Raw genomic sequence first — 51,766 nt, forward strand, 5'->3', positions numbered from 1 at the left:
CTTTTAGGCCCGAAACAATGATTTGAACGATATCCATTACATTTTCAAACCAAAAAGGTACGCACAAGAGGAGGATTAGGGGTTGCAAAACGGGCTAAGCATGTTGAGCAGGCTCGCCAAATCTGTCAAAAGTAGCAAATTGATGAAGTCAGATTTTGCAAAATGACACTACAACAAAAACGTTGAGTACTATCGAATTTATTGTTGGATTGATTTAATAAATTCGCCGCTAAAAAAATTACCGTCAGATTTACCATCGTCTTGTAGTTGTCGGTATAAACGGCGCCGAAAATTTCTTTTCGGTGAATTTTTTCCATCCGGCGTTAATTACCGAATTTTCCGTCGGTGTTATGAATGGATTGTCGAGCCTGGGGTTGATGATGACTGTCGGATTAATCCAACGGTAACTTTGGCACCATTTAAAAAAATGACGCCAAAATTGAGTTCAACTGTAAATCTGCTGATAACATTATTAATTTTTTTTGGATTAATCTCGAATTAAAACTCTGGTTAACGAAATTGTTATCAAAAATTTAAAATTAGTAGAAATCAACAAATTATTTTATTAAAAATAAATGGTATGAATGCAATAAAATGTCACAAAACAAAAATACATAAAAACCTAACAGCTAGAGATCCTAATAATCGTTGTCGTCGTCGGCGCCATTGTCGTCGTGGTCCCTCTGCTGAGACGACAGAGTAGGTGTTGCCGGCTGTGCCCCACCAACAGCGTCGCTGCCGGAACCAGTAGCGCTGCTGGAACTAGTAGCGCCACTGCCTCCAACGCACATCTGCTGGCTATACTCCTCCATCTGCTGTTGCAGCCGATCGAGCTACTCTAGCTTCTCCGTGATGTCCGAGCTGGCAGTAACGCGTGTAAGAATCTCTCGATACCTCTGCTCAGACTACTCCTATTGCTGGTGAAACTCCTATATTAGCTTTTGGACCTCCTCTCTCAGGTTGATAACTTCCAGGGATCAGTAGAACTGGTGATAGAAGCAAAGGCAAAGGAAGCCTCCAACTGGGAGGAGCAGAGGCCGTTGGTGAAGAACGAGCCCAACCCAAAGCGGCGATTCTTGTGGGGCTCGGAGGCGATCTCGCGCCAAATCCTGTCGGGATCCACGATTGAGGTCTCCGAGTCGGCTTCGTCGGCTCCACTGGGCGGCTAAGATTGCTAGGTCACGGCCTCCAACCTTTGCTGATACAAATCTTGCGTCACACACATTAGTTGTGATTAGGATAATAGTTAAATAAACGAACTTAAAACGAAATAAAATTGAAATTTATGATTAATTTAAACTCACATAATGGACCGCTGACCGGTCATCAGCAAATCTCTCTTTGTTTACCTTTAAAGTAGACAAAAATTTAAAGGTATCCGCCAGTGTAACCTCACGATCCAACGACATAAATTACAAATTCATATATGAATCAAATAGTTTTTTTTGGACTAATTTTTTAGTGCTTATAAATTTAGTGTCAAAATTGTCAAACTTACTTTTTATAATAAGTTTTAAATATTTAAAAATTATTTACTTTTATATTTTTTAAATTAAATATTAATTTTTATCTTCTTTTAATAAATTAGATACATTAGGATACAAAATTTATGATTTAAAATTTGAAATAAAAAATTAATTGATATTAATTAAAAAAATTAGTTCTCTAATTAAACTCAACAAAATTTACAGTTAAAAATTGTATTTAAGGTAGTATTTGGAAGAGAGATAGAGACTGAGACAGAAATTGAAATAATTTAGTATTGTATTTGGTGTAAATTGGGAGATAGAGATTAAAATAAGAATGAAATTCTAATTTAATTTGCACAAACGATAAAATTGAAATTAATTAATTGAAATGTGGTATTTTAGGTATAAAATATTATTAAATTTTCAGTTTCTATCTTCAAAAATTTCAATCCTCTGTATGTGTCTCTACTTTTTGGAGATATTGAAATACTGAAATTTTAGAGTTAGAGACTGAAATTTTAGTACCAATTTCTGAACCAACAAACATGATATTAAATCCCAATCTCACAATCTCTGTCCCAGTACCTCAAAACAAACGCTACCTAAGCAACTTCCATAATCGAAGTATCTAAAAGAATTGAGAAAAAAAATTAATGGTTATAAAATCAATTCGCATTATTATTACTTGTTAGGTAAACAATAATTTTTGTAAATAATGTGAACAATGTACTATAAAATTGACCCAACAGAGTAAAAAAAATACTCCACCCCTCAAATTACCTCCTAAACCTTAACATTAAAATAACCATCTGCATACTTAGTGAATTAAACATCCAGCTATTGTTAATTGTGCATGAATAAATCAAATAAAAAGAAATAGAATCCTGCTAGGGAACTAAGAGGGGTCTAACCAACAATAAGCCAACAAATATTTTTGAATTATATTCTATACTAATTAATAACATTAATTGTCATTAATTAGTAGTTATTTAATTTTTTTTAAAAGATACAAAATTAATGATTATTAATGGCATCTTCTTACTCTAATTCACCTTTTACCATTTATTACGCAACCACTAATTCCTCTCTCCAAAAAAATTTCGAAACTCCAAAAAACAAAAAGCACCAAAATATAAGATAAAGAATCATCCAAATCATAAGAAAAAAAAATATACAAGACATAGAAAAAGTAATCATCCAAAACTAATAAAAAGAATCATCTAAATCCTAAGAAACACTACAAGAAAAAGCGTTTTTTTCGATGCCAAAAATCGACGGTGTAACACCCTACCATACAGAGTCTTATGCTTAAGTCATAATTCAGAGATGGCAAGGTATTACGACCTCTAAAACCAAAATTTAGTACGTTTAGTAGTATGAATAATTGATTATAACTAGGAGCCTTTATAGAAAAATGGGTAAACAAAAACCGTAACTCGAAAGCGCAATACTCCGATCGATAACGTAATGAACAGGGATAAGCTAACGCGAGATCATATATATAAAGAGTGTCAAAAACAGGAATATCAAGACTCAAAATCCGGCTGCGAAGATAACCGGTCCGAGCGTAGCAATATATACATATAAAAAAATACGGAAAACCCCAAGGAAAATCCAAAGGGATACAAATACAGAAACCTATTCTCCAAAACCTCCTATAAGAGGAGTCATCACAGTTTGTATTATTTAATGGAGATAAAAGTGTCTATGCAAAACATATAAACCAAAACAGAGCCCCGAGAACAAATATCTTTGCTAATCCAGAAGTCCCCAGCATGCCTCAACGAGAAGCCTCACGTCCTGCATCTGAAAACCACAAAATTCGCATGGGTGAGAACCATAGGTCCCCAGCACGGTAACAACTTCCACATATATAATACATAATAATAGAGGAAAGCCGAAGGCAATCCTAGAACTTCCCCCAGATAATATCAAAGCTTATAAACAAACTAAACCGTAAGTGGCAACTGACTAAAGATTCTTACGACATAGGGTCAAAAGAGCTTCGAGTCTCAACCTGGAGCACGTGGTGGCTAGCCACTGCTTCCTCCCAGGGAAACCCTCATCTCCGATGGTGGAAGTGCAAACATTCACAATCCATTCAACAGCATATATGCAGTTATACTTAGCCATAATCATGGCTCCGCCGTAACACGGCAATAATCTAGCCATCCGGCTTACGGTTAAATCCATAACCAGCCAATTCATTAACAATTACGGCCCTTCGGCCCATGGCACAACAAGCACTTCCACCGCCATTCTCCGCATCTCACATAATCATCTTTGATCCTCATTGATCATTCATTTTTCCCTTGCTTCACTCGCAAGTTACCACAATTATCTAACTCGTCAATGACGTAGAACATTGGCCCTAATCGTTCCCCATGAGTTGAAACAAAATTTGGGGGAAGAGCTCTGTCACCCTATATTCAAATTTCTTCCCAAAGTTAATTCATATGTAACAAAACATGCTAAAAAAATTTCACATAATTTTACCTAATTATTTAGCAAAGAGAGGTATTTTAAATCTACCATTATTACCAACTGAGCAACACAAGAGAACAATAATCACGTAAATGAACTAACATTATAATGAGAAGAAAGCTTTAGCATAAATAATTGAGAAGATTCTAATTTAGTAAACAGCTCAATGAATTTAAACAAAATATCCATAGAAAAGGGACAAAGGGCAAAGCAATCACTCTCAGACATGCAGAAAATAACAAATTAAAGAACATAAAGTCAAATCAGGAATCTAATTAATTGAGATTGATACTACTGCCCAAAACTGCACATTGGCCATTATATTTCGTTACCTGCTTACTGAAAACGCGAAATCTAAAAATCAGTTCTTTTCTGCTGGGCCAGTATAGTTGGGTTGCTAAAAACCTCCTATTAGCACATAATGGTAAGATTAGAATTTAAGACTAAGACTTTTAACCAAGAAAATAACTAACTAAGTATACAAAAAAAATAGTAACAAACTAAAAGCACATTAATGAAAAATACCCAAGAGACCACGTTAGAAAACTACTACACAACATATTTTATAAATTACAATAACTTCTGAAATCTGGCCTACATATAAATGAGAAGCCAATAAAATTAAATTACAACATGAAAAATATATGAGTAAGAATTTAAAAAAATTATAGATGGCATAACATCGATATTTAATTGACATTAAAATTTTCAAAAGTTAATCTGAAATATATCGAATGAAAAAGTAAATGAGACTTCAATCGAATTGAAAATGCAGCAAAGAAAACATCTTCTCTAATGCTCAGCACCATACCTGTTTGGATCTTCTCTATTGGCATCCATGGTCATTCAGACTTATCAAATAGAGAGGCTTGGTATAAAGATTCAAGAAGAAAGAAAAGATCTTGTCTCTTACTGCAAAAGAGAGCATTATAATAAAGTAAACCCTAATAGGAGATTTCAACAAATTCAACAAAAATAACTGATAAAATTGAATCAAGAAACATAAAGAATAAACATAAAGAAGGAACAACAACCATTCATAAACAAAAGAAGAAATAGACGAACAAAAATATTGTTATTAATTCTAGTAAATTAAATTTCTACTAATCCTAATTATAATGTTGAGAACTTTCAGAAAGCTAACCACTACTACTAATAATAATTTAATGAAACAATCATGAATTATGAATTTGTTAATTAGAATATGCATTACAAACGATATGAAAAAATAGAAAATATACAAAAATTAGATCAATATTAAAATATAAAAGACCAGAATCAATATTAAAAAATTATAAATACGATTTTCTTTTTTTTACTCTTAAAAATGTTTTAAATTATCTGCTTAATATTTTTTCTTATTGCATACAATATAGTAATACCAAAATTACCGAATTTCACACGGCCAATACAACCTCACTGAAACTGAATTAAGTAACTTGCTAAAAAGAAATTAACAAAAAAAAAAACTAACTTCCTGTTATTATTCTTTGAACTTCTCTCATGTTAATAACTTACATTATAGTATGTTACCTTAAATGTAGCTTCCTAATCAAGTTGATTAACAAAATTAGCAGCTACCCACGTGTGACAACCTGCTAACAAGAAGCATAAAAAAAAAGAACTTAATAAGAATCAGATGTTGGAAATATCCAAGTATCAGAGATCAGTAGTTTTGGAAATCAAAAATTTCTTTCTTTCTTTTTAAATCGGGGAAGAACGTCTCCTTGAATGATACATGCATGCCAAAATCAAAAGAAAAAAAAAGTGAAGAGAAGATTATGTTGGGACTGCAACAGTTAGGACAAAAGCTTAACTTGTTATTCGATTATCAGAAAATTTACCTGTTCAAAGAAATGGAGACGCTGGGACCACTGGAGATGACGACAAGCTTGTATCTTGTAGGATTATTTGAGGTTTAATGATGCAAAAAGTAGGGCGGTGTCTTTCTGGGTTGAGTGAGCTGAGACCCAGAGGGAGAGGATGCACGGTGACGACGTTAGGTCTTTTTTTTGACCTTCTTTTTTTCTTCGCGTGTGTGTGTCTTGTTTGTGAACTTTGTTTTTTTATTGTGTGTGTGTGGGGGTAGGGAGGGGGTGAGAGAAAAGAGAGGCACCTTTGGTCTTTTAATCTTTCCTTGGTAACATTAAAGAAGTAAAAATACTAATAGAAGATATAAGATTACAATTAAAATAATGTAGATAATTCATTAAAAATAAATGACACTAAAAGAACGGTTATGAGAAATGAATCATTAGACAATACAATTAATTTCACAATTATTAATCAGAAAATTTTTTAATACTTATGATAGCTAAAAATAACTAAATATTGAGAAAAATATATCGTAAATATAATTTTTTCTATTCATTTCAGAACTTTTGATATCAATAAATTTTATGTGTCACAAAGTTTAACTAATTTTCATAATTTTTCCATTTTTATTTTCTATTGATAATTAGAGAAAAAAATGATGGAAAATCACAGAAAAAATGAAAGAAATAATTACTTAACGAAAATTGTAGGCAATATAAAACAGATTAACATACAAATTAACAAATATAAGTAAAAAAATAAGTAAGAATGTATTTTTTATAATAAAATATGGTTCTTCCTCTTAAATATGAAACTTGTTAAAAGAAAAGTTAATTATTGTTAATAATGTTATGAGTAAAAATTTTTTTCAGTAATAAAATCTCCCGACCAATTTTTTAAACTAATATTTCCTTTTTTCTTATATCGACCGAATAAATAACTTTTATAACATAAAAAAAATAAACTTTTTGTAGATATTAATTGTTTATATGTACTGTAGAATAAAGTTTCTAATTAACCCACAAACCAAGAAAAAAGAAGAAGAAAATTAAATATTAAATTTATCAATTATCTTCAAGTACAAAATAAAATCTAAAACTTCTATCAAATTAAGATGACATTTGAAAACTTAAAATAGCCATTTTTTCAAAAATAATTTTATAAATAAATTAAATCATGTGAGAAGTAAAATTATAATCTAGTCTAAAGAAAATATATAGTTATAATAATGGTATAGGAATTAGGAATAAAAAAAAACAAACTCCATCAAAGCATGTGATCCAAAATCATTAAGTAGAAGCTGGTTTAAAAGAAGGCTAACTTTCAAAATTATCTGAACATAAAATAGGAATGCTTTCTTTAATATCAGAAACGATAGCCAATACCCATTTCAGCATCCATAACAACGCAATCTTAAACTAACCCGAGAAATGGGTCAGAGTAAAGTTGCTCCAATCTTTTTGTATCCTAAATTAGAATTTATAACTGAAACAGTTCACGGAAAAAGTAAAACAGTTCTGGTCATGAAAGGGGAAAAAGATAATCTAAAATGTGGAGGTTCGGAAAACTGAAAAAGTAAATTTCTAATCACCTTTGAATTTGTAAGTTTTATTATTTGTGAGACCTAGTATCTTATTTCAAGGTGATTAAAGACTTACTTCATCATTTTACTTCATTGTCACTCAGCTCTATAACATGCGGTTGAGATGGTGGTGCTGGCTCGACCTGCTGTGCTACAGAGATCCTAAATCCATTCGATTCAGCTAGCTTAGACACTTCATTAGTCTTCAATGCAAAGTTTAATAGTTGTTCTGCCTTAGACACACCATCATTCTTATGTACAAAGTCTATTAATTGTTCTGGCTTAGAAACAACACCATTTTTATATGGAAAGCCTATTAGTTGCTCTGGCTGCTGTTGATGATTTTCTGCGAAGACAGACATACCACTGAATTATACAATGAATAAAGCTTAATCAATTATAATAGGCATAATTAGTTTGATATGAAATAGTTATATTCATAAGCAAATTCACATAGAGCTACAGACTCATTTATTTCATTTTCTTCTTTTGATGTCTAACCACATGAAAGCAACCTCATCTAGCCAGAAAATTAAATAGAGAGTATCATGGAACAGAACAAACCTGAAAAAATTTAAAAAATTACCCGTGGGAACAACTACTCCTATTGTTCAGTGCAGTGGAACTGACAGCACACTTGACCTCACCGAGTTTCATCAGGGTCAAAACATCACTTCTAGATGTCACCGGACTCAATGTAGCATCAGAAAGACTCAATCCATCATCATTGTAGCTCCTAATCTCTAATTTATTATCTGTTTTGTCCTCAGCAAGTAGGTCTCTAACTTGTTCATTGTAAATCCCAACCATTTGAACATAAATGTCATATGTCATAATGTCTTTCCTGTCATTACACATTTGAAACAAATAGTTAATAGGAACATAATTGATCCCCATATCCTTAGAGGTTCAACCTGATGGACCACTCTACCAAAAGAAACAAGAAAAAAAATTAGATGGATATATAATTGGTTTAAGTTTGCATATATAGTAAGTAGAGATTGCTTCTTATTTCATTGGTCTGTGTCTGCGTTAATTAATGTATGGAATAAATAATGGAATGTGTATCATACTTCTTTTATCTTACTATGGTGTATGTCTTCCCAAATCTAGTTTCACCATATGTGAAAATACAAACATTATATCCATCCATCAGGGATCTAATTAACAGGTCTGTGTCCTTAAAAATCTCATCTGTGTACAAAGTTAGAATAAATTTCAATAAGATGATGTAAAAGAGAGGGAAGGGGAGGAGAATTTCTATAATCAGCATGTGGAACTCTACCTTAGCCAGCCTTTGCACCAAAAATCCAATTGAAGTGAAAAACTTTCCTTCCATCTTTCAATGTTTTGGATGGATCTAAATTGAATACAGAACCATCCTCCCCAATGAAATCAATAAAATTCTTGGATTCAGCCTGGAATGTGGGTCTGATTCTGTAGTAAACTCGAATATTACCTATAATTTGGATCTGAAAAGTTGGACAACATTAACTTTGCTCAATAATGTATAAAGAGAAAATGGCCATTAATTAAATAAACAATTAAAAATTAAACCTTTCAGATCTTGAACCATGATAAATAATTTTCCATTCTCTTCTACTACTCTGTTATATCCAGCAGCTGTAGTTCCCATATCCTCTACTTGACTCACTGAATTCATAAACCAGTATTTCATCTCAATAATTAATAAGCATAAGACTGATTCTCAAAACACACAACTAACTCACAACCAGAAGGAAAAAAAAGCATCAGTCCAAAAGGTAAGAAAGTAACAAACGAAGCCATCCAAATTCAAACACAATGCCCTTTGGAATTTTAGAATAGTTCCAACACAAATCTCAATTGATCACATACCAGTACAAATGAAAACACCCCTTTAACAACCAAATTTATCAAGATGGTTCCCATCCTCTAGCAGTATTTGAAGTATTCTACAAAACAAATTGGGAGTGAGCTATTTACCGTGATAAGTTCCTAACAAATAAGAAATTGCAGACTGAACAACGACAATTCATAATGATATCTAATTGCTCAAGCAAGATCTAAACATAATAGGAAATGTTAACAACACTTTTTCACTTCCTCTACTGAGTAAATAGATATTTTTGTGATACCTAACCTCACCTTCATCACGATCGTCACTGCTGCCACAGTATCACATCTTGTTCGTCTTGTTCAAATGCTGCTTATGCTTCTCCTTCTGCTCCGCAAGGAAAGTAGTGAGGAACCTTGGAGCTTCACCAGTATGTGGGATGCCCTAACCTCAGCTCCATCACCACCGTCGCTATTGCCACAGTACGACATCTTCTTCCTTTTGTTCAAATACGGCTTATGCTTCTCCTTCTGCTCCGCCGGCACCACCGGAGACTTCTTCCTCTTCCGATCGGACTCTATCTTCGCCCGAATTCCAGAGAGAGTGAGAAGAGATATGTGACTGAGAAGGCTCCGAATCAGAATCGGCTTGACGAAGAAAACAGATAGTGAGGAAGAGATAATGTCTTCCCAATGGAACACCCCTGTTCCCCAATCAGATTCATTCTAACTCCATCGTGCGGTCCACATCTATTGATCTAATCCATCCAGTATCCTAGAAATTTTTAACCTTTTTTTATGAAAAAATATCTATCTTTACACTATTAAAGTAGTAAGATAGATAACTATGTTAAATATATCAATAAACTAATAGAAGCAACTAAGTATTTGATTAGGGATGACTAAATCGAAAAAAAAAATGGATGAAAAATATATTTTTACTTACGTTTTAGTGCAGTTGATAAATTTCTAATAATAAAAGTAAAATTACTAAAAAATTCATTATAATTTTTTTTGAGAAGTTCAAATTTATATTTTTAATTTTTTTTTGAAATATACATTTTCACATGATAAATAAATAAAAAATACCTTTAACCAATTTTACTTAAAAATATTTTTTATATGAGATATCTAAATATAAAATTATAACACGATTAAAAAAAATACATTTTTTAAATGATTTTGGGATTCATTATTTAAATTATTCCATACATTTTAATAACTTATAAGAAAACAAATATCATTATACACTAGATAGCCGTGGTTTCATCTCCGAGCTGGAGACCTCCCCGCATTCCAGGCCGGTTCCTATCCCAGGTGGCACCTCTCCTCCAGCGTGGCAACCCCACCTCAACACGCATGTGCTTCCCTCTGTTAATTTGATTATGGTTTCTCCTTTTTGCTAGCTGTTAAATTGTTTGTTGCATGTGGTTTGTGCATTTTATAAATTTTTAGGGTTTTCACTTCATTCTTTGGAATTTCCTGTTAATTTGATTATGGTTTCTCCTTTTGCTAGCTGTTGCCACTCTCGCCTTCCTGCCTCGATCTTCTCTGTAGGTGTTGTGATCCCGATTCTTCCATCTCCACCGTGTGACCTATCTTTCTGTCCTTTTTCTCGGTTTCTCTCTGCACGGTGTTGGTGTCACTCTGAAATCCTGATCTTCAACCCAGTTTTCTTTATCCCCATCCAGTTCGTGTTTTTGGATCCTTTCTTGGATTATCCCAGTTTTTTCCATCTGGGTACATTGTGCATCAAGGTGTCTGACTTCCATCGACATTTTCTGTCTCGAACGACCCCTCAGAACAGTATTGGTTTCATCATCGTGTTTTCTATGATTTGCTTAATTTTGTTTCAAATAAATGCTAATTTACTAATTTTTATAATGTAATGTGTTGGTAGATGAAGATGTATAAGAGGAGTTCAAATTTATATTTTTAATTTTTTTTGAAATATATATTTTCACATGATAAATAAATAAAAAATACCTTTAACCAATTTTACTTAAAAATATCTTTTTATATGAGATATCTAAATATAAAATTATAACACGATTGAAAAAAATACATTTTTTAAATGATTTTGGGGTTCATTATTTAAATTATTCCATACATTTTAATAACTTATAAGAAAACAAATATATATATACCAAACAAAGCTCAGGTCTATATATAATAACCATGCTTTATTCAAAAACACAGAGAAACATACTCACACATACAAATTTAAGCATAAGAAAGAGAACAATAAGTTTCATAAAGATCACAACTCCAAAAAATGAGTTGATAATTACATACCAAAATAGATCTGTTGACAACATACTTTACCAATTTTCCAAATACTTAACACAACTAAGCAAAATTCTAACAATTCTTTAGAGGCTTGGAATTATATTATATTATATTATATTATATATATATATATATATATATATATTGTAATGTAACAAATGATTAGCCACTATATTCATCCATCCTTTCAACAGCGTTGCCAGTATTTTCACATTGTTCAAAGGCACTCCGAAGCTCTTCCCTAATAGTGAGGCTGATGATTCCCAACTAAATTGGAACCTTGTGAGGACGAGATTCTTGCATGAAAATCATGGTTAACAGTCTACAGAGAACACAGTAAAATATAAGAAGAAGAAATGCAAAAGCCCAAAAAAAATAAATTGAGATGAGAAAGAAATCAGTTGTGATAAAAATTTGAAGACTAATAAAAGAAATATTAAACGAATAAAGAAACAAAATTTAAGCGATATACATGTATGCATATACATATTACTGTAAACATAGTTTACTAAGAGATAAAGAATCAAAGTTCATTAGCTCAAGAAATACCCAACAATTCCACTTCAGAACAGAAATCGGTGAAGCCTGACGCACAGGAGCACTTGAGCTCGACGAACATTGAATGCTTGTATTGGAGTGAAACTCAACTAAATTCTTAAATTCGAAAGCAAAATGAGGAACAAAGGGATCGAGATGAAATTTCTAAATGGAACAAGAGAGGAATAACATCAGTAACACTTAACACATCACGCATGAAAAAACACAAATCAATATAGCCAATTGAGGTTAACTTGATCAGAAACAAAGTGGGATAACTCAACATCAGATTTACATAGTAATGTTATCACCTGCTGTTGATTATCATGGATGGAGTCCTCCAAAAACCTCACAATATCAATATCATCACATATTGCACGAACAACATGAAGAGGTGTATTCAATTCATATCCAATGGGTCTAGGATCCACTATGAATACAATTTTCTTGTTCATCAACTGAGAAATCATGCTATTCGGAATAGTGTAATCATCCTTTGACTAAGGGAAAAAAAGAATAGGTACACTAGCAAAATTCACATACCTGAATCATAAACACTAAACTGAAAACAAAGACAATTAAACTAAATTAAAACCAAAATGATTACTTGGGAGGAATTTCCTTCGTCTATCAAAAATTCTGAGCAACTCTTTTTGAGTATTTGCATCACCTCATCATCCTCAAGTTTGAAAATATTGCTGCTATTTGAATGGAAAACAATAATTTTGATGCAATACATAAATAATGTAAACAAAAGCAAAATATACACTGAGAAATAGATGTGGAAGATGCAATAAAGCAAAAAGAAAACTGGTACCAAAAGCTCAGAGATAAAATAGATACCTTCTTATGGCATCAACACACTCAACTCTACACAGATAACAATAAAATAAATTCCCAACATGACAAACAGGTGCATTACACAAACAACAGTAGTACCACCACTTCTGATGTTTCAGCACATCAATAATCTCATCGATCAAGAAACAAATATGATCCTGTAGAGAAACAGTAATTGGTATATTATGATACATGTTTTATCATACTACACATGCTGAAACACAGTTCAGACGGTTGAGAACATAAACATAAATACTAACATTTCTTGATGCAGAAGAATATATTTTAGCATAAAGAATGTCAGCAAGCATCTCTTTAATGCTATGCAGTTGTATTGGAACACCAGATATGACTTGGTTGTCATAACTTCTAAGTTGTCCACACTGAGAAAAGTCTTCAAGTATTGGGCTAAAGGCCGAATCAGAATAACGTCCTTAAAATTTGGAAGCAAAACATGAATTACAAAACGAAGCCAACTTTGTAAAGTATGAGGCAAAATCATGTTGGCATGTAAAGGATAGCATGCAAAAGAACAGCCAAAGAATTAGAAACTGAGGATCAACAAACTATATCTAAAAATGATTCCTCTAATTCATTAATATCTAACATAAAGAGAGAGTACTAACCTTGATGCACTGATCAGACTGAAGTTTGTTGAAAAAACGTGCATCACTAATGACATTGATGATTTTAAATGTACCGCAATAACCGGGACTGTTAATCCGCTTTGCTTGAACTTTGAAAACAATCTCTTTTCCAATGGGTTGATGAAAAAACTGTGGACAGTATGGGTGCTCAAATTTCTGTCATAAATATTGAAAAATAATCACTAATTAATGGAGGAAATTAAAGAATAAGAAATACTTATTGATACAGTATACAGAAATAAAACTTAAGAACATTAACCATACCTTCATTTCATCTTCTAACAACAAAAACACATCAGAACAGGTTCTCCCAATAGCTTAGTGGCTGCACTGTCTAACAACACAAACATTCCACAAGAAGTACCATCTTCAACAAGTATCTTAATCTTGTAACTATAACCAAGAAAGTAAACATCAGATTAATCTATTTGTGAGTTTCACAAGAAGGTGATACGTGAAGCTTACTTATATTATTGAATTAGAACAGATGAAAGAAATTTTCTAAATCATAACTTGGATTTACCTGGTCATAAAATGCTGGACCTCTCTGCCACACAGCTGACAATGAAACACATTATCATCACCTACAATTGGATGACCACAAACACAAGAAAAGACCCACCACTCTGGATCTTCAACAATCTCTTTAATTTTTCCAACCACAAAGAATTGTCCATCTTATTAAAACAAAAAAATTTATGAATTGAATGGACAAAGCATGTCTATAATATGGAAAAATCGATTAACATGAGTACTTCTTACATAGCACTAAAACATGTTAAAAACCTAATAGTATACACCTCATTGTTTCCCTTAAGATTAACAATAGTCTGTATTAGCTTCCAGTCAAAAGATTCATCATCGATTACACATACTAAATCCCCAATCTCATTACTACTCAGTCTACTGAAATGGTGGCTTGCGATATGGTATCTATGAAAAAAATAATATTAGAGTAAAACAATTTCAGGAAAATAGCTAGAGAGAAAGAGAGAGAGAGAGAGAGAGAGAGAGAGAGAGAGAGAGCAATAGAGAGAGAGAGAGAGAGTGAGAAACTGAGCAATAGAGAGAGAGTGAGCAAGTGAGGGATGGAGAGAAAGGCAGAAATTTTCAGTTCAGTAGGACAAAATTTCAGGAGAATTGAATCGAACTAACTCATTCAGAAAATTCACAGTTTCCTGCATATCAGGGTTGATTGAAATCTGAGAAACATTGATCACATTTTGGAGACTAACTTTATCTACAAATCACAAAACACAATAAGAAGAAAGTAAGTCACAAAGAAACAATTCATTGGTAAACAAAAATATATAAACAAATCAAACTCAGACATGTGTGCAACATGGACAACTTTTCACTTCCATTGACTTTGATCTTGAAAGATTGCAAAATAAGAACTGGTGGTCTCTGATACTTTTTCAAACTATTGATGTCCATAAGAGCAGAACAGTCACCAACAAGATTACAGGGAATTTTCTTCCTGGGTAATCATTATAATAAATGAGCGACAACAATAGAATAATTCAACAATAATAAAAAAAATGAAAAACAGGCATAACATAATTTAAAAATAGAATGAAAAACAGAAAGGCAATGCATACCCATCAGCAAAAACTTCAAGGACAATAACTTTCAATATCTTTCCATTACACTCAACATCCGTTTTCCTTTTCAATCCGCACAAGACCCCAACAAAATCTGTTTAATCATATTATAGCAGAAAAGATTAAACCACGGGATACAATACCATAAGACATTTCATTGAGCTGTTATTAATCTCACTTTAAAACACCTTTATTCCGGGTCAAATTTGAAAAAGGAAAACTTACCTATTAAGTACTCATAATCAGTGCGCTTTTGAAGAATCTCGTCCATAAAGGTTAAACTTAAACCAGGATTAGGTATGACTCTATTTGCAGCTGCAACAACAGAGGTACTACACTTGAAAAGGATGCGGAATCGATGTCTTGTAACCCTAACCAATCCACCATTAGGTATCACTTTGAAGTCGGAAATAATGAATACATGTCCTTCTTTTAACTGATGAATAAAAGTTGTGATCAAATCATCCTCAACAGTTGCCTGGACCTTGTCGTGCTGGAAATTAAAAAAGAAGAAAAAAATCATATGACCATTTCTAAATATCATACCATGACATATTACATGCTAAAACTGATCACATACACAATTTTAAAATACACAATTTAGTTAAGTAAAAACTGAATTTTTGATAGCACACGCGCGCGCGCGCGCACACACACACATAGTTTTTAAAATACACATACTCACATGCTTATCCATCAACACCACATGTAAGAGTTTCTGCATATTTTCATTAACAATGCTAGCATCTTCCCAAATGGTCAAGATCTTAGCCTCAATACTCCAAGTTTCCTTCCATGGAGAGATTTTCTGAAGAGGATCAATAGTAAGACTTATCTTATCAATAAATAAATAGTAAAGATCAAAGAATGTGGATGAAAAAAATAAATTAAAGAAAAAAATATCGGCAACAGAAAACTGTGTGGGATCTGAGATTTATCTCAACAGAAAGGAATGCAAAGGAAAAAAGACAAGTAAGGAACAAATGATAGCTCTTTAAAAATCTCCACAATACTCCATCACCTCATTACTACTTATACCAGAGGAATGAACAAGTTTGTAAGGCAAAGCTTGTAGAATACGTTTCTCTTAGACTCCTTGGCTAGATTGATTGATTGATTGACATATGACATTCAATGTGTTCATAGGTAATTAAATTAGATTTACTCATACCTCTATATAATATAGATATGTCATATCAACCTATCTATGAATCTATATACATCTATCTATCTATCTATAAATCTATAAAGAAACCATACCTACTGATTGATCCTATCTTTGACTATATAATAATACTATTCCCAATAAGTATGACTGGTGAAATAGAAGACATGTCAACTTATTGCCCATCAGAAACATAGATTCCATTATTGAAACTGAAAATTGATAATCAACTTTTGAGCCCAATCATTAAATCAAGAAGAGGACAATAAGAAACCAAGAAGATTAACTCAGATAAAGAATAGCAAAAATATTTTATCCAAACCAATCAATTAAACCTACAAAATGAAACCAAATTAGCACTGAATTAGAGGATCTACAAAATTAACTAACAGATCCAAAGTACAACCATGAATAATTAATGACATCAAGCACAAAAATAACACAACAAAAATCCCTCTCCAAACTTAAAAATGAAACGAACAAAATTTTTTACTGCCGTACGGTCATGCGGATGATTGAAACGGCAGTGAGAACCATAGCCAAAGAATCCAGTTCTCAAATAGTAGATACAATAAGACTCATCAAGCCTTTGACAAACCCATCAGCAACAGAAGAAGAAGTCTCACCTTTGCAAAGGAGCAAATTTTTTTTCATTTTTGGAGAACCCATGATAAACGCTAGATTCTGCGGGAAACCCATTAATCAGTTTGGAAAATAATAACCTATGATTAATGTTAGGTAACGTCCTTCAAGCCTTGTGATAAGTATAAAAACCTGTTTTTGGGATAATTGGAAGAGACAGAAGCCCCCTGATTGATGAACAGCATCCATCGCGACTCTCATTGAATCATACAACCAACAAACAAAATCGATGACCTCAAGAGAACGGTTCCCAGCTCTGGGTACTTGGCTTTCTGATTCTGGAGAGGACGAGTGTGAGGGAGTGATCGTTGAGTTGACGAAAACAAATTCGGGTTTCAAAGTGAGAAAGAAAAAGAGAGGAAGGGACCCGTAAATGAAGAAAATGAAGAAAAGGAACAACATGACTTATGTGTTAATGGGAGTATGGCGCCCTTGAATTGACATTTTTTTGCCAAAAAAGAAAATTAAAAAAACTGATAAGATATATATCTTTTAATAACAATTAAATTTAATCTTAGGTTGAATATATTTAAAAATAGTAATGAAAACCATTTTATTAACCAGTATCTATATTTTTTTTCATTTATCATTTTTTAATACTGATTAATAATTAATTAATTATTTCATGGATTTATTTGAAACTGGTAAAATAAACGCATATTCTTTTTTTGTAATTAAAAAGGGATTTGATTAAAAACATAAAAAAAACTAAAGAGATATATATTTTTTAATAACAATTAAATTTAACCTTAGCTTAAATACATTTAAAAATCGTAATGAAAACTATTTTATTAAAAAGTATCTATATTTTTTCCACAATTATCATTTCTTTTTTAATACTGATTAATAATTGATTAATTATTGCACCAGTTTATTTGAAACTGGTAAAATAAACACATATTTTTTTTGTTGTAATTAAAAAAGGAATTTCATTAAATATATAAATATCATAGTTATATCCACATTAGAATTGAGAAGAGACTAACATTATATTACAAATCAAACAACAATTTAAAGTAGTATCTGAGCATATTAAACTAAAAAGCATGAAGATCATCCACAACAACAACTTAAAGTAGTATCTTAACATATTAAACTAAAAAGCATCTAGATTCTCCACAGCCTCATGATCGCTTCCATATTGGCTAAAAGCATCTTCAACTTCAGGCATAGAATCAACCAGAACATGAATCTGAACAAAATTGAAATCCTCTCAGTTATTGATATTTTTAAATACTAATAATTGAACAAATTATAAAAACTATGCAACAAAACCTTATGCTCATTCATCTCAGCAGCAGCCTCAAAAACATTAATAACGGAGGCATCATCCTAAATTTGTTGAACAATATACACAGATCGATTCATCTCATAACCCACAGGCCTAGCATCACATGAATACAACTTTTTTGTGCAAAAGACTTGAAATGAGTTTCAATGGAACAATTTTGCAATAAGATCCCTAAAAACAAAAAAAAAGTTAAAAAATAGCATAATAATAATTTAGGTTTTCCTTAGGAATGTCAATAGATACAAACAAACTATATCTATATCTATATACTAATTAAAACTACAGCTGGATGACAACCTGATTCAACTCTGGGTGATTATCCAAAAAGCTCGAGCATCTTGTCTTTATTGGTTGCACAACCTCACGATCTTTAAGAGCAAATATATTGTTGTCATTTGCATGAGACACTACAATCTTCAAGCAGAATCTTGAAAACCATGAGAAAATAAGAAAATTTTGAGTTAACATAAAATAATAATTAGTTACGAAAACAGAATAAAACTAAAGAACAAAACACCTTGGGACAGCATCAATGCATTGAAGCTGACATAGATCACATGATAAAATTTGTTTATTAGCTGACACAAGAGAACCACATAAATAAGTTGAGAACCACCACTTATGATTCTTGAAAACAGATGATATAGTTCCCAGAATAAAAACGAAACCACCCTGCCAGCAAAGAAAAAATTAATACAGCATTTCAAATTTCAAATAATTTACAAAACTATCAATTACTGACTTTTCAGCATATCATATAACAAGAATAACAAAAAAGAAAGAACTAAGAGATTTTATCACAAATGAGAAAAAAATATACATTCTCAACATCAAAGTAGCAGCGATTGGGTGAAATAAGATCAATAATAATATCTTCAATAGTTTCTGATTGAATAGAATTATCACACACTACTTGATTCTTGTAATCTTCCCTAGTTGCATACTGCAAATAGGCATCATAGATTGGTGGAAAAATCGGATCGTGAAGCCTTGCCTGGGATAATTTGGTTAGAATAAGTATCGAATGCATTGATTCAGAAAAAAGAAAAATGCATGAACATGTTGTAACATAGGGTGAGAAATCATACATTCATATAATCATCGGTTGCAGCTGGTTCCGGATTATCACTAAAGACATTTACAATTTTAAAGGACCCGGAGTAATCTGGATCAACTACAGAAAGGATTTCAACCTTGAAAATTTTCTCCTCTCCAACAACATCACCAAACATTTGTGGAGAATATGACCGACAGACCTTGGGAGTTTAATATAAAAGAATCAATAAATTTGAACACAAAAAAAATAATAAAGATTAAATGAGGTTCAATATGAAAGAGTTCATACTGCAAGCACACTAGGATCAACAGGGAATTCTTTGTCTATCCTGAGAAATGCTTCAGAACAGGTTTTTCTAAATAGTTTCGTTGCCGCATTATCAAGCAGAACAAACAAAACATCACACCCAGCATGGTGAATCTTTACCCGAATCCTATATCTAACACAATTAACAACCAAGAATGATAACTAAAACCAAGAAATTAAATCTGCTTAACAACACATACAGTGACGCATAACAAAGAACCAACCAAAAATCCAAAAGATTGAGAATTAATCTATTACATAGTAGAGTTACATATGAACCTTACTTGACCATAACATGTTCAACACATGAACCACAAGCATCACAAAGGAAGAGATCCTCATAGTCAACAACGGCATGACCACATACACATGAGTAGTACCACCAATCTGGTTCATCCATAACTTCCTTAATTATCCCAATAACAAAGTAACGAGCATCCTGTAAAATTTTAAAAACAATGATATAAACCCAACACACATGTTTAAGAACTTGAAGTTTAAGTATTAAATGGAGAGTTTGCCAATCTAAAATAGTACCCTATTATCTACATCAAGATCTTGAATATTACTGATCTTTTTGGGATTGAAATAATCACCCTCAACTTTAGAAATTAAGTATCCAAGGTCATTGGTCACAAGTCTTGAGAATCCATAATTGGCTACACTAAATCTACATAAAAGACACAATAACTAATCTTCATAACACAACACATATAGATGAATACCAACAAAATAACCAAAGCAGCTTGTAGCTCTACAATATTCTTATCACAACTAACCTGCTTAGGAACTCAACAGACTCAGGAATGTCGGGATTAATGAATAACCTAGAGACATTTATCACATTCTGTAGAATTACTCCACATGCATGCAAGAATCCTACTCTATTAGCCTCAAACCATATTTGAATTAAAAGGTCAGAAATCAGAAAAGTAAATATTAGAGTAAAAATTAACTGAATATGCCTGAAACTAACCTTCAATTGCTTTGATTTTAAAAGACTCGAGGACAATCATCGGAGATCTTGGATATTTTTGTAAGTTATCATATTCCAACAGATCACAAGAATTTCCAAATACATTGCATTGGACCTTTTTGCTGGAGAAATAAGTTTCAAAAGATCAAAAGGATCAAACTATATATTTATTGTTATAAACATAAAGGCTGGAACAAAAAAAAAATTGAATGAATAGAAGATAACTACTGATATGGGAGAAAGTCAGAGACATATTACCCATGAGTAAAAACTTCTAGTACAACTGCTTTGATCAGCTTCCCATATGATGCTACATCTCTTTCTTTTCAAACACCAGTAATGATCCCAACAAAGTCTAATAATTAGATTGAAACATATACAAATTTGAATTAGAAACCACACTTGTTAAAACATAATATTATGATCCTAAAAGGGTACAGCAAGAAACTTGTACAAACCAATGAGGAAATTGTGGTCCTTTGTCATTTGATCAATTTCATCTATTGATGTAAAACACAAACCGAAATGAGGTATCTTTGGAGATACCACCGAAACAACAGAGGTCTTGTATTGGAACAAAAGTCTGAACCGATGTTTGGTCACTCTGTTTAAACCAGTGTTTGGTACAACTGTAAAATGGGTCATCAAATACAGATCCCCTTCCTTTAGAGACACAGCAAACTTTGATATAAGCTGATCTCTAATCGTTGCTTGGATCTTGTGTAACTGCAATTGAAAAAAATGGTTCATATTTTGAATTTATTAACAAATTTAGGTATCCAAACAACATAAAAACAATTGATTAAAAAATTAAAACAACAAAAACACATCACTTTGCAACCAAGAATAAAAATTCCCTTCTGCATACTTAAAAAAAAGAAAAAAGAAAATTGGCAACAACTTAAGGAAATACTAGCATAAAATAAAACTGACCTTCTCATCCATTAAGACTATATGCAACAGATTTTGAGAAGCATCCAAAGCAGGATTCTTGTGGTACCACAACTTCACAACTTTAACATGCACTTTCCATGATTCTCTCCAGGGAGTGATTTTCTCCACCAGATCAACACGGTTATTCATTCCCAACATATATAGGATAAGAACACCAAAAGGAGAAAATATACAGAGAAAATTTCAGAACTAAGATGAGAAGATAAATAGATGAGTTGGAGTTATAAACTCCCAAAGTTAACAAACACTAAAGCTTACAATGAAAGCTTCACATATGGGACAGAGATAGACTAATAGGCATATATAGATTGATATCCCTACACATATCATTTAGGAAGATATCACAAGTAACCAAATACTCATGGGAAAAGAGCAAAAATAATGTGGGAAGAGGCCTGTTACAAATTACCAAATACCTACCACATATAGTTGATTTGACAATTCACAATAAAGCAAAAATAGAATTTCATCAGTCAAGAATACCTAACACTACAGTTAACTTCAGTCCAATAGCAGAAAGAAAATTATATAAATTATAATCAGCAAAACCCCCAAGAAGAAAATTATTTTCCCGAAACACCAAAAGCACAAACATAGGAGAGAACCATTGATTTAGAAAAACAAGTAACAATCACCATGATTAAATCAGAAACCAAACAACTCAAAATTAAACGATGGATTAAGAAAACAGTAACAATTAACAGAAAAAAATTGAAACTGGAGAAGGAAACCAGAACGATTGAAAAGGAGGAGAATGGAACCATAGACCACATATACCTCTTGAACCGCGGTGGTGACATCTGCTATCCAAAACAGAGAAATGGAGATGGAGAATGACGTATGATCCAGAGACAGAGACAGAGACAGAGGAACCTTGGGGAGACAGAACAGACGAAACCAACAGAACAACACCTTCGTGGTCGAATCGAATGGAATCGCAGAGATACCCATACCTTCTCTGCATGTGGCCAAAACCCAGGAGAGAAGAAGAAACCTCAGTCGAGGGAGCCGATAAGGAAATGGTGCGACGGATGGACTGAGGTTAGGGATGAAGAAGATGGGGTGAGCTCGAAAGGTCTTTTAGGGAGAAAGTGATGAGTTTGGCAAAACAAAATTAGTTAACTCACATTATCTTACTTTAATTAGGGTTATGGTTAAATTGAGAGGATTATATTAATAAAAACAAAATTCTGCAACCAAGTATGTTAAGAGGTGCCAAGAAAAAATTGACATATGACATTATAAAAAACTTATTACTAATAATATATTTATTACTTAAATATATATGTTAGAAATAGCAAAAATAAAATAAAATTATATGCATAGAGTATAATTTAGATTTTCACGAAATTTTTGTATGACAAATTAAAATCAAATTTGCACTGGTATCATGTGACTATTTTTTGTATAAAAAGATAAATAATTATTTTTCATTAATAAAATTATGATATTTTATTTTTATTGATATATTAACAATATAGTTTCTTTCAATTTATTTGGAAAAAACAATATTAGATTTAAAAAAATAAATAATCAAGTTTTTTAATAAATTTTAATACCATCAAAACCACATAATAAATTAAGAAGAGGGTATCTTTTAAATGAGCACAACAATTATCTGCTTATAGAATATCTCATATTAATATAGACCAATTGATTATATTATATAGAAATCAAAGGTTAATATAAAAGAAAAACATTGATAGACTCTAATAAATGTATAATATTTTTGTGCATAATTAAGTACTTTAAATCTCAATAGCCTAATACAAAATATTTCCTAATACAAAGAATTTGTATCAAATTTAAGAATATTAAACTCGTGCAAAATTATTCTGCACTAAAATAAAATATTTAAAATATCAAACATAAAATTAGAATTTGACCTAAATATTAGAACCAAAATAATAATAAAAAATAGAAGACAGAAGGCACCAAGAAATTTTTTTCTAACAAAAGATATAATTTACATTAAAATCAATTTTTTTTGACAATTTAAAATCAAATTTGCATTGATATGATTTGACTTTTCTTTCTAACAAAAGATAAATAATTGTTTTTATTAATAAAATGGTCATATTTTGTTCTTATTAATATATTAAGAATATACTTTCTTTATCTTTTTTTGAAAAAAATAATATCAAATTAAAAAAAGTAAATAAGTAAGTTTTTTAATAAAATTGAATATTTTCAAAAGCATGTAATGAAATAACTTTTTCATATCAAACAAAATAACTATATTTAAAAAATGGCTTTTTAAACTAAAAAAAAAATCAAAATAAAATATGAAAATATGAATCGTCAGATTTATCCACTAAAGAAGATGGTATCTTTTAAATGAGGACAACAATTATCTGCTTATACAATATCCCATATTTATATAGACCATTTGATTACATTATATAGAAATTAAAGGTTAATATAAAAGAAGAACATTGATAAACTCTAATAAATGCATAACATTTTACTGCATAATTAAGTACTTTAAATTTCAATAGTCTAATACAAAATATTTCCTAATACATAGAATTTGTACCAAATTTAAGAGTGAAATAATATTAAACTTGTGTAAAATTATTCTGCACTAAAATAAAATATTTAAAATATCAGACATGAAATTAGAATTTGACCTAAATATTAAAACTAAAATAATAATAAATAAATAGAAGATGGAAGGCACCAAGAAATTTTTTTTCTAACAAAAGATATAATCTAGATTATAATCAAAATTTTTTTGACAAAGTAAAATCAAATTTGCATTGATATCATCTGACTTTTTTTCTAAACAAAAGAAAATAATTATTTTTTTATTAATAAACTGGTCATATTTTATTCTTATTAATATATTAAGGATATACTTTCTTTATCTTTTTTTGGAAAAAATAATATCAAGTTAAAAAAAGTAAATAACTAAGTTTTTTAATAAAATTGAATATTTTCAAAACCACGTAATGAAATAACTTTTTCATATTAAACAAAATAACTGTATTTAAAAAATGGCTTTTTAAACTAAAAAAAAAAGAATCAAAATAAAATATGAAAATATGAATCGTCAAATTTATCAATTAAAGAAGAGGGTATCTTTTAAATGAGCACAATAATTATCTGATTATACAATACAATATCCCATATTTATATAGACCATTTGATTACATTATATAGAAATCAAAGGTTAATATAAAAAAAGAACATTGATGGACTCTAATAAATGCATAACATTTTAGTGCTTAATTAAGTATTTTAAATATCAATAGTCTAATACAAAATATTTCCTAATACATAGAATTTGTACCAAATTTAAGAGTGAAATAATATTATACTTGTGCAAAATTATTCTGCACTAAAATAACATATTTAAAATATCAGACATCAAATTAGAATTTGGCCTAAATATTAAAACCAAAATAATAATAAAAAAATAGAAGACAGAAGGCACCAAGAATTTTTTTTCTAACAAAAGATATAATCTAGATTATAATCAAAATTTTTTTGACAGAGTAAAATCAAATTTCCATTGATATCATCTGACTTTTTTTTCTAACAAAAGATAAATAATTATTTTTTATTAATAAACTGGTCATATTTTATTCTTATTAATATATTAAGGATATACTTTTTTTATCTTTTTTTTTGGAAAAAACAATATCAAGTTAAAAAGAGTAAATAACTAATATTTTTAATAAGATTGAATATTTTCAAAACCACGTAATGAAATAACTTTTTCATATCAAACAAAATAACTGTATTTAAAAAATGGCTTTCTAAACAAAAAAAAAGAATCAAAATAAAATATGAAAATATGAATCATCAAATTTATCCACTAAAGAAGAGGGTATCTTTTAAATGAGCACAACAATTATCTGCTTATACAATATTCCATATTTATATAGACCATTTGATTACATTATATAGAAATCAAAGGTTAATATAAAAAGAAACCTTGATAAACTCTAATAAATGCATAACATTTTAGTGCATAATTAAGTACTTTAAATCTCAATAGTCTAATACAAAATATTTCCTGATACAAAGAATTTGTATCAAATTTTAAGAGTGAAAAAATATTAAACTCGTGCAAAATTATTTTGCACTAAAATAAAATATTTAAAATATCAGACATCAAATTAGAATTTTGTAACATCCTAACTACCAAAGCTCACACTTCCGGCTGCGCGACTCTGATAGCTCGGACATTACGACGACACTTATAATATTTAATACTAAAATATGAGCCTGTTTGAAACTTTAAACCGCAGTACCGCTTCCAAAAATACTTTTGATATACAACGTACATCCATACAACTTACAGAAACTCATAAAGAGTACATCCATATATATATACATACATATATATAAATATTATTACAAACATTAACCAATACAATTCCTATCCCTCTTATAGAATATATCAAGATAAAGGCGAGGGTACAATAAACCAAAACTAAAACAATACAGAGCATCTCAACAACAACTAAATAAACTCTTCGTAACTTCTGCGCCCATATCCTGAAAGGGAAAAAATGTAGGGGGGTGAGAACATCATCCTCGAAAGGGTTCTCAGTAGAGGGTTTTTGGGAATTACTATAATAGGATACATGAAGATAACCGCACCAGTGATTCATAACCGTCTTATGCCTCTTTTCAAAAACAACGGTTTACAATGAAAGTAAAGTCGGAAATCTTTTCGGAAAGAAAAGCCGTTCAATTCTCAAAACTCAAAAGCCTTTCAAAACGGTTTATCTATGCGGAACCAAAATAGCCTTTCATAATTTTATTCCAAACCAGAAACACAAAAACCGAAATGAACCATCAGTTCATCTCTTTCCAACCACGGCCCTAGGCCCAAACAATCCAACCAACAACTAATCACCACAATCCAACAGAGTCCCAGATGCAAACACAGACAGGAAGTTCAAGCACAAACAAACAGTTATTACAAGTAGAACAGTTAGCAATTAATCACATAGGCAAACCAAGTATAATATGCACACCCAACCAATGTCACACAAATGCATATGATGCATGCCTGTCCCTAGTGGCTGATGATATCATCTGTCGGTTATAGAGCCAACCCGACAAGTCCTGGTAGCTAACCATTGGATTGTCCCTCTGTCGTGCATCGCCAACCCGGCTGACGGTTCAGTCCAGAACCAGCCAATATTCATATCATACACAGCCATTCCGGCTCACGGTTCAATCCAGAACCAACCAATATACCTTCGCAATAGCCATAGCAACACTAATCGCAACATATAATAATCAGGACTCGATCCCACATTACCAAGACTCATATTCATTAATTAAACAACCAAATACTAACGCGAGGCTTTTCGAAACATAAATACCTACTGGGATGACAAAACGAGGCAACTGCAACTCCGAGCACGAAATGCAAGCACGAATCCACAACCCTATGATGGACAACACCGCAATGCCTCAGCATAAGTTTACAGAGCAGCGACTGAAGGCCTTTCGACTCAGAAATTCTTACCAAAACAGAGAACTCGGTGGCTGTTTCCGGCGATAGAGGCAGCGGCGACACCCAATGGCTCTTTCTCCCTCCACGCGACTCAGATGACCGCTGCAGCAACAAGCCATGACTATGGTATTCTCAAAATTCAAAAGAAACAGGATCCATTAACAAGACCTTACCGGCAGAGTTTTCCGGCAACGGCAGCGGGGTTTTCCGACGACGGCAGCAAGGTTCCCCAGTGACAGAAACGGGCGAAAGCTCCGACGATGCTAACCGAGGCTTGCCGGCGGCAGAAACGGCGGCGATAGCTCCGCGCAGTGGGTCGCGTCCCGCACGCGCCACTGGTCCGCATCTTCCACCCTCAACATCGCGCGACCTCTCTCTCTCCTCTAGGCTCTCTCCTCGGCGATGGGAAATGCAGCGACAGCCCGGTTCCACACGTGCGGCGGTCCGGCGTGGTGACGCCGCGGAAGAGTCTCCCTCTTTCCTCTGTCTGGTTCGGCAACAATGGACCCACGGTGGCGCAGGATGGCGGAGTCACGACTGGGCAGGGACGAAAGGCACGGCTTCAACGGTGGCGCTCCTCGCGTGCGGCAGAGCGCGACGACAGTGAGGCCTCATCTCCCTCCTTCGCGTCACTCTCTCTTCTCCATGGCACAGTGGCGGTGATGGTTTGACAGGCGTCACAGGAAGCTTCGGCGGTGGCGACGTGGCGGCGCGACAGCGAACTCCCTCCTCTCCTCTGCCGCGACTCGGTCCCCCCTTTCCCTCTCTGCTTCGTCCTTCTGGCTCAGTCCCCCTCTTCTTTCCATTTTTATTCTTTTTCCTTTGATTCAGGAACCGGGTGGGTGTGTTTAGGATATGGCTGCACAGCAAAGATAGTGAAGAATGGGTTTGGAGGTAAGATAGGCTCAATGCAAAAGGTGGCATGGTTCAAGTAGGTGATAGTAAAGCAAGGCATCGAAGGCTATAAAACATGATGGGGTTAAAACGACGTGCTCAACATCCGCACACTAATCTCATATCAACCTCAAAGCTTCAACTCCCCAACTCCATCAAGCACTTTACAATCCCCATATCCGATCACAAGCCTGACAGCTGCACCCGTTTACAAGGAACAAAACACCCACAACTCCTAACGTTGCACACCTACCGCTTCAACTTCCGTATACACATATCACGTCTTAGAGAACTAACGCATCGCGTTACTACGTCTACAAGTCGCACGTGATATCAAAACAATTCTCGAGTCTACTCAGAGGAATACAAGATCTTAGAAATGAGAGATAAATGTCAACAATAATACTCATAGATTTGAGAGAGTGTATCCAATTCCAGGTAAACAAGGATGCTCAAGCAGTGAAGTTTGCGAGAAATGAATCAATGGACAACTTCAAAGATAACCCTTGGATCAAAGAAGTTCAACAAGATCAATAGGAAGAAAACCAGCGCATCAGTTTGAAACAAACTCAAGCTGGGCCGAAGAAGTATAAGGTTTACAGAAGAGAATACTTCAAACCCGAGACAAAACTCACAGAACTTAAGAGCATGATTAAAAATACTTCCTAATACATTGTTCATAAAAGAATCGAAAACTTGCGGAAAATCACTTCGCAATTTAGAAGAAAAGCTCAATAGCAAACATTCCTCAAGAGGGCAACAAAAGCAATAACGTGGCTTTGCTCTAATTCAACTTCATGTTGAAGTAGATTATGTAGAGTTTTAAAAAAAAATAAAATGCACCCAGATTTGGCTAAGAGCAAAAATATTTTCATCAAATATTTTAGAAAGTTAGTTGGGTGCACAATCTTAACCAAAAGTAGTCACAAAAAGACTCGGAAGAGAAATCAAATGCTTGTTTAAAAATTCCCAAAGTTCATATTCAAACAAGCGTGTATAAAAATTATAGCAAAGATGAAAGAGAAAATTAAACTCTTTTTAGAAAGGAAATTCCGAGATAAAATTTTTGCTTACAATCTGGTAAAGAAATAAGTGGTGCGTTACAAACGAACCGATTTCCACTAAACAAGGAAGCTTTTCAAAACTTCATTTAAAATAGCGCATGCCAACTTTAAATTAATTTCGTCAAAATTGAACAATGATTTCAATCTCAATCAAGCAACAGAAAATAAATTCCGTTTAGAATTTCTTCAAAGAGAATTCAAAACTTCTTTAAAAGTTTAAAACAAGACTCCAAAAATATACTTGAAATCACCATTTCAAAAGGATATTCAAGAATATTAGGATGTACTTAAGAAGGAGTCAAGCCATACAAGAAAGAGTCTTAAACCAAAGTAGTTCAAACAAGATTCACTAGGCATGAGTCATCAAACAAGCTTTCCATTGATCCAAAAGAATACTAAGCCTTAGGAAAAGACCAATCAATCATTAGAAATTTCCCAGGGATAAATCTTTGATTAAAAACTCTTGTAAAGACAATGAGAGGATAGACGATGCACAATTTGAAACAAATCAAGCTGACTCACATAAGAGTGAGATTCACAAGGGAGGAAAAACCAAGATCAATGATAATGTTCACAAGGTGCAAAAGATTAGTTAAAAACAGAATCACGTATGACATTCATAGAGGTGAAAAGCTTAAGAAGGAACGATTCCATTCATAAGAAGAAAGCTATGAATCCAACATTTTCAGAAGAACAACAATGGCATAAACAACATGGCATACTAAATCAAACTCAATTCAAAATAAGTTAAGTAAAACTTATCAAATGAAACTCAACCGAGATAAAAGTGAAAAATTCTTTCTTTTCAATATTTGAAAAATACCCAAATGCATAATCAAATGAAGATGTGCATTGGAACTAAAGTAAAATTACTAGAAGGTCAAACTGTAAATTAAAGCAAATGCAGTTCCATAAACCAGTAGAAGTACAGGCGGGGTATTGGAAATAAATAGTTGTTAAACTGTATAAGTAATCTCAAAGTTTCTTATATAGAAAAGTATATATCTAATCAACAGCAATTTATAAAATCTCAAAATTGGCTGTGATCACTGTCAAGTAAGAGAAAAACTGAATCAACAATTTCTCAAAGAATGGACTCAGAACCCGGAGTTAAAAGTCACAGCACATTAAGACAAGTTCAAGGCTATATCAAAGAATACTTGAATCAAGAAGAACTCAAACAGAGGAAGATAGATGCAACAGGGATCTTAAACCAGCATATGCACTTAAGGTCAAACAAGAATGCATATCGATAGAGGAATAGCGTTGAAAAATCAAACTACTTTCCAAAGGATTAGAAAACAAGGACTTCAAGTTAGGATACAAAAGAACAGGTCAACTCGAACAGAATTCAAGACACACAACTGAATAGCCTCGAGAAATAGTTTCTAACGTGCCCAAAACCCGCGATTCGCTTTACTCAAAACTCGTATTTCATCTATGATAACCCATCAGTGCTTTCATATACATAATTCACTAGTATTAAGCCGGCCAAACTTAATCTCAGGAATTATGCAATGCAAGACTAACAGCGTTAAATCAATAGACCGTCATGTGCATAAAGCTCTAATCCTCGTCATTCAACAAGATCTAGAACATGACAAACTCTCAGAGTATGCAATTGAAGCATAGTCAGTCCATTCCTCAGGCTCTACAGGAAGAACTGCTCTGATACCATAATGTAACATCCTAACTACCAAAGCTCACACTTCCGGCTGCGCGACTCTGATAGCTCGGACATTACGACGACACTTATAATATTTAATACTAAAATATGAGCCTGTTTGAAACTTTAAACCGCAGTACCGCTTCCAAAAATACTTTTGATATACAACGTACATCCATACAACTTACAGAAACTCATAAAGAGTACATCCATATATATACATACATATATATAAATAATATTACAAACATAATCCAATACAATTCCTATCCCTCTTACAGAATATATCAAGATAAAGGCGAGGGTACAATAAACCAAAATCATATTCATTAATCAAACAACCAAATACTAACGCGAGGCTTTTCGAAACATAAATACCTACTGGGATGACAAAACGAGGCAGCTGCAACTCCGAGCACGGAATGCAAGCACGAATCCACAACCCTATGATGGACAGCACTGCAATGCCTCAGCATAAGTTTACAGAGCAGCGACTGAAGGCCTTTCGACTCAGAAATTCTTACCAAAACAGAGAACTCGGTGGCTGTTTCCGGCGACAGAGGCAGCGGAGGCTAGGTGCGGCGACACCCAATGGCTCTTTCTCCCTCCACGCGACTCAGATGACCGCTGCAGCAACAAGCCATGACTATGGTATTCTCAAAATTCAAAAGAAACAGGATCCATTAACAAGACCTTACCGGCAGAGTTTTCCGGCAACGGCAGCGGGGTTTTCCGACGACGGCAGCAAGGTTCCCCAGTGACAGAAACGGGCGAAAGCTCCGACGATGGTAACCGAGGCTTGCCGGCGGCAGAAACGGCGGCGATAGCTCCGCGCAGTGGGTCGCGTCCCGCACGCGCCACTGGTCCGCATCTCCCACCCTCAACATCGCGCGACCTCTCTCTCTCCTCTAGGCTCTCTCCTCGGCGATGGGAAATGCAGCGACAGCCTAGTTCCTCACGTGCGGCGGTCCGGCGTGGTGACGCCGCGGAAGAGTCTCCCTCTTTCCTCTGTTTGGTTCGGCAACAATGGACCCACGGTGGCGCAGGATGGCGGAGTCGCGACTGGGCAGGGACGAAAGGCACGGCTTCGACGGTGGCGCTCCTCGCGTGCGGCAGAGCGCGACGACAGTGAGGCCTCATCTCCCTCCTTCGCGTCACTCTCTCTTCTCCATGGCACAGTGGCGGTGATGGTTTGAGAGGCGTCACAGGAAGCTTCGGCGGTGGCGACGTGGCGGCGCGACAGCGAACTCCCTCCTCTCCTCTGCCGCGACTCGGTCCCCCCTTTCCCTCTCTGCTTCGTCCTTCTGGCTCAGTCCCCCTCTTCTTTCCATTTTCATTCTTTTTCCTTTGATTCAGGAACTGGGTGGGTGTGTTTAGGATATGGCTGCACAGCAAAGATAGTGAAGAATGGGTTTGGAGGCTGCACAGCACTGAAGGGAGAATGGAGGGAGGGTATGCCAAAATTAGGGTAAAGGCCAATTCGGTAATTTTAACAAAACTAGGGTAATAGGGTTAGTTTTGTAATTTCAAATAAAAGTAAGGGTAATATAGTAATTAGGAACAAATTTTAATCCAACAAAATTAATGTATAGAAATACTATTTGCTCCTCAATTTTACAAATTATTTTCAATAAAATTCCCAAATCTAAAAATTAGAAATAATATAATTAATTTCTCTATTTTCCAAAATAGCAGCATTAATATTTAAAATATTAATTATTTAATCCAAATCATATAGAAATCCTTATTATTTCACAACTATCAAGTTTATAATTTGGATATAGAAAACAATCCAATAATTGTGAAATTGGATAATAATCATAACGTATCTCAAATCCAATAAATCAAAACTTGCCTTAATTACCTTAAATAAAATAATTTCTGAAACTAAGGCTATAAATAACTCCATCATCGTCATCAATAGATATGTGTGTTTCAATTTTCGAACTTTCAAACACATCCAGTCTCAGTAGTCAGTGGTTACATAACATGTAAAATTATAAACAAAAAATTGAATTTTCAAAGGAAGATAACGCAAGAACATCATGCCAATTCGGTGTCACAACACCCATTCATTTCTCAATGAATTTATTAAATTCAGCGCAAACAACTTTACGTCTATGAATCGAAGAAATGAAATATAAAATAGTTTTGACTAAAAAAATACAAAAATAAAATTAAAAAATATAACAAACAATTCAAATGGATTAGTGAATGAGAATGAAAATGGGAATGCAAAACTCGAATAGGAGAGGATGGATCTATAAACCCACTTTGTTGAAAAAACACTGCCAACCACATCACCACTGAGAAAGTAGATTAGCTACAAACCCCATACGGAGACAATGATTCACAAAAGCAAACCATGATCCATAAATATAAGAAAACATAAGTAGAAATTTTATCTTTGTAATCGTTGAGAATGACATGTTATTAAAAATAGTATAGTATAGTATAATAATAATTAATTTTAATAAACAAAAAATATTTTTATATGTATTGATATATTTTATATCCTTACATCATCTCATTCAAAATAGTATAGTATAATAATTAATTTTAATAAATAAAAAATATTTTTACATGTATTGATATGTTTTATATTCATTTTAAAGTAAAAGATTATACTTGCCATTTTTAAAATATTATGCATTAAAATGGTGTTAATGTATATATACTAATATATTCTATATTTATAAAGCGTATGAATACTCTTCTTTCATAACATCCTTTAATTTTCACTTAATAGAAACTAATGGTTCATAAAAAATGATGCATCTAGTCCACACGAAATGCTTGAGACAATTTTAAACATACCCCAAAGAAGATGTCCCTCTCTAAAAAAGATATACACAAAAACAAAACTATAAATTACATAGATAAGACTGAAAGATATAACAAAAAAATACATTATATTTTATCAAAAAATTCCTTAAATACAACGTTTTCAGTCCTGACAGCATCAACTAATCCTTCATCACAAAGTAAAATCTTAAGACCATTTCTATTCCTAACTCGGGAAAGAGCTACATAAAGTTGACCGTGAGAAAACACAGGACGACGCAAGAACAAACCGACTGTTGATAATGTCTGACCCTGGCTTTTGTTGATTGTCATCGCAAACGACAGAGAAACCAGAAATTGACGGCGTTGGAATTTAAACGGTATAACCGTATCACTGGAAATCATATTCATTTTGGTGATAAAAACTTTATCCCCAACATTGCTACCAGAAACAATATCAGCACCGATCACATTTGTCCCTAGATCTCGCACAACAAGTCGAGTCCCATTACACAAACCCCCAGCCGGATCAATATTCCTCAACAAAATAATAGGCACGCCTATTTTCAACTTTAACGAATGATTAGGTAGACCAGAACACCTAATCTGATTCAAGAATTCAACAGTTATCCAATCAACATCAACATCAAAATAGGCATCACTACCAAATATCGAATCAGCACTGAGATAATTTTTCTCCTCACTGGACAACAAGTCAACTATATAATTGTTTATCTCTTCAACATTGTCGACAGTCGGAGCGAGTATTGCCCTATCTTGGAAAAAACTTGGATCACGAAAATTCTGAACCAAATTTGGATAGATTGTATTTACAATATCTTCCACTGGATTTTCCAAGATAGGAATGATTAGATCAGAAGGAATATCAACAAAAAATTTATCGTTGACCACTGTTCCACATCGACCTTCACCGATTTGAAGTATCCAATCTGAAAACGACCTTAACTCCTGAGCAGTTGATTGTTCCGATCCGATTACTAACCTCATATTTTTTGTCAGTCGCAAAACTTTGCAATATTTCCAAACGATAGAAGAATTTATGGAAGCCATGACAATCTCAGCACGCGAACCTTTTGGAATAACTGGCAAGACCTGCCTGAAATCACCACCCAGAACGACCACCTTCCCACCAAAAGGTAAATCTTTATTCCTATCAGAGACCGAAACTATTATATCACGCAACGTCCTATCGAGCGCTTCAAATGCTAATTTGTTAGTCATCGGTGCCTCATCCCAAATAATCAAATCAGCCAATCGAAATACCTCAGCTTTTGGACTATCCTTCTTAATCCGGCAAACAGTGTCTGTAGCGATCTTCAGTTTTAAAAATATAAATATAAATAAGTTATAATTTATTTCATAAATTGGAGTTTTCTATTTTTAGAAATTATTTTATTATCAATAATTGAACTAATTTTATAACTATTTGAATTCAATCAAATTCATATTCTTATATATATATATTATGATGAAATATTTTACATAATTAAAACTATAATTCTATTAACCTATAAGTAATGAAACTTATATGTATATTTTAATTTGAGTAATTGATATTTTAATTTAAAAATAGAGGTTAGTTAATAATATTATTATCGAGTTCGATATCCGCCGATATGAGTAAATATCAGCACTCTTTGTTGAGCTTAACTTTACTAATGCTTCACCAAATACCTTTCACCTTTAAGTTACTAATGTCATTTAGATTAGTAACTTATATATTATTAACTTTATATATAAATTATTATTATTATCGTTATTATTATAATTATTATTATTATTATAACTATTTCATTACCGCAGGGCATAGAGTATATATATATATATATATATATGTGTGTGTGTGTGAATGCCGTAAGAAAGGTAAGAAAGAAAAAAAAAAGAGAGAGAATAGCGTAACGAAGAGAAAAAGAAAGAACGTAAATTCCTTCGAACTTCCGGCTTCGATTTCTTACAATCTGTAACTCCAATAAAAAATCTAGTCCGGTAAGAGTATTCGTAACCTCCTCTTCTACACGTTGGCACCATTTTTTATTAGTGGAAGTTGCAAGTAACATAGCTCATCTTTTCTTTGGGTTTGGCCAACGGAAATTTTAGGAGGGATAGACGATTCTGGACATTTTCTTCTTCGATAGCTCAGTCAAAAAGTTTCTCTGGAGCTTCGAATATTTTGATTCCGTACAAAGGTATGGTTTTGGTTTTTCGTAGTTAATGTTTAATGTCACGTGGAATCTTAGGCTAGAAGACCTTAAGATAGGTATGAACTGAATGAATAATTGATGGATTGTGTATATGGTATAAAATGTGTGGTTTAGCTGTTGTTAATAATTTGCTGTTGAAGTTAGTTGGTTTTGGAAAAAGATTTAATATTGGTATTTGTTTGATTTTGAAATAATGTTACTGGAAATGATTTGAATGATTGAGAGGTGTTTGGTTCGGTAGTTGGGACCCTTGAAGGGTTGGCAGAAATTTGAGTTTTAGAGGAGATACTGCTAGAATTTCTATAAGAATTGGAGTTTTGATTTGAAGTGTTATTTTAAAAAGAAAGAGATTATTATGTGGCTTGTGTATTTGAGACTATTTGTTGACCCTCTGTCGCAAGATGTGACCGGGTACTTTAACTCCCCGGATTCCCCCATGGGCATGCATATATATATATATATATATATATTGAATATTATATTTGAGCTTGGAGTTTAACTCCATGGAATATTATTGAGCTTGGGGATGCGCACACAGAGGGACTGTCCAATGGTTAACTACCAGGACATGTCGGGATGGCTGTATAACCGACAGATGAGACTCATCAGCCATAGGATAGGCATACATCATATGCATTTGTTTGCTTTGTTTGAGTGTGCATTGTCTTAGCTTGCTTAACTGTTTAATTCTGCTTATCCGCTACTTGTTCTACTTGCTGTAAATGCTTCTCTATCTGTGCTTTCCTTGCTTGAACTGTATGTGTATGTTTTCTGAGAAATCCCTCTTGATGAAGGTGTGAGGGGAGAAGGTTGTTCCACCAGTGATTCGGCGGATTGGAGGCGACAGAAAGTGAAGTATTAAGTTAAAGTTAGATTCAGAACTAGAATACCTTAGATAACTTACCTAACTTTTGGTTTAGTTTATTTTATTTAAGAATGATTTTGAGTGTCGGAGTTCTAGGAATGCCTCTGACTTTCCTGAGACCTTTTATATTAACTATGTGAGCACCTTTACCATACTGAGAACCTCCGGTTCTCATTCCATACTATGTTATTATTTTTCAAATGCAGGTCGTAAGGTATCTCATTAGGCGTCTGGACACCTGAAGCAAAGTGGTTACTGTGTTTTTTTGTTGTGCAGTGATGTATATACACGTACTTAGCTTTCTCTCCACATAACTTATTCTTTTTGATCCTCTTAGAGGTTTATGGAGAGGCAGAATTTTGTTTATGTACATCTTGGGTTTTGGATATGTATATATATATGTAAATATTCTCCGGCCAGCCTTAACTTCGCGGACTGAGTTAGGAGCTTGTTATTTTGTACCTTTGACTTTCTATTCCTACTTTTATTATCTTACGTTTGATAGTTATAGTTTTCCTCACACGCAAGATGTTCCGTTTTCGGAGCGCGGCGCTTTTTATTTTGCGATTTTGTTTTACCCATTTTTCAAGGCTCCTAGTCTATTATATTCTTTCTACTATTATAAGTATGTATTTTAATTTTTAGAAGTCGTAATACCTCGCCACCTCTATTTTACGACTTAAGCGTAAATTTTGGGTGGTAGGGTGTTACAGTGTCTTCAGTCAGGTCAACAGGAATATTGAACATAGAATGCGCCGTCTTACCACCAGGTAACAACAGAGAAGCAATACCACTAGAAGCAACATTTATAACAATCTTTTTCTCATATCGCAATCTAGCTGACAAAACTCTGTATAAAAAAGTTTTTCCAGTGCCACAAAACCCGTACACAAAAAAGAATCCATCCCTCTTATTCGAAACACAGTCAATAATTTTATCATAGACCACCCTCTGTTCTTCATTTAACTTTAAGATATTTGCATCGTGCTCACGAGACAAAGAAACAGTATCATACTGCAACTCACGCAGCAGCATCAAATTGCTAAATTGAGAGACTAAAGAGTTATTAGGAACCGGCATGCCATCATAATTTCTCAATGATTTTCCATTACTCTGCAATAGTCTCTCAATCTTCAACAAACAAAACGTTTGCAACTCGTCCTGACTCATAGTTAGATCTACATTTAACGATAATTAATAAATATTAGCACCATAATATAACTTCTCTACTGTGTGCATGCGTGTGTGCCCACCTGTCATGTAATAAATTCACGATGAACAAAAATCTTACAAGGATATTGCAGCTCATGTCTTCTGCGGTAAAGAATATCATCAGACAAATAAGTCCAAGTTTGCTCCCAAACTAACAGAGGTCTTCCCATGGAACCAGATAGCAGTAACATCACAAAAAGCCTCCTTAGCTGTGCAGCTGACGCTAACTCGGCGACTTCCTTAATAGCAGAAACATACTCCTTATCATCTATCAAGAATCCCATGGCGGAACATGCCTCTTGAAATGTATCATAAGTAACACCATTCACGGTTCTTATACTTCGAAAACCTATACAACCTCTCTGCACATTCAACTCATGTAGAAAAGTTCACCAGATGAGGGATGAGCAAAACTCAATCTTCCAATTGAGAATCCCCTCTGTCTTGGCTTCCACTCCCTGCTCCTCAAACAATAGACAAGTTTTCCTGGATATTCAACATATGTTATAGACCGCCCCTCCGAGAACCGCCTGTTGGCCATCATCCAACCCGTAAACATCGTCAGCAAATCTTTGTTGCGCAAATAAACATGAGTAGTGCTATCAGCATCATCGAATACAACATGTTGCTGGTTCGGCAAGTGAAAAGTCAACCTCTGTACCGACGGCCATCTTTGATGAATATCGTAAGCAAAAATTCTCCACATGGATTCAGACGATGACAAATAACGACAATCGTAATACTGTTTGATCTCATCAACCACCTGAGAAGATTCACCAACATCATATGTTTCTCCAACAGTTACAGTCACCCGATCCGGACCCTTATTAACATACTTAAAAAGATACTTAATGACGTTTGACTTGTTACAGAACTCGAGATTTATGTGAGCTTGATATTTCATTAACAATAGTAGATTATAGGGCACAACAAATCTGTTGTCGATATCGACATCGTTGATCTTCACTGTGACACCCATATTACGACGTCTATATATTGGATAGCCATCTTCATCAAAGCTCATTTGGTCAACGAATCTTTTCGGATAAAATTTTGAGCACTTACCATCTTTCATGCAAGGAGAACTCGGTCTAAGTCGACCACAGGGACCATGGATCATGTACTTGGTGACGACATTATAAAGAGATGGAAATTTCTGGGGATTGGGTAGCTCGGCACAAATGAATTCATCAACAATTTCAACACTTTGTAAGTTGCTTTCCCCGTTAAGCCAGAGTAACATGTGTGTATGCGGTAGACCTCTTTTTTGGAACTCAATAGTATACATACCTAAAAAATACAAAAAACATCCTAAAGAAGCCAGACAACTACATGTCTGAAGACGACAGACAGAAATTGAAATGCTAAGCGAGAAAAGAACATACCTGCATTAAGTGGACCAAAAAACACACCTTCCTTGAGATCGCTAAGGAGGCACTTCAACTTGGCATGAAAGACACGACAAGAGATATCAGGACGATCAGCGATGGGAATTTGCTCTCGCTCCATGAACCGCTGAAACTCAGGCCAATTTGGATTACACATAATAGTGAGGAATAAATCTGGATACCCAAAATGTTTACAAATCGCCATGGCATCCTGACAACGGTTAAACATATAACGTCTACCACCAGTGAAGGAGGAAGGCAAAATGATTCGTGTCCCAATTGAAGAAGCTTCGTCATCGCCATGACACATAGCCTCCTCTATTCCTTGAAGGACTTCTCCTCTAATTGTACTTTGCTTCATTCTAATCTCATACAACCTCTGGGACTCAATCATGGTGAAACAATCAACAACAAATTATTGAAACAACCGCCTACACTTGTGAATAATTCCATCTTCGTGCTCCCTAATCTGGAGACGAAAACATATGAATTTCTTGAGGGAAACTCTTGTTCTCCTTCCAGGAACATATCCAAGCTGTTCACCTCGATAACCAATGTTCACCTGATAACCATCCTCGCCATATGGAAACAACAGAGGATACTGTAAGGGCCAATACAGAGCATGAGTTTCATATATACGTTGCAACCGACCACCAGTAGATCGAACAATAATGTCACGACCATGGTCCGACGAATCAAAATCTCCAACAATCAAAGCAGCAACTTCATTGCAAGAGGGAGCACTGTACATTCTTCGATCAACGTTCCGTTGCGAATACAACTTCAATGAGAAAATCTCAGATGGATGACACTGATAGAATTCTCTAACTCTTCGAAATGACTGTGCTATGACATTATGAGTATCGATCATTTGCAACAACTCAATTATCAATTCTTTATCTATCTCAGATGTTTGCCTAAAACAAATATATATTAACCACAAAAAATATATTTAAAAACCACACAGAATACAATTGTAACATATTTTGATATATAATTATTAGCAAAAAATGACTAATAGCATATTATAACTGGAACAAAACACAGTATAACTATGAAGTCACAGCTATAAACCTGTTTTCCAATACAGATAACAATAAAACATCGGGAAAATACAACAAAAAGGTTAAACAACAAAGTTTCAAACACACATACCCAAAGATTCGCTGCCTATGCATTATCTCATGCTGAGTGTCGTATATGTATAACTGCGCAAATTTAGGCTTCTCACCAGCATCTAGAAGCAAACTTCCAATCCGATGATAATTTTGACCACTTATTATAAACTGCGGTAGACCCCTCCCATCATTCACTGAATCCAATACCTTACCGCCAAGAGACGTGAAGGCAAACATACTGTTATAAGATCGAATATTTTTTTGGAAGTACAAACTCTTGCTATCATGTCCATTGATCAAATCATATAACAGATCTAGGGGCTTTTGGAGATAAGGTAACTGAATTTTTCCCTTTGAGCAACAAACAATAAAAATAGGACGATTAACTGTAGAATCTCTTTCAACACGTTTTAATACCCAGAAACACGCGCCACAAATTGAACATTCATAGTTAGGGTCACCAACATCAAGGCAACCTGGTAAACATAAAATCAAGAAAAATATACACAACAATAAAAGAACCTCATCTGAATTATATGACACGAAATAGATTCAACACAACATGAATAAACCATTAGCATAAAGATATAATATAGACTAAATACTTGACTCGTTTGAATGTTGTGAGAAAAATATATCACAAAACACTATTTTTATTTTACACTAACTGCATAACATCTCATGACATAATCACAATGGGATGTTTTAGCACTAAATAAATAAGGATTCTATTTTACTATTCTTGAATAATATATGATTTAAGAAAGAGAGCGTACCTTTTATCTCACTTTGCAAGAACAGAGGATGATCAATAACAGAATTAACTTGACTGAATGAATTTATGGAAGGATCATATATTTCTGATTGGTCTATATCATCTATTTTGATTTAAAATAAGACAAACTTATGTAAAGATATATTCGACAACCAAATATAAACAAAAATTAATCATGAAATAAAAAATCAATTAATTATCTAATAATGAACATGTAAGCTAAACATTACAAATATAATAACCTATGAAAATCAATAAAAATTAAACATTCATTTATCAACTAAGTAAATATAAATAAACCTAAATGCATATTCAAGAACAATTTCATTTTTGTTAACATTAGAATAGACTTTGTTTTATTATTTTAATCACTGATACTAACTATGAACGTCCAAATTAAATAATCTAAATTACTATTAGAATCATTTTGTATTTTTTTAGACGCTAATGACTCAATTGGTCCTTAGAATTTTGTAAAATTTTAGAACAAGTGCACATATTTTTGTTTTTAACTTTAATTGAGTCATTGCACAATTTTTTTTCTTAATTGGCGACTAAGGCTTTCTTTTTCTCTTACTTCAATCCATGCATCATATTATTTATTGTAAATAGCTCGTCATACAATTGACCAAATCACTATCGACAGAGGCATAATTGAAGAAACTGAAAAAAAAATTTTTTTTGACAAAGAGAACTAAAAGAAAAAATATTTATATGGAACTAATAGAAGATTTGCAAAAATTAAAGGAATGGACAAAATAATGAAACCTTTTTTTTAATGTAGAACTACTGATTATGACATAAAACCATAGCTATAAGAACTGGACCGGACCTGCCGATTTGACTGGAAAACCGACGAACCAGTCAAACTGGTAGTCTAGCCGGGTCGGGTTTAGATTTGAACCGAAAAAGGATGTGAACCGTTTAAAACCGGCCGGTTCTTCACAAACCGGACAAAACCGACCAAAACTGGCCAGTTCGATCCAATCCGTGAACAGGCTAGTCCTATGGTGCTGACAACAAATGCAAGTCTTGGGTGTTCCAGTAGCATTTGAATATTGGATCAAATATTCAAAAATGCTTGCAATGGGTATTGAACCCATGTCTCCTTGCTAGGCAAGCATAAGGGATACCACCAAGTTGTTGTGTTAATTTGAAAATCTACCTCCTGATTATTCTATATATTATATACATACACAACTGAATTATTTTATATTTATTTAATTTAATTTTAGTTTTATACTAAATTTTTTTAACTCTTTAGAATTTATAGAATTATTAATTGTCACTTTATTTAATTTTTTTTCAAGGGCTAATTAATTTGAAGTAGAAAATTTTAAGGATGGACCTAATTGTCACTTTATTCAATTTTTTACTATTTTATATCTTTTATTGACGTACGACCGGTTCTATCGGTTCAACCAGTGACTCACCGGTGGAACCAGTGAACCAGTGACACGGTAACCTGACTGGTTCGATCACCAATTCAGTTCTGAGAACTACACATAAAACTAAGAAACTTTTAACAAATACCCTTAGTCTATTATTTAGCTAGAAAAGTTAACTAATTAACTAATTACGTGATTCCAATCACATAACCAACAAACTTTTCATATTGTTCAAGACAAAAATAAACACTAATTAAATAATTTAATAACCTCTAGTCCTTGTGTATGTTTGAAAGAACTATATAAATTAAACCTATCTACTGATCTAAACGATTCAATAAAGAATTTTATAATGGCATTAATTATGTTTACCACATGCGACAACTGGTCAGGCTTACGGTAACTAATCTAATTACCTTCAATAACTATGCGCTTTGAATCAATTATTAACTATTTGAATAACTTTCAGCCATGTAAACAACAACAACTAAACAATTTCACGATTATGTTACCTAATTTAATAACAACTTATCACAATTTAGGGTTATTATAATTACTTTAAATCATATCTAGAATTATTAAATCACATTTGATTCTACAAATATTAATTGAGTTGTCAAATTAAAAAGAGACCAAGTACAGAAGTCTAGACATATGTTTAATTAGAAATTTTCTGGGCTACAAATAGTTAAAATAACCCTTTTAGGTGTAATAGCATAAAAAACAATAATAAATGACTTAAATACACTTGCTATTAGATATAAACCAAAGAAACTTAAAATATAATTTAACAAAAAAAATCGAACGGGGATAAAATACTTAAAGATATTATTATACCTGACAAAATAAGATTTGAACTCTGATTAACATTTTGGGACACCTCAAATAAATTTTCTAAAACATAAGAAGAAATAGAGACATTGAAAACATATAAAATAAACAGATAAATTATTAGAAACACAAAGATTGACTACAAAAATATAAATAGAGCAATAAAAATTACCCATATAATCATTCAAAGAGAGAGCAGGCATCGAGGAATCAAGGACCTCTAAAGCATTACAAAACAAAACAAAAAAAATTACAAACAGTCGCATAGATATCAAATCACTGAAAATTGGAGTATAAAACACTAAAAGTATCATGAAAGTTAATTAAGTACTGACCTCTTGCATTTCGATGGTGACTTTATGTTCGCTTTCTTTTCAAAAAATTTCACCTATACTCTCTAGCACGAACAGAGTTATGAGACATCTTTGTTACTCGTACTAAACAGAACAAAAGGTTGAAACATAAAAGACAAGAAGTACCCCTAATTCATTGTAAAAAGACATGCACATCGTTAAGTTCCTATAAGCAACAGATGAAAAAAAAAAGCGGGGAGGAGGAGGGGGATGGATGGGGGCAAAAGTTGTGAAACACACCAACAAAGAACTCATATAACCATGCACACCTTTGATAACGCAAAAAATCAAAGAAATAAAGTATTATAATGAACACCAATAACTAATCAACATGAAAAGATAAAGTTGTACAACAATAAACAAATACAAATAAGAACTGCTGCATTTCATTAAAATATTGATTGATAGTGATATACACAATTACATATGGCTATCTCCCTTATGATAAGGAGGATTCCAACATCTGACCACATATCCTAGTATGTAACCTAAAGATGGTACAACATTGAAAATGTGTCCAATCCCTAGCAAAGTCACTATTACAAAAGGAGGAGTTGAGAATAGACCTACTTGGCACATTACCCGAGCCATCACAAAAGGAAAATCTCTATATCTGACAATCCTATTTGTTGGACACAATCCAAAAAAGTCAAATCAAAATACCATCCTGCCAGCATGATTACATGTCCATCTATTTGGAATCACAAGCCTTCCTAAATACTTATAGATACACTATATAAGACACCTACACCTAGACACAGCAGCTCAATTCCACACCTTCAATCAAACTCCATTAACCTTGGCAACCTTGAACCCACGCCCATCTGCATCAACAGCAGCCTCTTCAAATTGAGGATTCAAATTCCTCTTACCCTTGGAGGTGACAACATGATTTTCATGGGTAAGCTTCTCTCCATATTGCGAAGATGCTTCAAGAACATGGGACAACACCTCCTATGACAAAGAAATTAAAAAAACATATGAAACTCACTCAAGAATGCAAAATACAATTAGAAACAGCACACATAGGAATGAGAAAAAAAATATTATACATCAGCACCTGAGTTTCTTTTTTTGCTGAGCTAAGCAATATATCCAGTTTAGCAGAAAAATCATCACTAACAGTATCATTGCTGGGTGTTTTCTATTCTTTTCCATGTTCACCATCAATTAAGCCAACAAACTCAGTCCCTCCAGAAACAACAGGCTATTTTTCAGCCAAAAAATCTATAAGAACGGGGGATTTACACAAAATCCCAGAACACTCACCAGCATCTTTCTCACTTTTGATAAAACTATCCGAAGACTCCTTCTTAATACCAACATCCACTTTTCCACAAAGAACAGATTTGTGTAAATCATGCTCCTATTCATATGCCATAAGAGTTTAAAAATACATAAGACCATAACAGAAATTCACCACAGCACAATAAACAAATAAAAAATAAGAAATTAATGATGAATTAACAGGATCTAAAAATATTTGTATGTATATCTAACCTTTTTTGGAGTAGACTCGTCATCAGCATCATAATTGGGAAGTTCAAACATCGCAATAATGGTGGAATCATCACAAATTCTCCTAACTCAGAAAGTCCCATAAAATGTATCATGTGGGACACCTTTGGTATCAACCTTGAGCAGCAACTTCTTTCCAATGAGCCCTTGGAATATGAGAGGATAAGTATCCCCACATATAAGCTATTTTGAAAGTAATACATAAGAAATATAGAGTTTGAATAAGAAATATGGCATCCCATAAAGTGAACAACACATAAAAGAAAACTAACAACATACACTTGCATCTCTTTGAACCTCAGTAAACAAGTCAGCACATGATTTCTTAAGCAAATAAGAAGCCTCACGATCAAAGAGAAGGAAAATACCCTCCCCAATATGATCTTCAACTGTTATTTTAATTTTAAATCTGCAAAGAGAAAAAAAAAGGGGAACACAATCATTCAAATAAATAATACCAAGAAACCTTATTTTTATAAACAATCCACTCTACAAAATGAGAAGACATTTTTAACAAAATTTCTGACCTTGGAGTGACATTAGTTATGTGCTTCAAACAAAAATCACAGTAATATGCACCATTTTAAGGATAGATACCCTTTCCACACACACAAGCAGAATACCACCAACCTTCATCCTCAACAATACCTTGGATTGCACCAAAAATGATAAAAGAACCCTCCTATCCAATGAGCATTTCAGAGTTAATTAACAACATGAATGAAAAAATAGATCTGGAAATTCTTGTTTGATTTTCTTCTTCGCTTCATTTGTGTATAAAACAAACAGAAACACAACTAACTCAAAAGAAGATAACCTGATTGTTATCTTGAAGCTCTTCAATAGTGCATTTTCTAGTTAAACGCATGAAATCATCTTCCAAGGAGAGAACTTTACCCTCATTTGCAATAAACAGTGGCTGGGTACCATTGACACCTTGCTCAATCATACTAAAAAAAAAATTAATGCAAATAGTTGTACTTGTTACTCCAGATTGCTTGTAAATAAAGAATACAATAAACATCAACAAAATAAAGCATGCTAACCTCTGTCTGAATTCAACAACTTCAGAAATATTAGGATTAAATAACATTTGAGTGGCATACATCACATTTTGAAGACCTACTTGACCTACACAGCAACAAAGAAAGAGTCTAGCAAAATTTTATTGGAGACAACACCTAGAGCAGCCATGAGATGTACAGAAAAAAACAACAACATACCCCTAAAGAACTTCACTTTTGCAAGTTGAATGACTACAACAGGTTGCTCCACATAGCCAGAGCCAAGGAAATGATTTACTTGATTAACATAATCCCCAAACAATGCACATCGCACTGTAAGACTGAAACTCAAAAGATGACAAAGAATCAAACAGAAAATAAGCAAAAAAGATAATTAAAAGATAAAGACTTAATGAACATACTCTTTTGAAGTTAATTCCAATGCAATCATTTTCACAATTTTCCCCTCTTTTGCATATTCTTTCTCTTCTCCGACTGAAGTTAAAAGACCAATGACATCTATTCCAAATAAACACAACCTATTAACTATTCAAAGGATTTGTTAAAAAAACTTCAATAACAGAAAAGCAGGAAGATATACACATCAACTAAAAAATCATAATCTTGGGTCATGTTTAGCAGCTCAGAAAAAGTAAACATGTTGAAACAAGTCTTAGGGATAACATCTTCATCAACAGCTACAACAGTGATTCGGTGAAGAAAAAGCAATTTGAATTCATGAGAAGTTGCTCTATAACTACCACGATTTGACACAACAGTAAAATATGCCATTCTATAAACTTGTCCTTCAACTATATGACCTATTAAGGAGTGGTTTTTTGACTGTAGCTTGAATTTTTCCATACTATAAATCGAACAAAAGAACAAATCAGATTAATGAAACACATAATTTAAAGTTGAAAACTTAAAAAACAGCAAGTAAGACCATATTTAAAAGAGAAGCTAATAAGGGCTAACATGCTCATCAAGGAGAATCATCTCCATTGAGTTAGGAACCTCATGGTTACCAAAAGAAGGTACAACCCAAACCCTTAGAACCCTAACTTTCAGCCTCCAAGCCTCTCTAGGAGGATGCATCTTAGAAATCATATCAAATGGAGGAGGCATTGCAGTAAAAAGAAAGGAGATAAAGAGACTTGATGAAATAGATCAAAATGTAAACAGTAAAATTCTGAAATAAATATAGCTTAGGAGCAAATACAACACATCAGAATGTTTGTGCATTCAATGTGCTTCACCAACCATCCTTTTATAGAAAAAATCCAGGACACAATCTCACCTTTTTTAATTCAAATCAAATTGAGGAGGGAAATGGAGGGTAATGGAGTTGAATAACCAAATTTTTCATTTAATAAGGAAGAAGCTATGAATCAATTCATATCAATCACATCACCACTCACCAAATAGGTTAGATAGAAAGCCCATACCTTGATAGGCATTTCCACATTCTCATCTTCATTTAATGGCACATAGACAACTAATCATAGCAGCAAAAGCTGAAACAACACAAAAACAGGAAAAAGAAGTGATACTTTCGAGAAATAAAAAAATAGGGACCAAAAATTGAGATATCACACCACACCTACTACAATGCAGCTACATGTCATTAGACCATAGGGAAGGCAGTCACCAACTACCCTCAACAATGATTCTAGTGATGGCAATGAGAGTTGGTAAATGTCTTAGGTAGGGATATATTGGAAACATCAGATAAATGGGAACAAAAGTATAAACAAACATGAATAAAAATCTGTCAATCACATCACATTCATGAAATGGATGATAATGAAACCTCATACCTTCATAATGATTCCCAAATTTCCAATTTCCAATAAAGAATATATAGCACAACCTTATTATGTGTGGAAAACACATTTTCATGGGAAGACCAGCTGCTGGATAGTTTTTTCTTTGGCTAACGACATGTGGTAGTTAGACAAACAATAACATGAACCCATTCTACTTGCACAAGGGCATTATTTTCTCAATGAACCTCTTAACTTGAGGACAAGGAGGTGTATGTCCATCCAACAGCTGAAGTATAAAACAAATTTAACACAATCAATAGAAAAATGTAATCCAATTCAGTTGAACTTAAAAAAGAAATAAATAAACAACAGGCTACACATCAATTTTTGTGAATCACATCACCATTGATAGAATAGATTAGGTACAAAACTCATTCCTTCATAATCATCCAGACAACCCACATGCAACCAGAAACACAAATAGTGGAGTATGCCATCATTTTTTCTCTAATTATCAATAGAAAATAAGAATGGAAAAAATTGTAAAAATTAGTTAAACTTTGGGGCAAACCTAGTAATACAAATAGTGGAGTGATACCATCTTATTCTAACAAAGCCACTTCCTTTGTGAATGACATCAAAAATTCAGCACAAAAACCCCATGTCTTTTCAAGAGGTGAAATACAAAATAATTTTTACATAAATAATTAAAAAAAATGAGAATAAAATTGAGTTGAATAACCAAATCTTTCATTCAATGAGGAAAAAGCTATGAATCAATTCATATCAATCACATCACCACTCACCAAATAGGTTAGATAGAAAGCCTATACCTTGATAGGTATTCCCACATTCTCATCTCCATTCAATGGCATAGAGACAACTAATCATAGGAGTAAACCCTGAACCAACACAAAAAGCAGTAAAAACAACTCAAACTTTCAAGAAATCAAGAAATAGGGACCAGAAATTGAGATATGAGACCACACCTACTACAGTGCACCTACACGTCATAAGACTAAAGGGAAGGCAGTAATCAAATACCCCAAACAATGATTCTACTCATGACAATGAGAATTGGTATAAATTGGTTAGGTAAGGATACATTCAAAACAGTAGATGAGTGGGAAAAAAAGTATAGACAAACATGAGTAAAAATCTCTCAATGACATCAACATTCATGGAAGGAATGAGATTGAAACCTCATACGTTGATAATGATTCCCAAATTTTGAATTATCAAATGAAGAATATACAGCACAACCTTATTATGTATCCAGACCACATTTTCATGCGAATACTACATCAAACATAGATAACGGGACATGTTTCTGAATACAGAAAACAGTTTAAAAACTCAAAGGATTTGTTGAACATAAAGAAACTAAAAAATTAAAAATATATTCATGAAAAACACAAAACACATGCAACAAACAATTTAACAGGTAACAAAAAGGAGATCTGATAATGAGTTCAAATTGAAAGTTAACACCAACTCCCAAAAATTGTAACCAAGAAGATGAACCCACAAAAAAATTGAATAACCAAATCTTTCATTTAATGAGGAAGAAGCTATGAATCAATTCATATAAATCACATCACTACTCACCAAATAGGTTAGTGGTGCACGAAATTGTGATCTCAGGCAACGACGCCAGAAACTCTGTACGCACGTCTTAATAAATCATTTTTTTATTCACAACTTCGATACAACTAACCAACAAGTGCACTGGGTTGTCCAAGTAATAAACCTTACGTGAGTAAGGGTCGATCCCACGGAGATTGTTGGTATGAAGCAAGCTATGGTCACCTTGTAAATCTCAGGCAGGTGGATATCAAAAGGTTATGGAGTTTTCGAAAATAAATAATAAATAAACATAAACTAAGGATAGAAATACTTATGTAATTCATTGGTTAGAATTTCAGATAAGCGTATAGAGATGCATTTGTTCCTCTGAACCTCTGCTTTTCTACTGTCTTCATCTAATCAATCTTACTCCTTTCCATGGCTGGCTTTATGTAAGGACATCACCGTTGTCAATGGTTACTTTTAATCCTCTCTGGAAAATGGTCCAATGCGCTGTCACTGCATGGCTAATCGTCTGGAGGCATCACCCTTGCAAATGACTGCATCCTATCCTCTTGTGAAAATGGTCCAAATGCTCTGTCACAACATGGCTAATCATCTGAGGTTCTCGATCATACTGGAATAGGATTCACCCTCCTTTTGCGTCTGTCACTACGCCCAGCACTCGCGAGTTTGAAGTTCGTCACAGTCATTCAATCCCGGAATCCTACTCGGAATACCACAGACAAGGTTTAGACTTTCCGGATTCTCATGAATGCCACCATCAATCTAGCTTACACCACGAAGATTCTGATTAAGAGATCCAAGATGTCTAATACAATAGTAAAAAGTCCTATTTATACTAAACTAGTTACTAGAGTTTATAGAAGTAAGTAATTGATGTATAAATCCACTCCCGGGGCCCACTTGGTGTGTGCTTGGGCTGAACTTGAATGTTACACGTGTAGAGGTCAATCTTGGAGTTGAACGCCAGTTTGTAACGTATTTCTGGCGTTCAACTCTAGCTTGTGACGTGTTTTTGGCGTTTAACTCCAGACAGCAGCGTAGAACTGGTGTTCAACGCCCTTTTACGTCATATAAACTCGGCCAAAGTATAAACTATTATATATTGCTGGAAAGCTCTGAATGTCTACTTTCCAACGCAATTGGAAGCGCGCCATTTTGAGTTCTGTAGCTCCAGAAAATCCACTTTGAATGCAGGGAGGTCATAATCCAATAGCATCAGCAGTCCTTCTTCAACCTCTGAATCTGATTTTTTCTCAAGTCCCTCAATTTCAGCCAGAAAATACCTGAAATCACAGAAAAACACACAAACTCATAGTAAAGTCAAAAAATGTGAATTTAACATAAAAACTAATGAAAACATCCCTAAAAGTAACTAGTTTCTACTAAAAACATACTAAAAACAGTGCCAAAAAGCGTATAAATTATCCGCTCATCACAACACCAAACTTAAATTGTTGCTTGTCCCCAAGCAATTGAAAATCAAATAGGATAAAAAGAAGAGAATATACTATAAATTCCAAACTATCAGCCTTCACGCCACAAGCACATAGTTAGGGACAGCTTGGTTTAGCCGCTTAGGCCAGGATTTTATTCCTTTAGGCCCTCCTATCCAATGATGCTCAAAGCCTTGGGATCCTTTTTATTTACCCTTGCCTTTTGGTTTTAAGGGTTATTGGCTTTTTGCTCTTGCCTCTCAACCTTTACTAACACATCCTCTACTTGTCCATAAGCCTGTTTTCTTGAATTGTCTGCCATCTCTAATGAGATTTTAGCAGCTTGCACCCCATAGATTTCCAGTTTCTCTATTACAAAGAGGGGCATGAGGTTTATCCCTAACCCAAGGTCACATAGAGCCTTCTCAAAGGTCATGGTGCTTATGATACAAGGTATTAAGAACTTTCCAGGATCCTGTCTCTTCTGAGGCAATGTCAGTTGATCCAGATCACTCAGTTCATTAGTGAACAAGGGAGGTTCATCTTCCCAACTCTCAATACCAAATAATTTGGCATTCAGCTTCATGATTGCACCAAGGTACTTGGTAACTTGCTCTTCAGTAACATCCTCATTCTCTTCAGAAGAGGAATACTCATCAGAGCTCATGAATGGCATAAGGAGGTTTAATGGAATCTCTATAGTCTCTAGATGAGCCTCAGATTCCTTTGGTTCCTCAAAGGGAAACTCCTTATTGATCACTGGACGTCCCAGGAGGTCTTCCTCACTGGGATTTACGTCCTCCCTTTCTTCCTTGGATTCGGCCATGATGGTTATATCAATGGCCTTGCACTCTCCTTTTGGATTTTCTTCTGTATTGCTTGGGAGAGTACTAGGAGGGATTTCAGTGATCCTTTTACTCAGCTGGCCCACTTGTGC

The 51,766-nt window shown here is 33.6% G+C and overlaps 3 protein-coding genes and 3 long non-coding RNA genes across 8 annotated transcripts; 1 reads left to right on the plus strand and 5 right to left on the minus strand.

Moving 5' to 3' along the window:
* LOC110270145 lies at positions 8,850-9,927 on the minus strand. 2 transcript variants are annotated; one of them, XR_002359317.1, is made up of 3 exons: positions 9,616-9,927; positions 9,208-9,284; positions 8,850-9,003 (listed from the first exon to the last, which is right to left on the minus strand). It is a non-coding gene; the product is annotated as an uncharacterized LOC110270145 (long non-coding RNA). The 2 variants fall into 2 exon arrangements; XR_002359316.1 differs by lacking the exon at positions 9,616-9,927 and adding an exon at positions 9,473-9,555.
* LOC110270146 lies at positions 10,544-38,543 on the plus strand. The gene is made up of 3 exons (XR_002359318.1): positions 10,544-10,890; positions 32,550-32,555; positions 38,532-38,543. It is a non-coding gene; the product is annotated as an uncharacterized LOC110270146 (long non-coding RNA).
* On the minus strand, positions 17,877-22,512 carry LOC107633061. Of its 2 annotated transcripts, XR_002359314.1 has the most exons (9): positions 21,453-22,512; positions 20,978-21,245; positions 20,778-20,874; positions 20,520-20,641; positions 19,828-19,982; positions 18,698-18,852; positions 18,478-18,607; positions 18,165-18,351; positions 17,877-18,081 (listed from the first exon to the last, which is right to left on the minus strand). XR_002359314.1 is itself a non-coding variant. In XM_021118828.1 (6 exons), exons 1-5 carry the CDS (start codon positions 19,410-19,412, stop codon positions 18,280-18,282), a joined length of 675 nt encoding a protein of 224 aa, XP_020974487.1. In that variant the 5' UTR covers positions 19,413-19,815; the 3' UTR covers positions 17,877-18,081; positions 18,165-18,279. The 2 variants fall into 2 exon arrangements, 1 of the variants encoding a protein (XP_020974487.1); XM_021118828.1 differs by lacking the exons at positions 19,828-19,982; positions 20,520-20,641; positions 20,778-20,874; positions 20,978-21,245; positions 21,453-22,512 and adding exons at positions 19,001-19,174; positions 19,269-19,815.
* LOC107633059 lies at positions 38,971-39,441 on the minus strand. The gene has a single exon (XM_021117284.1). It carries the CDS (start codon positions 39,439-39,441, stop codon positions 38,971-38,973), a length of 471 nt encoding a protein of 156 aa, XP_020972943.1.
* On the minus strand, positions 44,846-46,142 carry LOC110270144. The gene is made up of 6 exons (XR_002359315.1): positions 46,077-46,142; positions 45,848-45,980; positions 45,558-45,712; positions 45,310-45,439; positions 45,013-45,213; positions 44,846-44,878 (listed from the first exon to the last, which is right to left on the minus strand). It is a non-coding gene; the product is annotated as an uncharacterized LOC110270144 (long non-coding RNA).
* On the minus strand, positions 46,162-46,826 carry LOC110269455. The gene is made up of 3 exons (XM_021117285.1): positions 46,636-46,826; positions 46,457-46,573; positions 46,162-46,375 (listed from the first exon to the last, which is right to left on the minus strand). Exons 1-3 carry the CDS (start codon positions 46,824-46,826, stop codon positions 46,162-46,164), a joined length of 522 nt encoding a protein of 173 aa, XP_020972944.1.

The sequence above is a fragment of the Arachis ipaensis genome, chromosome B03 (genome assembly GCF_000816755.2).
Source record: "Arachis ipaensis cultivar K30076 chromosome B03, Araip1.1, whole genome shotgun sequence".
Lineage (NCBI taxonomy): Eukaryota > Viridiplantae > Streptophyta > Magnoliopsida > Fabales > Fabaceae > Arachis > Arachis ipaensis.

Excerpts from the sequence above, each read along its gene's own strand:
- LOC110269455 (XM_021117285.1), bottom strand. The coding sequence starts at position 46,826 with ATGGCATATTTTACTGTTGTGTCAAATCGTGGTAGTTATAGAGCAACT. Across the intron at positions 46,574-46,635 it reads TATGATTTTTTAGTTGATGT|GTTGTGTTTATTTGGAATAG; the intron begins GTATATCTTCCT and ends AATAGTTAATAG. Across the intron at positions 46,376-46,456 it reads TTGGAATTAACTTCAAAAGA|TCTTACAGTGCGATGTGCAT; the intron begins GTATGTTCATTA and ends TTTGAGTTTCAG.
- LOC107633059 (XM_021117284.1), bottom strand. The coding sequence starts at position 39,441 with ATGATTGAGTCCCAGAGGTTGTATGAGATTAGAATGAAGCAAAGTACA.
- LOC107633061 (XM_021118828.1), bottom strand. The coding sequence starts at position 19,412 with ATGTTTGGTGATGTTGTTGGAGAGGAGAAAATTTTCAAGGTTGAAATC. Across the intron at positions 18,853-19,000 it reads GCTACTTTGATGTTGAGAAT|GGTGGTTTCGTTTTTATTCT; the intron begins GTATATTTTTTT and ends CTTTGCTGGCAG. Across the intron at positions 18,608-18,697 it reads TGCATTGATGCTGTCCCAAG|ATTCTGCTTGAAGATTGTAG; the intron begins GTGTTTTGTTCT and ends ATGGTTTTCAAG.